The following is a 72,089-nucleotide window of genomic DNA, read 5'->3' on the forward strand; positions in this document are numbered from 1 at the left end:
GTGATACATAGTGTCTGAGCGGCCTATTAATGACGCTCAGACACTATGCATGTATACAGTGGTGAGTGGCCCGCCTTCTAATACTATGGGCGTCATCAATAGGCTGTTCAGACACTTTTGCAGCACACTTATCAGTGTGACTTATGTCTTATGCAAGCCTTATTTGTGTGCATTTTTTCCACTAGGCAGCCAGACCTTGATGGGTTACTGGCTGTCTTCATCAGTGGAATGCACCTGTGATGCCCCAGCCTTTATCACTGGGGCTTTGCTGCATCCTGCCAGTGCATCAGTCAGGGTTTGGTGAGTTACCTTACAAATGATGTGCTTTTCTGCTCCTACCGTGCAACAAATAAAATTGCTAAAGCAAAAGCATTTTTCCCCCTTAGAAGCTTTTTCTGTTTGTAAGAAATATTGCCGATTAAACATATAATATTTATTTAGAGTAAGAGAAAAGATAAGTCATCAGCTCACCTGTAATGGGGGCAGTGCACAGAGACATCAGTCCGATTCCTGGATGGTAAGTATGGAAGAAGGTGTGGAAGGGGAACCAGCAGCCACAAAAATAGTGTAAACTACAGACACTGTCACATTGCCACTGTTACACTGATTAAAATGATACCATTAAATGATGAGTACATTAAATGATACCTGAAATCCACCTTGTGGTTCTTGTGTAATCAGTATTAGAAGTTATGCCAATGCTTTGGGATGGGACTGTAGCCAGAGTCTTATCTTCCTGCTCCAACCAAGAAAAACCAAGGAAAGACCTGCCCACAGGCTGCCATGAAGCACAAACATGTTTCTTATCAAGAGACAGACTGTTTGTGCTTTTTGGACAGCGTGTAGGTAGGTATTTCCTTGTTTTCTCTGGCCTGGAGGAGGAAGATGAAACTCTGCCTACAGTCCCGCCCCGGAGGCATATTATTAACTGAAAACTTGTAACACTGATTACACAAAAACCACAAAACGGATTTCTTCACGCAAGGCAAAATTTTAATCAGTATAACAACGTCAGCATGACAGTGTTTGTAGTTTACAGTGGGTACAGAAAGTATTCAGACCCCTTTAAATTTTTCACTGCAATCATTTGGTAAATTCAAAAAAAGTTCATTTCTTCTCATTAATGTACACTCCGCACCCCATCTTGACTCAAAAAAAACAGAAATGTAGAAATTTTTGCAAATTTATTAAAAACGAAAAGCTGAAATATCACATGGCCATAAGTAGAGTTGAACGACTTTGGTCGGATCAGGTTTCATGAAACAAAATTTGTTTCAGATGAAACTGGTCCGACTAGGGCAAAAAAAAGTCAGAGTTTCGTCCGAAACCCGACCCCAATGCCAGTCAATGGGGAATAAAAGTCGGCATTGAGCGGATGACATTCATCCCTGGGCTTAGAGTGTGCATCCTTTGATCCGGAAAGTTCTGTCAGCCAAATTCTGCTTGTTAGCCATTTTCAGGTGTCTCCAGAGATGATCAATTGGGTTTAGTTCAGGGCTCTGGCTGGGCCAGTCAAGAATGGTCACAGAGTTGTTCTGAAGCCACTCCTTTGTTATTTTAGCTGTGTGCTTAGGGTCATTGTCTTGTTGGAAGATGAACCTTCAGCCAAGTCTGAGGTCCAGAGCACTCTGGAAGATATCATTGTGCTTGACCGCATTCATGTTTCCTTCAATTGCAATCAGTCACCCTGTCTCTGCAGCTGACAAACACCCCCCATAGCATGATGCTGCCACCACCATGTTACACTGTTGGGATTGTATTGGGCAGGTGATGAGCATTTCCTGGTTTTCTCCACACATGCAGCTTTTAATTATCACCAAAAAGTTCTATCTTTGTCTCATCAGACCAGAAAATCTTATTTCTCATAGTCTGGGAGTTCTTCATATGTTTTATAGCAAACTCAATATGGGCTTTCATACTGTATGTCTTGCACTGAGGAGAGGCTTCCATTGGGCTACTCTGCCATAAAGGCTTGACTGGTGTAGGGCTGCAGTGATAGCTGACTTTGTGGAACTTTTTCCCATCTCCCTACTGCATCTGTGGATCTCATCCACAGTGATCTTGGGGTTCTTCTTTACCTCTCTCACCAAGGCTCTTCTCCCACGATTGCTCAGTTTGGATGGATGGCCAGGTCAAGGAATACTTCTGGAGGTCCCAAACTTCTTCCATTTAAGGACTATAGAGACCACTGTGCTCTTAGGAACCTTGAGTACTACAGAAATTCCTTTGTAACCTTGGCCAGATCTGTGCCTTGCCACAATTCTGTCTCTGAGCTCCTTGGCCAGTTCCTTTGACCTCATGATTCTCATTTGGTCTGACATGCACTGTGAGCTGTGAGGCCTTATATAGACAGGTGTGTGCCTTTACAAATCAAATCCTATCAGTTTAATTAAACACAGCTGGACGCCAATGAAGGAGTAGAACCATCTCAAGGAGGATCACAAGGAGATGGATAGTATGTGACTTAAATATGAGTGTCTGAGCAAAGGATCTGAATACTTATGACCATGTGATATTTCAGTTTTTCTTAATTTGCCAAAATTTCTACCTTTGTTTTTTTTTAGTCAAGATGGGGTGCAGAGTGTACATTAATTAGAAAAAAATGAACTTTTTTGAATTTACCAAATGTTTGCAATTAGAGCTGAGCGACTTTGGTCGGATCGGGTTTCATGAAACAAAATTTGTTTCAGATGAAACTGGTCCGACTAGGGCAAAAAAAAAGTCGGAGTTTCGTCCGAAACCCGACCCCAGTGCAAGTCAATGGGGAATAAAAGTCGGCATTGAGCGGATGACATTCATCCACTCAATGCCGACTTTTATTCCCCATTGACTTGCATTGGGGTCGTGTTTCACACGAAACTCCGACTTTTTTTGCCCTAGTCGGACCAGTTTCATCTGAAACAAATTTTGCTTCATGAAACCCGATCCTGACAAAGTCGCTCAACTCTAGCCTTTAGCTTTAGGTGGGGGTCAAATCCTATTTCAACTCCCAGCCATTGCTGGGAAGTTGACAGTTATCAGCAAATTTAGACTCTGGTCAGCTATTTGAATACTCTGCTGAATATTTTGCTTTGTCTTTCATTTGACTATTGATTCTGACTCTTTCCTCCTGCTTTTTACCTAGGGTATATACTGATATCTTGAACTTGTCCATATTTTCTGACGACCCTACTCTGTTAGCTTGTTCCATTGGCTGGCAGATTCTTTTGTTTTTTTACATAGAATATATTGTAGCTTTCTTGCCTTGCATTTTCTAAAGTCTGAAATATTATGTATGATATTTGTTGGCTCTAAAGGTATGTGCACACTTTGCGGATTTGTTGCGGATCCGCAGTGGATTTGCTGCTGCGGATCCACTGCAGTTCTTCTAGTGATTTATAGTACAATGTAGATCTATGGAAAAAAAACCGCTGTGCACATGCTGCGGAAAAATCTGCACGGAAATGCAGCTGTTTATTTTCCACAGCATGTCAATTCTTGTGTGGATTCCGCAGCGTTTTTATACCCATTCCATTATAGGAATCCACAGGTGTAAAAATGCAGGCCAAATCCACACAAAATCCGCACTAAATCCGCAGGAAATCATGAATTTTGACCTGTGGATTCTGCCAAAAACAGTAGATTCAGCGTGGAAAATTCCGCACACGAATCCACAACATGTGCACATACCCTAAATGTTACTCCATTGATATTGCTGATATCTATCAATTAAAGAATGTCCCAGGAGGACCAGAAAAACAGCTTACTGCTTACTTTTTAAAATAAACTTATCAGACACTTTTTGTGGGCAGTTCATTTCTCTATATGCACTATTATTATTTTTATTACAAACATAGAATATTGATTAGGGAGCAAAATACATTGCAGTATATCCTGCAGGTAGAGCATCAGTAAACGCCCGATACGTGCTTCCACCTATAAAACTGTAATTGGTTGTAGTCACAAAGATACATCAAAGTCGTGATATGAAGCTAAAGTATAGCTGTGGGTATTACCTCCTATCCCTGTCCACTCCAAAAGCTCTTTCTTTTTTTACATTGGACAATGAGACTTTAACACAACAAAGTTCTGCCAAGAATAGTGGGTTACACGGTGGCTCAGTGGTTAGCACAGCCTTTTGTCACCTCTTTAGATTCTTTTGTGCAAGACACCTCTCATCTGATTCGACAACTTCAGGATGTATCAGTACCACAGAATACCATTCTTCTGACAATGGATGTGGAATCTCTATATACCTGCATTGGACATACATTGGGAATCGAAGCAGTTTCATTCTTTCTGAACCAACGATTTACAGGTGATCGCCGACATGACTCATTCTTATTGGATTTATTGCACTTTGTGCTTTCCAATAGTTATTTTATATTTGATTGGACGGTTTATAAACAAATCTCTGGCACCGCTATGGGGGAGCGCTATGCACCCTCTTATGCCAACTTATTTTTAGGTTGGTGGGAGGAGACACAGGTGCGCCCCCTGGCGGTTTTCCAGAATAACATCTTTCGTTGGTTCAGATACATTGACGATATTCTGGTTCTCTGGACTGGCTCCAAGGCAGAGTGTCTATCTTTTGTGGAGTATCTTAACAATAACCATTTGAACATTTCCTTAACAGCCTCTGTCTCGGATGTATCAATTGATTTTTTGGACTTAAGAATCATGAAGGTGGGCACTGAGATATGGACCAAGCTCTTTCGTAAATCCACTGCAACGAACAGCCTGCTCCATTTTTCGAGTTTTCACCCTCGGCACCTAAGGAACAACATACCAAAAGGACAGTTCCTGCGGGTAAGGCGTAACTGCAGCAGCGATCAAGACTTCCGTGAGGAGTCTAGAGAGCTGTTTCGTCGCTTTATGGATAGGGGCTATCCACGTAAGATCATTTCAAAAGCCTTTCGGAATTCACTAAGCGGTGATAGGTCATCTCTTTTGCAACCTAAAGTTTGGGTCATGTCTGGTACCATCAATTTAATTACACCATACAATAATCAAAAGCGTAAAATCCATAACTTGTTGGCAAAACATTGGGGGATTTTACTCAATGAGCCAAAATTGAAACCATTTTTGTCTGATAAACCAAAAATGGTTGCCAAGAGGTCAAAAAATCTTGAGGACTTTCTCACCACTAGTCATTTTAAGAGACCTACAGTTAAAATTGGCTCAGGTCATCGTCTAATTGGCTCCTATCCCTGTGGGAACTGCATCATTTGTCCTTTTATAGTTGCTTCTGATACAGTTACCCTTCCTGTTTTTCCAGGTGTAATCAAACTCAAACAATATTCGAATTGCAAATCTAGGAATGTCATCTATGTTCTAATTTGCTCCTGTCCAAAGATTTATGTGGGTCAGACGGGCCAAGAATTGAGATGTAGAATGCAGCAGCATGTTTCCAATATCAACAAAGGAAAGACGGACCGAGAAAAGGGTAAGCCCATTACATCGGTGGCAAACCATTTTCTCGAACATCATGCTAGCAGATACCATGATTTACGGGTCTTGGTTGTGGACCAAGTTTTGGGCAGTATCCGTGGTGGAAATTCCACAAAAGAGCTGCTTCGGAGGGAAGCACGATGGATTTACAACTTGAAGAGCTCAGCCCCAGAAGGACTTAAAGAGGAACTGTTGTTCTCTGGATTTTATGGCTAATATGTGTTGCCTTTTCTCTCTAGGGCTGTTCGGTCCTTTTGGCTACCAGCAATTGTATCTCTAATCTTGGATGGCGGTGGACATTGTTTGTGGTGAAAACCCTACTTTAGAACCTCTTCATGGGGAGGCTCGGTGTGCTCATTCGGCCATCAGTAATTGAACCTTCAACCGTGGATGGTTGCTGGAACATCCTCAAGGATTGCTGCTTTGTTGACCATCTTTTTCAATTTTTGGACTTCTCTAGTAGTAGATTGATTTTGTGTTAATTCATATCAAATACTTTAAGAGTGTCTTCAAAAAAGATTTTGTGGACTTTGTCACACATTCTGTCGATTTTCTGTGATAAGACACGATAATCTCCTTGAGTTATTCTTTTCCTTTTGGGCCCTTGTGAGATCTACTCTCCTTATTCCATTATATCTTGATATCTATGTCCTTGTTTTTACTTAGCATGATAACATGATTCACAGCACCATGTCGTTTTTGGGGTGACTCTTTCAATTATGTCCTGGTATCTATGTTCTGTGGTGAAATTGGGGATGTATACTCCATTTTGGGGGATTCATTCCCTGCATCTAATTATACCTTGATGTTTATGCCTTAAAATTGTGGTTACACCTTATATATACCTGCCTCTTTATGAATAATATAACATTTTTCTTTTTGGTTATGCAGTTGTGTATACCCAATATTTATGTCCTGATTTTATGTAGTATGACACCATTATTCACAGCACCATGTCATTTTTTAGGGACATTTACTCCACTCTTGAATTACATATTGAAACCCACGTTTTGCGTCGAAACTATGGGCATACTATACATATGTCTGCACTCCTTTTTGGGAGATCTTTTTTCTGTATTTAAATATATCTTGACATCTATGTGTTTGTTGAAATTGTGGGTGCATTTTATATACACCTGCATTCCATTTATACCATGAATAATATAACATCTTGTTTATACAATTTTCCAAATGGTTGTGTAGGTGTGTAGGCCTAACCAACTTGCCAGTTTTCTATCTAAATAAAATTCAGCTTGGGGATTTCTCTCTAATATCGCATCTCTGTGATACCATGGGTACCCTTTGCCATGTATTGGCGGTGATGGTCTGTTCACTATATGCACCTTTATTGACTTATTTTTGGTTTTACCATCAAGCTTTCGACTTTGCTATCTATCCATATTATAAGTATGAAGCTGTCTCTATCATATGGCGGCTTTTAAATAATCTTTTGTGTCTACAATCTTACGCAGTGATGTTATTATTTGGTTACTTGGGAACACTTTGTTTGCCATGCGTATACAGCCTCTTATCATTATTGCACATACGCTGCTTTGTCATGTTATATGGGTTTTCACCACATAAGTGCCTAATTGTCATTTTCCTGCATTTCTGTGGTTGACAAACTTATTTGTTATTTATCTTTATTGTGCAGGCTTTCGCCTGTTTGATGATCGCCATACTGTTTCGTGTCACCTTTATCTATTGATTTAATAACGATGTATACACTACATTTGTATATCGGTCCACCTTTACTGCACATGCGCTGTTTTTTCTAGTGGCGTTAACATAATTTTGTGCCATGTATGGTCTTTCGAGTGCTTGAATAAAACCTTTGCATGGGTTTTTGAAGGATTGTAATGTGATCACAATAGCTTTTGTTTTAGAACAAAACCCTGTATAGAGTTTGCCTCAACGTGCTGGGTTTTTTCGCATTCAAATTGACACCATATATTATTCTTATGTCAATCAGGTTACTAAACCTATTTATGACACATGCGCTTTTCACTATTGCATGGACCTTAATGGATGAGTTTCATTACGTAAGCGCTTGCTTATTGTTTATTGTGCAGGCTTTTTACCTGCTTAATAATATGGGCGCTGTTCTAAGTATCTCATCGCACAGGCGTCATGTTGCTTAGTGACATCATTTTTTAGTTACTCAGCAACGCATATTAGGTTGCCTCTACTGAGTATGATGTCTGATCTAGCGACGTAAACACTTCTTTTTCATGAAACAACTTTATTTATCTATTTGAAACACCGACAAGATTGCTGCCGCCATACCGCGCATGGCAATCTAGCGGCGTCATCACTTTGTTGTGAACAACTTTATTTCATTTATTCAAAACGTCGACAAGATGGCCGCCGCCATACCGTGCATGTGCGGGTGTAGTCAGCGGCGCTTACATTATGTGAACAACTTTATTTGTACATCCTCAACGCTGACAAGATGGCCGCCGCCATGCTGTGCTTTCTGCCTCGTGGGTCAGTACTGTTCTAATTAATTCATTATGCATCATGTGTTTTCTATATATATAGAATATGTATATCTATATATATATTTGGTGAACCCGTATGATTAAAGCTGTGCCCTCCGTTTTTTGAATATTTTCCCTAGCACTGCATCCTTGTGGCACTGGGTTCAAATCCCACCAAGTACAACATCTGCAAGGAGTTTGTATGTTCTCCCCGTGTTTGCGTGGGTTTCCTCTGGGTACTCTGGTTTTCTCCCACACTCCAAAGACATACTGATAGGGAATCTAGATTGTGAGCCCCATCAGGACAGTGCAAATAATATCTATAAAGTGCTGTGGAATTAATGTGTGAACTCTGACATATATATGACTATTCAGCTTCCATCTTTTCTATTGCACTTGAAAAAGATGAGATTCTATGATCAACACGACCAATTTTCTCAGAAAGCGATTTTGATGATTTGCAAATAATATTTTCAAATATTGTGCTAAGAACATTATACCTTCTTTCCAGCATTAATATTATTCACATACATGGCCAGGAGACGGTCAGAACAAGTTTTAGGCTTATGAAGCCTTAAAGCAAGCCAAAATCTAAAAAGTAAATGAGGAACCTTAAACAGAGAATGTATTAAAAAGTTTCATCCATTTTTCTTATGCAATGATTAAGCATTGTTTTTATTAAACCGGAAATTTTCTATAAATTCAGCTTAATTGAATCGGATGACAAAAAAAAAAAATCTAATAATTAAGTTTCACTTTGAAAGTAATTTTCAGTTTAGATAATGTAAGCCAACCAGTCGATTGTAACAAGATAAAGTAATGAAATAAATATTGAGAACTCTTAGCAATAATTGATGTTATAATGTGGTGCATTTGGAGAGCCCTGTATGAATATGTGTGTTGTCTGTTACCAGAATGGTGGAACAATTTACATTTTTCTCTTTTGACTTGGCTTTATTATCTCAATGCTCACATTTAGAGTGGGTGGCAATGATGGACACATTGGTCTACTAGTCAGAAATTATTTTAGGAAGCATAAATAAAAATATATAAATGTGTGCGAATAAGGAATAGCTGGCAAGGTTTCTGCTTGTCCTTAAATTACAAGTTTACTTAGGGAGTTTTATTGATTGCCACAGGCACAATGTGCATCAGTAACAGTAATGGCAGCAAAGGGTATAAAAGTATGGAAAACTGAGTTTATACTATAGATTAGAGTTGAACGACTTTGGTCGGATCGGGTTTCATGAAACAAAATTTGTTTCAGATGAAACTGGTCCGACTAGGGCAAAAAAAGTCGGAGTTTCATCCGAAACCCGACCTCAATGCAAGTCAATGGGGATTAAAAGTCGGCATTGAGTGGATGAATGTCATCCGCTCAATGCCGACTTTTATTTCCCATTGACTTGCATTGGGGTCGGGTTTCGGACGAAACTCCGACTTTTTTTGCCCTAGTCGGACCAGTTTCATCTGAAACAAATTTTGTTTCATGAAACCCGATCCGACCAAAGTCGCTCAACTCTACTATAGATTATTGTGATTAGATTTATTGATTCTTATCCACAAATCAGACAATTTATAATAAAGTGTCCTTGGTGTCAGAGATTGCCTGACACTCTGTTCACATTACGTTAATGGTGTACGTTTAATGCATCCGTTACATAGCGGCATTAACGAGCGCATCGTTAACGCATGCCATAATCTGATGTGCCATCATTCTGTGACGGACCCTCGGACGTGGTCTGCAGCATCCGAGGGTCAGTCACTGCTAGCGCAAATGAAGCATCTGCGTTAGCGGGATCGCATAACGCGATCACAAATCAGGGGTAGCGTTAACACAGTCCGCCAACGCTATGCATTGAGCGGACTGCATTAACGCAATGTGAACCTAGGCTGCTGCTTTGGTTTGTAAATGTAGGGAAATTTCTAAAGCTCATTAAAAGGCAACATACAGTATATGAAGGAAAGTGCCAGGACCAAGTTGCCCTATTTGTACTGAAACATAGTTAGTTATGGATTTAGTAACAGGATTTTCCATGCCCAGGCATCAAGTACATGCATTAGGCAGTAGAGCGTGGCCAAATTCTAAAAAAACACTTTTGAGCACTAAACATTCTGCCCACCTTCCATAAAACCCAATCATAATTCATATTCATAAGTAAATATTGGTCATTGAATTTTCCTATATAGTAAGTTAGACAAGCAAAACATATATTGTTGTATAATTAGTCAGATTTTCTTAGTAAGACTGTAATATTAGCCTTGCCACATGCTCCTGAACTTTGTGAGAAACAGATGAGCAGAATATTAAGCATTTATAAATTTAGATGTTTGCTTTATCTAGCATAGCAAGCATTCGCTTGTATATCTCTTCCCATTACAAGAAAGATGGTTGCAAAGCAAAATTAATTTCTGGATGCAATATCTGTAACATTGCTGATTTATGACAGCAATATGAGGACAATATAGCAGGACTAGGAAAGTGCAGTAAAATGGGACGGCAGTTAGATAAGTGAGCCTTGATCTTTTTTATATGTATCTTACATTCCTAGCAATGAGTCATATGTAAGTGGGGTGTTTATAAATCAGGGTCTGCTCTATCACATACTGGGCTGCTTGCTGCAGTTTTGAGAAAATAGTGCTTTTCCTGCTGCAGATCTAGCAGTTTTCTGAATGCTGAGCTCTACTGTATATAACAACCTGCCAACACTACTGATTGGCAGCTTTCTGTGTACACTGCTGTTGATCAGTGGTCGGGTTGGGGTTATACAGAGTTAATGCAGATTAAGGAGGAGTTGGAAGAAACAGTGAATTTTATCAAAACTACAGCAAGCAGCCCAGTAAGTAAAACATTGCTGGAAATACGATCTCTACATTATGATGCTCTCTTGTTAGGTAGAAAAAAAGCTGATTCCCTTTAATCAGTATATGTAACTGTGTTAAGTCCTTAACTAGTCTCTTGTAAAGTTGAACAAAACGATTTGCAGGAACCTGGTCTAATAGCTATGTCGGTAATCAGTGACCTGGTTATAACTAACTATAACTACGGTTAGTTAAAACAAATTATAATGATTATATCTATATATATACATAAAGCTGATCAGAGCCCTGCTAACCTCCTCCTACCTGCTGACATTATCTGCACGTCTTCTGATTAGTAGGTCCAACTCGAAGTCTTGTATATGTCGCATTGCAACAATGATGTTGTGCGGGAACTACCGTACTATATAGAAGATACAGCGGAGATGTTGACAGGTAGGAGGACAATCACACAGGTAGGAGGACAATCACATGACATGTGTCAGTGGGCCATGGACAACTATCATGGATTAAGGGTCCTGTGAATCTTTTTGCTCAACTCTAGTGTCTGACAATGAAATTCAGGGACAACCACAACCATTCGACATTATAGTTTCCTATATTGCTAACTTAGGTAATTATTATAAGTCATACAAAAGAAACAAAGCGGAAACTATATGCCATAAAAACAATAGAATTTTATTATAAATCAATTAAAAAGCATTGAAGTGCAATGCAATATTTTTCGGGGCAATAAATGCAAAAAGACAAAGGCCTATAAACCAGGTACAATCAATGCACATATAATAATTCAATAATCCATATATGGGGCTTTCTTCATATACAAAACAAGCTTCCCGGAGGAATAGTTCCTAAAAAGGACAGATAACAAGGAGTATATCAAAAATTCTTTACATGCATAGTCCGCAAAAAGCCATAATCGATATAGTAATTCAATAGTCCATATGTGGAGCTTTCTTTATATATAAAACAAGCTTCCCGAAGAGATAGTTCCTATAAATGTGCAGATAACAAGGATTATATAAAAAATTCTCTACATGCAAATTCCGCAAAAAGCCCTAATCAAAAAGTGGCAGCAATATATATATATACTATTCAAAAATATGCGCTATACAAAGATAAATAAAGTGCGCCAAAAAAATAGGTTAGTATTTAAATTGCCTACATGAATAATGGCATACAGCAGTAGAACAAATCCTCAATCCCTAATAAATGTAAATACTTAATCCTGAGCATAGTGCAGTAAGCAAATAGGCTAAGAGGAGAGGCATAGTGCAGTCATAAAAGCCAAAAAAGCTGCTTACAAACAGTATAAAGTAAACCAAGGAGGAGGAGGGGAGAGGAAAGGGTTAAGAGCCACTGCTGCTAGGCAGATACTGTACCTGGATGGCCGAAGCACCCCTTGACACGTGTTTCGCAGTGAAGCTTTATCTAAAGGGATTGTGCTTTTTTGGCTTTTATGACTGCACTATGCACATGTCAAATAATTGCTTGATGTTATGAAGTTATACGGACTGCTAATTTAGAGTTATGGAAAATTGTTGAGCAAAACGCGTTGCTTGCCTTAATAATGGAACTTGCTTAATCATGTAATTTATATAAATGATCCTCACACTTCTACGACCAGTTTTCTCATTGATATGCACACGAAGTGTTCACAATAGGTTCATTCACGAAATGTATTCAGGATTGCGGTGGCAGTGAAGTATGTACTATGTAACTGCTTGCTTCATTCTATTAATCATCTTTTTATCACGCTGTGCACAAGGCGTAACTACTGTTTTATTTGCCATCATACAAATTATAATTTACCCATATACTTTATAAAAACTAAAAGCACATATCAGCCACCTAGTGAGTTTAGTGAGTTCAGTAACTATACACTTAGTTGGCGGCAGCTATAGTAAAGGAACAAGACTGGGAACTGTATTAAGGAAATCAACTAACTCTGAAAAGTTTCAGGGAACTAGTGGAGACATCCCTGAGTTTTCAATGTTGATGACTTTTGATGGATTTCACCTAGTGACAGACATCTCTGAACTCATTTCTGCCAAAATTAGACTTTTTCTGAATAATGAGTCAATTTCAATAATATATGCCTATTGTAACTCTTCAGAATACTTTTCTTTATAATATCCACGAAATTATTTCTTTATAATTTGCAGTGCACAATTTAATTCATCCTCAGGTAAAGTAATATTATTAGATTTTTCCCTTTTATTATTTTCATTTTTTTAATAATTGCAAGATACATTTAGATAAATCAATCCCTCTTATTTACTGTAATACTTCTTCAAATGTTTAAATAGTAACTAGAAAAATATTCAGAATTGAGAGTCCTCAGTGGTTGATACCTTTTAATGGCTAACTGAAAAGATGGTAACACATTGCAAGCTTTCGAGACTACTCAGGTCTCTTCATCAGGCTAGACTAATACAAAATCTGAAGTCACATATTTATGCACAATACAGCCTAGAAAAAATGCAATAGATAAGACAAGTGACGTGAAGCAGAACTATCAATATGGGAGAGGGAGAAACATAAATATAAACATTGGACCAGTTCATAGATAAGGGGTCCGGATGTTTTATGGTCCTCTGATTGGGGTCTAGTTCTGTGTTGTGATGCCTCCACACGGTTTTAAAAGGAAATTCCTTAATTGATGTAAAAAGACATAAATCCATGCGACACATTCATTCCAGCACTGAGAGTGTCAAAGTTCGTCATAAACTTGTACTCCCAAACTCGTCTCTCTCTCTGAGAATTGAAGTTACCTTTCAATACCAGTAATTTCATATCCACGCTGCTGTGATCAGGGATACAGAAATGTTTTGCCACAGGTAGATCCATTCTTTTTTCTCTTATTGTGTGACGATGAGCATTCATCCTTGTTCTAAGCTTTTGCCCTGTCTCCCCCACATACAGACCCCCAGTTGGACATTTAGTACAAATAATTAAGTACACCACATTAGATGGATATGAAATTACTGGTATTGAAAGGTAACTTCAATTCTCAGAGAGAGAGACGAGTTTGGGAGCACAAATTTATGACGAACTTTGACACTCTCAGTGCTGGAATGAATGGGTCGCATGGATTTATGTCTTTTTACATCAATTAAGGAATTTCCTTTTAAAACCGTGTGGAGGCATCACAACACAGAACTAGACCCCAATCAGAGGACCATAAAACATCCGGACTCCTTATCTATGAACTGGTCCAATGTTTATATTTATGTTTCTCCCTCACCCATATTGATAGTTCTGCTTCACGTCACTTGTCTTATCTATTGCATTTTTTCTAGGCTGTATTGTGCATAAATATGTGACTTCAGATTTTGTATTAGTCTAGCCTGATGAAGAGACCTGAGTAGTCTCGAAAGCTTGCAATGTGTTACCATCTTTTCAGTTAGCCATTAAAAGGTATCAACCACTGAGGACTCTCAATTCTGAATATTTTTCTATCTACTGGCTAACACGGTACAAAGATATAAATAGTAACTAAACATTCATTTTTTAAGTAATTATATTTGGCATGAAAAAAATGTCCTAATTCACTTTATCAGCCAATTTTTGCTTTTTTTTCTGGTTATAAATAGTCTAAGTCCTCATTCAGACATCTGTTTTTTCACGTATGAGAATGATTGAGCAATTATTCTGATCTGACTCTGATAAGAGTTTGATCAGAGTGTGGTCCAAGCATCATCCTATTTCTCCACCTTATCCATTCTGACAGTTCCTGAAAATCTAACTGCACTTTTTTTCACACACCCATTGACTTGAATTGCAGATTTTGATCAGACCCTCGGATATAAATTGAACATGACTCGGCGATTGTCTGTACATATACGAGCATCGCCCCATAGATTATCACAGGTATGAGTGCTATGTATGTTATCCGTAAAAATCACAGATAGCACTCATGCGCAAAAATTGGATGTCTGAATGGAGCCTAACAGTCTGCCATTTTTGTTTTAATCTGTACACCGCTTCTACAGTAAGTACTCTGAGTACAGATTGTGTCAGTGGAGGGGGTGCAACGCGGGAGCTTGCTGGCTAATGAAGGAAGTGAAAGAATGAACCAGCTCACCCACAGCGTCGTACGGCTTGCTGAAGCACAGAACTCGTGTGGTCACACGTGTAGCACTGATGAGAAAAAGGAGATGTGTTCCAGTTTCTTTGAATCCAAAAATTTATTAGAAAATGCTTCTTAAAAACACCATGGCAATGTCAAAGTTCACATGGCAAGATATAGTTACACATTTCAAATGCTAGAGGCTTCCTTTATCAAACCGTACATGAACAGGTCCTATACAATTTTTATACAAAATGTGATCAATAAAAGAGTGATTTCAAATCACATGACAAACATGCTAATCACATTAAAATTCCATGTGCAAAAAAGGGAAGAGGGGGAGGGGAAGCGAAGGAAATGAACAGAAACAAGAGAAAAAATATAAAATACATAAAATCATGTCATTACATGCATATACTTAGACACAAAAAGAAACAATTTTAATAATGGAACATAAATTCTTTGCGACCATTCAGACCCGCAGGATGGCATGTTCCCAAATAGAAAATCCAAAATGCCTCTCTGGTCATTAGATGTCTCTTGATGTTTCCTCCTCTCAATGGATGTGCAATGCATTCTAATCCAGAAATCCTAAATGAAGCAGTACTTCTTTGATGACAATGAATAAAATGCCAGGATGCAAATGAAATGGCATGATTTAAACTGGATAGAGAAACAATGTCTGTTCAGAGATTCTGACCTTTAAATTGCGGGTGATGCAACCTATGTACATCATACTGCATTCAATGCACTTAATCATGTAGACAACATTGCAAAAGTTGCAGTTTATATATATTGTTTAATTTTAAATTGTTGAAGTTGGAGAATGTGCGAATTGTTGCAAAATGTTTGCATGTTCTACATCTAGATCCTCCACAGCCAAAGAAACCTGGATAGTTTAACCATGTCTTTAGTCTAGCTGTGTGATTAAAGAGACTAGGTGAAATAATATTTCCCAGCTCTCTTAGCAACTATGTGACACCTCTATTCTAAAATTATTATTATTATTTATTTATAAAGCACCATTGGTTCTATGGTGCTGTACATGAGAAGGGGTTACATACAAATTACAGATATCACTTACAGTAAACAAACTAACAATCACAGACTGATATAGAGGGGAGAGACGACCCTGCCCTTTCGGGCTTACATGCTACAGGATGGTGGGGAAGGAGACAGTAGGTTGGGGGGTTGCAGCAGCTCCAGTGATTATGAGGCGATAGCTCCAGTAGTGGTGAGGAGGCAGCGGGGATCATTGCAGGCTGTAGGCTATACTGAAGAGGTGGGTTTTCAGGTTCAGTCTGAAGGATCTGAGTGTGGATGATAGCCGGACGTGTTGGGGCAGGGAATTCCAGAGGATGGAGGCTATTTGGGAGAAGTCTTGGAGGCGGTTGGGTGAGGAGCGAATAAGTGTGGAGGAGAGAAGGAGGTCTTGGGAGGCCCGGAGATTACGTGAGGGAAGTATTGGGAGATTAGTTCAGAGATGTATGGAGGAGACAGGTTGTAGATGGCCTTGTAGGTATTAGTATCAGTATTAGTAATTTGAATTGGATACGCTGAGGGAATGGGAGCCAGTGAAGAGATTTGCAGAGGGAAGAAGTGGAGGAGTAGCGAGGAAAGACATGAATTAGTTGGGCGACAGAGTTGAGAATGGACTGGAGAGCTGCAAGGGTGTTAGCAGGGAGGCCACAGAAAACGATGTTGCAGTAGTCGAAGCGGGAGATGATGAGGGCATGCACAAGTAGTTTAGTAGATTGAGGGTTGAGGAAGGGACGGATTCTGGAGATATTTTTGAGTTGTAGGTGGAAAGAGCTTGGATGTGCGGTTTGAAGGACACGGCAGAGTCAAGGGTTACTCCGAGGCAGTGGACCTCCGTTACGGGGGAAAGCGTGATGTCGTCAATTGTTATAGAAAGGTCGGATAAGGAAGATCTGTGGGATGGGGGAAAGATGATTAGTTCAGATTTGTCCACATTGAGTTTGAGGAAGCGAGAGGAGAAGAAGGAGGATATAGCTGATAGACACTCTGGGATTCTAGAGAGCAGAGAGGTGACGTCTGGGCCAGAGAGGTAGATCTGAGTATCATCGGCAGAAAGGTGGTACTGGAATCTATGGCAGTTTATGAGTTGCCCCAGGCCAAGTGTATAGATTGAGAAGAGTAAGGGTCCTAGAACAGAGCCTTGGGGAGCTCCAACAGAGAGAGAGTGGGATGAGGAGGTAGTGTGGGAGTGGGAGACGCTGAATGTGCAGTTGGAAAGGTATGAGGAGATCCAGGATAGGGCGAGGTCTTTGATGCCAAGGAGGAGAGGATCTGTAGTAGGAGGCAGTGGTCATCTGTGTCAAAAGCAGAGGACAGGTCTAGAAGGAGGAGTATAGATTATTGTCCGTTAGCTTTGGCTGTAAGTAGGTCATTGGTAATTTTGGTCAGGGCTGTCTCAGTGGAATGATGGGGGTGGAAGCCAGATTGTAGATTGTCAAAGAGCAAGTTAGATGAGAGGTGGGAAGAAAGTTCAGCATGGACATGCTGCTCCAGGAGTTTAGAAGTGAATGGGAGCAGCGATATTGGGCGATAGCTGGACGTGGCTGTTGGATCGAGGGTTGGCTTTTTAAGGATAGGCGTGATTGTGGCATGTTTGAAAGCAGAAGGGAAGGTACCAGAAGTTAGTGATAGCTTGAAGAGGTGGGTTAGGGACGGGATAAGAGTGCTGGTGATGTTGGGGAGGAGGTGGGATGGGATCGGGTCAAGTGCACAAGTGGTGAGGTGTGATTTGGAGAGAAGAAGAGCAACCTCCCCTTCAATGATGTTAGATAAGGAGGTTATGGAGTTTGGGCATTGGTCTGGTATGCAAAGGGGTTGTGGTGGTTGAGCAATAAAGACTTGCCGTGTTTGGTCTATCTTGTTTTTGAAGTGTGCGGCAAAGTCCTTGGCAGAGATTAGGGAAGTCGGAGGGGGGCAGTGGTGGGCGGAGGAGGGAGTTAAAAGTATTGAACAACTGTTTGGGGTAGTGGGATAAGGAAGATACAAGGGATGTAAAGTAGAAGTAGGCCTGTTTAGCAGAGGTGAGGGCAGATTTGAATGCAAGTGTTGCTTGTTTGAGTGCAGTGAAGTCATCTTGTGAATGCGTTTTCTTCCAGCGCCGTTCTGCAATTCTGGATGCTTTCCGAAGCTTTTTAGTGATGTTATTGTGCCAGGGTTATCTATTGATTCATCGCACTCTGTTATGCATGACAGGAGCGACCGAGTCGATGGCTGATGCAAGAGTGGCATTGTAGAAAGTAGTGGCAGTGTCTGTGTTGTGGAGTGAAGATATGGAGGACAGTGGTAGGATAGAGTCAGAGTGTGCGAGTGTCTAGATGTGCGAAGTATCTGCGGGGGTGCGCATGCTGCTGGACATAAGCGACAGGTGAGGAGGACAGGGATGAGAAAGTGAGTAGATGGTGGTCAGATAGAAGAAGAGGGGAGGTGGTGAAGTTAGAAAGAGAGCAGAGGCGGATGAAGACCAGGTCTAATGTGTGTCCGTCTGTGTAGGTGGCTGAGGAGGACCACTGAGTAAGTCCAAAAGATGAAGTAAGGGACAGGAGTTTGGAAGCAGCTGACCGGTGGGTGTCAATGGGGATGTTGAAGTCACCCATGATGATGGTGGGAATGTCAGCAGAGAGGAAGTGAAGGAGTCAGGTAGAGAACTGGTCAATGAAGGCAGTGGTCGGGCCCGGAGGTCGGTATATGACGGCCACTTGGAGATTGGAGGGAGAATAGATGCGGACAGAGTGGACTTCAAAAGAGGGGAGGACAAGGGAGGGAAGAGGTAGGATTGGGTTGAAGGTGCAGTTGGAAGAAAGAAGGCCCACTCCTCTGCCATGTCTGTTGCCAGAGCGAGGAGTGTGGGTGAAGTGGAGGCTACCGTAACTAAGTGCAGCAGGGGAGGCGGTGTTGGAGGGTGTCAGCCATGTTTCAGTGAGGCCAAGATAGGAAAAATTAAGAGAGGTAAAGAGGTCGTTAATCACATGGAATTTATTGCAGATGGAGTGGGCATTCCAGAGTGATCCAGAGAGTGGGAGCAGGGTGGTGGTTGTGATGGGCATGGATTTGAGGTGGGAAATATTTCTGGTGTTTTTGTTTGTTTTGGAACGATAGAAGGGGGTAATAATGGGAGGTATGAGCTGTGGAGGTCCAGAGTTGGGAGATATGTCACCAGCAGTGCGGAGAAGAAGAGAGAGGGAGAGCATGTGGGAGAAGGAGGGTGGGTGGCTTGTTTTGTATTTTATTAGGAGAGCTCTGAGGTTGAGGAGCAGTTCAGCAGAGGAGGTCAGGTGGGGAGGCAAGAGGGAAGGAGAGATTACTATTTGGTTAGCGGGTGCTGGGGTTTGCGGATTGCGAAGGAGAGTGAGGATTAATGGAGCCAAAACTGTTAGAGCATATGTCAGCATGGTGAGAGTAATTTAGAAGGCAAAAGAATGGTAGATAAAGTAGAATACTCATATAAAATAGGAACGTGTTTCTGAATTAGAGATTCAATTTTAGATAACTGATATACTGAATAGAAAGAATTGCCTTGTTACCCATTGGGGACTTGATCTTGTGCTTGCGTGTAACAAGATCTCGCCTGTCCTTTCTGTGCACTATATCCACTGCTCTGTTCAAAGACTATTGAGGATAACCCCGTCTTTTTAGTTTTTCACATCATTTTTTCTTTTCTTCCTCCAGAATGGCATCCGCATTACAATTTCTAGTAATGTCCCTGATAATGAATTTTGGATTTAAAACTTGAAGAACAAGTTGCTCTGAGATATCTTCAGGAATTTCATACAATTAGTTCACCAAAGGAGACGACTGTGAATACAGCTTCCCACTTGGCCTCTAGAAACCCCTTTTTTACCCTGTCCACTCAAGAGTTGACTGTATGGATCGTTTTCAAACTGTTATGGAAAGAGAATTAAGACATTTGAACATGATTACTAAGAGTACCAGACGACATTCCAATTTAAATCCCTCACAGTCTGCAGCAGTTCAAGAATTGAAGCACATGTATGAATTAACTATTAAAATGGCTGACAAGGGTGGTCTTGTTGTGATTTTGAACACTGACACATATTGAAGTCAGATCAATTCTATTTTGCAGGATGAAACCACTTATTGGAAACTTTCTATTGAACCCACCAAAAAATTTCAGGTGGAGGTGCACAAATTGGTGGATGAGGGATTTTCTTTATAAAAAAAAAAAATTTCAGCCCACCCCTTAGCGTCCTCCGGATAGCAGGAACCACACCGTCACACGGAGCCGCCCTGGCCTGGCGGATACAAGTCCAAACACACAGTAATCTCCAGCGATCTCAGGCAGGAAGGTAGTTATAAAAAATATTCCTTTATTTCTTTTCGTTAAAAGAACATGTTACAGGTAGTGGATACCCCAGTGGATGGTAAAAAATCCAACGCGTTTAAACTCAAAAGATTAAGACTCTTTTGAGTTGAAACGCGTTGGATTTTTACCATCCACTGGGGTATCCACTACCTGTAACATGTTCTTTTAATGAAAAAAAATAAAGGAATACTTTTTATAACTACCTTCCTGCCTGAGATCGCTGGAGATTACTGTCTGTGTGAAGGGATTTTCTTTGGGTGTACTTTCCAAGGCACAGGTTGATTACCTGAAAATTGATCACCATGTGCAACCTATTATGAATGCACTACCAAAAGTCCACAAGAATGTGTCCACCACCAATGAGACCGATAATTCCTGGCATTGGGTCCATTACCGAACACTTGAGTGAATGGTTGGACTCCCTTCTTCAAACATTATGTTTGCAAACGCTGGGTTTCTTTAAAGCAGGGGTCCCCAACCTGTAGCTCGTGAGCCACATGTGGCTCGCGGTCCCATGAATTGTGGCTCGCGATTGTTTTGCCAGCTTGGTGCATTAGCTCCAGGTCTAGCAAACAGGTATGAAGAGTTCATCTCAAAATGATGAATTTTGTGTGTAGCCCTGCACAAAAGAGCAGATCTGGATGCACATTTACTGGTCTTAGGGGTTAAATATTATTATTATTTTGTCACACATTTTCTGATATGGCAGATATATTGATGACACATTGATCATTTGGTCTGGTGATGTATCTGCCATACCAGAATTCATTCGGTACCTCAACTCTATCCAATTCAACCTTTTCTTTACACACACTGCTCATTTGTCTTCTATTTCATTTTTGGATTTACAATTGGAAGGTGTGCACGGAAAGAATATTATCACATCTACATTTTCCAAGCCCTTAACGGGCAATACCATTTTACATGCAAAGATCAGTCACCCCATCATACGATTAAAGCTATACCAGTAGGGGAATTAACTAGCATTACTAGAAATTGTAATGAGGATGCCATTCTGGAGGAAGAATCGAAAAAATGCACAGGATCAAGTCCCCAATGGGTAACAAAGCGGTTCTTTCTCTTCAGTATAGCCCTCAGGTTTCTAAAATTAAATCTCTAATTCAGAAACATATTTTATATGAGGATTATACTTTATCTACCATTATAGAATCGAGGTGTCACATAGTTGCTAAGAGAGCTGCGACATTGGGAAATATTATTTCACCTAGTCTCTTTAATTCCACAGCCAGACAAAAGACATGGTTAAACCATCTGGTTTTCTTTGGCTGCGGAGGATCTAGTTTAGAACATGGAAACATTGTGCAACAGCTCGCACATTCTCCAATTTCAATAACACCCAATTTAAAATTCAACAATATACGCGTATAAACTGCCACTCTCGCAACGTTATATACATGATTAAGTGCATTGAATGCAATCTGATGTATATAGGTTGCACCACCTACAATTTAAGGCCGGGGTCACACTTGCGAGAAACTCACACAAGTCTTGCATCTCAATAGCCGGCACTACCGCCGGCACTCGGGACCGGTGTGTGCGGCTGCATAGAAATACATGCAGCTGCACACTCTGGTCCCGAGTGCCGGCAGCAGTGCCAGCTATTGAGATGCGAGACTCGTGCGAGTTTCTTGCAAGTGTGACCCCGGCCTTAGGTTACGTTCACACGTAGCGGAACTCTCGCGGAAATTACGGTGAGAATACCGAATTCCATTCCGCGGGAAAATCGCATTTTAAATTCCAGCGATTTTCCAGCGGAAAACTAGCATTTTGCAAGCATTGTTAGCTTGCAGAATTGCTAGCGTTTTCCAAGCGATCTGTAGCATCGCTTGGAGAACTGATTGACAGGTTGGTCACACTTGTCAAACAGTGTTTGACGAGTGTGACCAACTTTTTACTATTGAGGCTGCCTATGCGGCATCAATAGTAAAAGATAGGATGTAAAAAATAATAATAAAAAAAAAATATTGTTATTCTTACCTTCCGGCGTCCCGCACAGCCTTCCCGCCTCTCTCCACGCTCCCGGTCCCAGTAATCCTTTGTGAGAATTACCGCGATGATGTCCGTTCTCGCGGGATCGCGATGCCTCGCAGTCATTCGCGATGACGTCGCGCGAATGACCGCGAGACTTCGCGATCCCGCGAGAACGGACGTCATCACTCGCAAAGGATTACTGGGACCGGGAGCATGGAAAGAGGCGGGAAGGCTGTGCGGGACGTCGGAAGGTGAGAATAACAATATTTTTTATTTTAAATTCTATTTTTTACAGGGATATGGTACCCAAAGCCCGGAGGACAGCCTCCTCTCCTCCGGACCGTGGGTACCATCCGCAAATGTTCTTCTTACTTTTCCCATGGTGTGCACAGCATTCCTATGGGTGCGGGATCGCCGCGATTCCTCTAAATTAATGAGCATGCTGCGTTTTTTACCGCAAAGCGATTCCACCGCAGTAAAAACTGCAGCAATAGCACAGCATTGCGGAATCTCATAGGAATGCATGGGATGCTTATTTTTTGCGTTTTCACGGCAAAATCGCACGTTTAAAATGGCCGCAAAAACGCAAAAAAAACACCACGTGTGAACATAGCCTAAAGGTCAGAATCTCTGAACATACACTCACTGGCCACTTTATTAGGTACACCTGTCCAACTGTGTGTTAAGACTTAATTTCTAATCAGCCAATCACATGGCGGCAACTCAGTGCATTTAGGCATGTAGACATGGTCAAGACAATCTCCTGCAGTTCAAACCGAGCATCAGTATGGGGAAGAAAGGTGATTTGAGTGCCTTTGAACGTGGCATGATTGTTGGTGCCAGAAGGGCTGGTCTGAGAATTTCAGAAACTGCTGATCTACTGGGATTTTCACGCACAACCATCTCTAGGGTTTACAGAGAATGGTCCGAAAAAGAAAAAAAATCCAGTGAGCGGCAGTTCTGTGGCCGGAAATGCCATGTTGATGCCAGAGGTCAGAGGAGAATGGGCAGACTGGTTCGAGCTGATAGAAAGGCAACAGTGACTCAAATTGCCACCCGTTACAACCAAGGTAGGCAGAAGAGCATCTCTGAACGCACAGTGCGTCGAACTTTGAGGCAGATGGGCTACAGCAGCAGAAGACCACACTGGGTACCACTCCTCTCAGCTAAGAACAGGAAACTGAGGCTACAATTTGCACAAGCTCATCGAAATTGGACAGTAGAAGATTGGAAAAACGTTGCCTGGTCTGATGAGTCTCGATTTCTGCTGCGACATTCGGATGGTAGGGTCAGAATTTGGCGTAAACAACATGAAAGCATGGATCCATCCTGCCTTGTATCAACGGTTCAGGCTGGTGGTGGTGGTGTCATGGTGTGGGGAATTTTTTCTGGGCACTCTTTGGGCCCCTTGGTACCAATTGAGCATCGTTGCAACGCCACAGCCTACCTGAGTATTGTTGCTGACCATGTCCATCCCTTTATGACCACAATGTACCCAACATCTGATGGCTACTTTCAGCAGGATAATGCGCCATGTCATAAAGCTCGAATCATCTCAGATTGGTTTCTTGAACATGACAATGAGTTTACTGTACTCAAATGGCCTCCTCAGTCACCAGATCTCAATCCAATAGAGCATCTTTGGGATGTGGTGGAACGGGAGATTCGCATCAGGGATGTGCAGCCGACAAATCTGCGCCAACTGTGTGATGCCATCATGTCAATATGGTCCAAAATCTCTGAGGAATGCTTCCAGCACCTTGTTGAATCTCTGCCACGAAGAATTGAGGCAGTTCTGAAGGCAAAAGGGGGTCCAACCCCTTACTAGCATGGTGTACCTAATAAAGTGGCCAGTGAGTGTATAACAGACACTGTTTCTCTTTCTAGCTCAAATCATGCCATTTCATTTGCATCCCAGCATATTATTTATTGTCATCAAAGAAGTACTGCTTCATTTAGGATTTCTTGAATAGCATTTAGGATTTCTGCACATCCACTGAGAGGAGGAAACATCAACATCAATGTCTAATGACAGAGAGGCATTTTGGATTTTTTATTTGGGAACATGCCATCCTGTGGGTCTGAATGGTCACAAGGAATTTATGTTCCATTATTATTTTTTTTTCTTTTTGTGCCTAAATATGCATGTAATGACATGATTTTATGTATTTCACACTATTTCTCTTGTTTCTTTTCCTTTCCTTTGTTTCCCCTCCCCCTTCCCTTTTTTGTACATGGAATTTTAATGTGATTAGCATGTTTTTCATGTGATTTGAAATCACTCTTTTATTGGTCACATTTTGTATAAAAGTTGTATAGAACCCATTCATGTATAGTTTGATAAAGGACGCCTCGAGCGTTTGAAACACGTAACTATATGTTGCCATGTGAACTTTGCCATTGCCATGTTTTTTTACGAAACATTTTCTAATAAATTTTGGATTAAAAAAGCTGGAACACTTCTCCTTTTTCTCCTGAGGGAAGTAATGTGGTTTTGTGATCTCCTCTGAGCACTATGCTTGGTTTGCACACTGTCTTAGGCATTTTATCATCTGCCGCAGTAAGCCTTCCCTGATCCTCCTTGTGTTATACATTTATGGAGCTTATCAACACTCATCTAGCTCCCAAACAGGGTTCCCAACTTGACATTTTATTTTTTCTGGACAGCTTACCAAAAAAATTACGGATAAAATATAACTTTTATTCAAACAATTTTTTTAAGAAGACTCAAAAAGACTACAAAAAACATATAATCACCCTGGTGCGATATATAACCAAAAAAACCACAAAAACCATATAGACACTAGTGTGAAAATACCCACAGGGATTACCTGTTAGTATTGGGTATAAGGCCTCTTTTAAATAATGTGACAGTTTTTTGAGATAGGTACAGAATTATCAGCCTAGGTACCCTGATATAAGGGCTCTCACTAGAGCAAAATATAGTTACTGCCACACACCTGAGTTGAATCAACAAGACCGCCACAAACATCAAAGATTATATTACATATGATCGACAGTCCTTTTTAATAATCTCAAAAGTGCTTGGTGCATGTATTGAGCTTTGCCCCTGCATGGGGAACTAATGCTCTATATTGCACGTACTGGACAGTCATTCACTGTCTGAAAAAAGTGCTTTGTGCATGCACAAAATACCACACATTGCTGTGAAAGCAGAGGCCTTGCAAAGTCATTTAAAATAAGCAGCAAGTATGGTAGGCAAACAGAAAGATCATCACATATACAGTCACAGATTTAGAACCATGCTTCCTCACTGACTCAGTGAGCATTCCCTGTGACAGATTTGCGACACAAACATTAATCATGCAATGCTAATACATGCCATCACGGCTCAATATTGTCAGATCTCACCCGGTCAGAGGAGTCCCATCACCCAAGTATGTTGGTATGTTATTTATAACAGGGAGTCCCTACAGCGCTGGTGACCCGTTGTTGCCTCCCTCACACGTTGCGTCTCCCGACGTGTTTCGTCATGATTTGACACATCAGGGGAGTCTCTGCAAAGAGTTTGGCTGCTTTACCATTATCCCCGCTCCTGTCGTTCAAATAGCTACTGCCTGGAGTCGCGCCAGATGAAACCACACCCCCAGCGTGTGACGCGCTTCCGGTAGGTGGATCACATAGCTTATACAACACCTGCCCGGCCTATGGAGCGTTCCATCACCATAGCGATACATGAAGCTCAAAAAAACGCTTTTCAGGCACATCATATCAGAGCGTTTGTTGTCACAGTGCCATCCACCACAAATAACACATTACAGATTGGGGCCACAACATCCAAAATTTTCAGCCCTATGTACGCTGAACATAATAGAGCTTCCCAAAACTAAATTTAATTGGCATAATGATCCATATGTTTGCGTATAACCCCGCAGTGAATGGATCCCATTAACACTGAGGGAAATCCCATTGGTATGATTCAAGGCATCTCCCGTCAGCAGTTGGCAGCTTATGGGGAAGGGACCGAGACCAGAAGGCACCTGGCTGGGTAGGAAAATCTGTGGGACCTTTAGTTGTGGGAATTACCCTTTTTGCAAGTGGGTCTGTTCCTGTAAAAGTTTTCAAAGTGCCTCTATGAGAAAACGTTTTTTTTTGGTTTATATGGCATACCTCAAAAATTAAATAGGAAAAACCAGGAGGGAACTGAGGAACAGGATCAGTGAATACTTAGGGGATGTGAGGAATGAGAGGGACACCCTCCAGGGAAACGGGAATGTGTTATCTTTCTGTGTATTGGAAGTAATTAGGCAGAATGAGAGACAGGGATATTGGGACAAATTAATTTTACAAAAGGAAACCCAGTGGATTTTTAGGATGGAGTCAGTGGCCCCTTTGGGGCTCAATGAACAACTAATGTATGGCTGTTTTATTTGTTTTATTTGAGATCACCCAGCTTATTTATTATTTATTTATTCGCTCTACCTATTCTCAATACAGGGACCAGCCCTCTTGGCACACTCCTACGAGATGGGGTGTGCAACATTTACTTGGCCTAGGCATCAGAGGCCTTTCATGGTACTTTTTGAGTACCCTAACTATTCAACAAATGTTTTTGTTGACATTATTTTGAGTGAAGCAAAGAGGAGAGATGATATTGCAAGTTGACTGTAACACGAGATACAGCTGACTGAGATATATATACTTGCTGATACAAGTTTGGTTTTGAGGGGGGCGTGGCCTGAGCTGGCCATGGTGTAACACGCACAGCTCAGGATCTCTGAGGAGGCATCTCCTAAAGCGACAAATAAAGCAAAAGAAAATCCCTCTCTTCGATAACCCACAGAAGGATTGTTTTCTCGTTACTCAGAGGTACATTCTGAAACCCCTTGCCTTTGGACATTAAAAAAGACATTTTTGAAATCTGAGGCATTTTCCTGCCATTTTACTGCAAGGTGACACCATTTTGAACCGTGAGTGAAAAAATCAGTTCCCTGCTCCCTCCATTACCCACCGGCAGTCCTTGTCCTAAGAAAAAGTATCTCCACGCTTGTCTACCACATTTTAAAGATTTTTATTGTCTTTTGGAGATATTTTTTACAAAAATCCTGTCATATACCAGCTGATTGGCAGAAGGATACAAAATAGTCCCTACCGAGTGCCTAATCTGACATGATTTCTCGTTGCATAATTAAAAGACATTGACTTTTTTTTTTTGGAATCTCCTCTTGTCTGTTTTAGACCCTTTGGATGTCCCAGGGTGTCCTAATTTAGCTATATTCCCCGGCTTTGTGCGAGGCTGCTGGAGCTATAGCGGCTGCGGAGGGATCTCTTTCATCTCAACGTCCTATTCAAGTACACCATTTTCCTGTCATAACAGATGTGTGAGGCGGTAGGACACAAAATAGTCCGTGATTTGTGCCTATTTCTATGTTACCTCCGCTCCCCACCGCTCCTGTGCGGCTCCACTGGGGTGACGACAGAGACGGAGGTATCTGCCTTTCTTCAGCGGCACCGTGTATCAGCTGCCGGCTCCCCTGTTGCATATTTTATGAGCGGGGACTGACGTCACTGAGCCCTGTGTGAAGACTAGCCGCCTGTCACGGCTACATTTAAAGTCACAGGGAGCGCGTCTATATCAGCGCGCAGTTAATAAAGGATTTTACTGTATGCATCACCCAATATTAAAAGTGCCATCTGATTCTGTGGTGTATCTCATTCCTTATGGTCTGTTTTATAAAAAGGCATAGGAAGACACAAGAATTTTCTATATTTTTAACGTTCATTCAGTATAAACATCACCAATAATATCAATTCTCTCTAATATAATCCCTGCGAGGTAGGATTCAAAAAAGGGCACAAGATGAGTCACAAGGCAACTCCAGTGTCCAAATCAACGAAAGTGTCTAATACGACTCCTCAAAAAGCACAAAAATTTCAGGATTCTTACAATTCTCACTTTAAAGATCAAGTGGATATAGCTAACCCATTTAAGGCCAGATCTCCTCATAAAGAGGTCATGGATACATCTCTCTCATTAAAAAGGAAAAATCCTGGTAAAACTTCTGAAAAATTCACATCGCCAGCCGACTCTTCTAGTCCTGAGTCTGGAGATAATTCACCAAACTTTTCGCCGGAAAAGTGAAAATTTAAGATGGATAACACCAATCCTTCTCCTTCTCAAAATCTGGATGTTATATCCATACACTCTTACATGGATAATCTCGTCCAGAAAATCACATCCATTATGTCTCAATCATTTGAAAACCAAAATAAAATTTTACAGTCCACCTTGGATAAATTTAGCAGCAGGTTAGACAACCACGAAAAGCTTCTAACTGTAGTGGAAGAACACACTTTACTACCGGCACTTACAGACCAGTATCTCATCATAGATAGGGTCCACAGACTTCCCAAACCACGGAATATTGATAAAGATTTACCTAGAGATACCATCTTAAGGGTCCACTTCTTCAAGATCAAGGAAAAAATTCAAAAATTGGTTAAAGATCTCGGAGGTTTTCCAGAACCCTATGCTCAGCTTCAGCTATTCACGGATCTCTCAAAGGAAACGATTGAAGGAAGAAAGTCTTTTAAGCCAGTCACCTCCACCTTGAGGGAAAATAATATCCCCTATAAATGGGGCTTTCCACTTAAACTTTTGCTATTCTACAAAGGAAAGACAACCGTCCTATTCTCGCCTAAGGAAGGAAGGGATTTCCTGTCCTACTGCAGGATACCTGATCGCCATAGAAACTCTAACTCTCAAGACCCCATGCCCTCTTGAGACGGGATGATCCAATGGAAAGACCCTGCCTACATATTTTCTCTCCTTGTTAAAAGGCCTCTCTACACTTTTTGATTATTTGTTCAGTGTATTACTCTGCTTGTTATTCTTCTTTCCACAGGTTTTCTTACTTCTCTACTTCCTTATGGACTCATATGTCACATGAGATTATTTTCCTTCTAGGAACAGTGCAGTTATGATTGACAGTTAAAGGATGCCTCTAATGGGATTCTTACACAAACATTCCCCACTAAGGAATTAGAGCCTACCGGCTAGGCTCTTTCTGAAGGACAATTTTGTTCTTACTGTTTTGTGTTTTTCTGTTTTTGGTTTTAAACAGGTCTTCAGTTTTATTTTTTTTTGTTAACTAAGTTCTTCAAAGGTAGGTGCACTCTGGTTTCCTTATTTCATCTACCCCACTTCATACGGTCCTTGCCACTCTTGCTACATGAAAATAAAAGTTGTGTCTTATAATGTCAGGGGGCTAAATAGCCCTTGGAAGAGATTTTCCATTGGTAAAGAAATTAACGGGTTACATCCTGAGGTTGTATGCCTCCAAGAAACTAAGTTCAAAAAAGACAACCACCCTTCTATAAATCTTGTGGCCCACAAAAGAAAGCTGGGGTTTTAACCCTGATTGGTAATTCAATTTCCTTTGAATTTCTCTCTGAAGTCAAGGACGTAAAAGGTCACTATCATATTCTCCTATGCAACTTGAACGGCCACACCTTCATAATAGTTAATACTTATTTTCCCACCATCAGACAACTTAGCCTCCTAAATAAGCTAATGAAAAAAATCGACACCTTACGGTCAGGAACTCTACTTTTATTAGGTGACTTTAATATGGTGCCAGATAATACACTAGACTCCACCTCCCCCAGCAGACAAAGATCGCAATCCTTGAACAGCTGGATTTATAATCACGAGCTATTCGACTCATTCCGCTGTTTGAACACCACATCTAGAGAATTTACTCATTTTTCTGATGGCCATCAGTCGGCCTCTAAAATAGACTTGATACACACAGATGTCTTCTCCTTGCCATGGTTCTCCTCCATCTCCATACTTAATAAATCTATTTCAGATCATTCTCCGGTAACTGCAGAATTGACAATAGGGCCTCCCACTCACCCCCAATTCATGTTGAAATTCAACTCCTCTTTGCTTCATAACCCCTCCACCAAATCTGAAATCTGCTCAGCCTTACAGAATTATTTTAGTGAAAACGACTTCGTCCTCCTAAATCCATTTTCCTGTTGGAACTCTCACAAGGCGGTATTGAGGGGAGTTTTGATACAAATTTCCTCCAGGCAAAAAAAGTTAACACAGATAAAATCCTTACCCTACAACAGTCAATTAAATCTAAAGAAGAGGAACTTTGTCGATCCTCTGTTTCCTCTAGCAAACAAGCTGTATTATCAGAACTTACCGATCTTAGAATGCAATTAAGGAAACTCATATTCAATTTTTACGACTCAGCTATTAGATCGGCATAATGCAAGCAATACTTATCTATAAATCGCCCTTCAAAATACATGTCAAACAGAATTAAGAATATACAAAAACGGAATAGAATTGACAATATAACTTCCTCTAATGGTACATCTCTGGTCCACCCTAAAGATATTGTAAAGGCTTTTGCTGATTAGTACAAAAATCTGTATAATATTAATCAAGATAACCCTAATTTACAGCCAACTCCCTCAGAGATTGGATCATTCCTTTCCAGCATGAACCTTCCAAAACTCAACTCTGAAGACTTATCTTTTTTGTCTTCTCCCTTCACTGAACAAGAAGTCCTGGAAATTATAAAAAAACTTAAAACATTTAAATCACCCGGACCAGACGGGTTTAGTAATGATTATTTCAAGTCTTTTAGGCTGGTTTCACATTAGCGCTTTTTAAGCGCACGCATGGCCAGGGGTAGCTCCGCCCCCGAGCCGGCTCTCTGCCCGGCGTGCCCGCCCCTTGCTTGTAGCACCGCCTCCTAGCGCACAGCGGCTCCTGCGATCGGCGCACCCTATCTTTAGCATAGGGTGCGCAGATCGTGCGCAGGCCGTGCGCTAGTTGCGCTTTGACCTGCGCTGCGCACTTTTGACGGTGCGCCGTGCGCGCCAAAATCAAACTTTTCGGATTTTGGCGCGCACGGCGCACCGTCAAAAGTGCGCAGCGCAGGTCAAAGCGCAACTAGGGCACGGCCTGCGCACGATCTGCGCACCCTATGCTAAAGATAGGGTGCGCCGATCGCAGGCGCCGCTGTGCGCTAGGAGGCGGCGCTACAAGCAAGGGGCGGGCACGCCGGGCAGAGAGCCGGCTCGGGGGCGGAGCTACCCCCGGCCGTGCGTGCGCTTAAAAAGCGCTAATGTGAAACCAGCCTTAGTAATTTATTGGCCCCTCACCTTGTAAAAGTATTTAATTCAGCTTTCCAATCAGGTCAATTTCCTAAAGAGATGCTGGAAGCGACCATTGTCGTGTAATCCCTAAACCAAATTCTGACACTAGCCAAGTTTTTAATTATAGACCTATATCCCTCATCAACACAGATGTAAAAATTTATGCACAAATCTTGGCTAATAGACTAAATCAATTTCTCCCGACACTAATTTCCAATGATCAGATAGGCTTCATTAAAGGAAGACATTCCATAGATGGTATGAGAAGGCTCATTAACAAGTACACCTTGTCGTGGTAGGATGGCTTTTACACTTTTTTGATAAATACAGCAATGACAAAGTACCCAATGTTGATTACAAGTACTATTACTATTTATTTACTTACTACAGGATATTTGCTCATTTTGCTTTTATCTTAGTTTCTGTTTGCATGCTGAATATGTAATAGATATAGCATTCATTGTTCAGCAAAGTATATAAGTAAACATTTTGTAAAAGATTTCTTTTTTCTTAACAAAGACTTTGCTTAAGAAGAAACTTTGAAGTCACTTTAAGGTAAACAGCAAATACACATTAATGACTGTAATCATTAATTATATGTGAGCAATACACAACACCGAATAGTTTAGAAAGTAATTGCTTCTGTGTTATCGCTACTTTAAGGAAAACCAATTACCAGTTTTTGTTTAAAATATGTAATTGTATTTTAGGGAAGTTGTATGTTACTTTCTTTTGGCCTTCGTTAATGATAGTATTACTATAAAATAGTATCTATGGTATTGAATAGGTTAGACAGAAAAGTGAATTGCCGTATATGTAATGGAAAAATCTGTTGTATAGATGGCTTCAGTGACAGTAAGTAATTGATTTTTAAAGTTTTTATTGTTCCTTTTGCTTTAAATATTTATTTTTACTACCTATGTGGTAAAAACTCTGGAATGCTTCAACAAATCCCAGTGATTCTGATACGGTTTTTTTAATAACACATTGTACTTTATGTTAGTGGTGTAGCATGTTAATGTTCTCAATGTTGCCTGTTAGAAGAAATGATGTTGCAGTAATTTAGTTTGGCCACTAGAGGTCACCATGGAGTAACAGAAAGAAAGCTCTGAAAAGAGGAAGTTGTGTACTCTGGCTTTCGAGTGGTAAATTGAGAGAAGGAACTCTGCCTGAGAGATTCTGAAGAATCTAGAGCCTGAAGTGATCCAAATTGGATGGTGTGATCCAGTGGGAGCGGCTCCCGTGAGTAAACTCAGATGTGTGACTGGTCACCGACTGTTTAGCTAGTTATGGAGATTTAGATAGAAGTCGCAGCATATTCAAGAACACTCCTGTTACTGAGACTACCCATGGACTGATGGAGATTGTGTGAGCTTCTATATAGCGAGGCTCTGATAAAAATGTGAATTCCATAGAAGAGCTACAGTACAGACCAAAAGTTTGGACACACCTTCTCATTCAAAGAGTTTTCTTTATTTTCGTGACTATGAAAATTGTAGATTCACTCTGAAGGCATCAAAACAATGAATTAACACATGTGGAATTATATAATTAACAAAAAAGTGTGAAACAACTGAAAATACTGTATGTCTTATATTCTAGGTTCTTCAAAGTAGCCACCTTTGGCTTTGATTACTGCTTTGCACACTCTTGATGAGCTTCAAGAGGTAGTCACCGGTAAAGAATCATAGAATCGTAGAGTTGGAAGGGACCTCCTGGGCCATCTGGTCCAACCCCCTGCTCAAAGCAGGATTCGTTAAATCATCCGAGACAGATGTCTGTCCAGCCTCTGTTTGAAGACTTCCATTGAAGGAGAACTCACCACTTCTCATGGCAGCCTGTTCCACTCATTGATCACTCTGTCAAAAAGTTTTTTCTAATATCTAATCTGTGTCTCCTCCCATTCAGTTTCATCCCATTGCTTCTAGTCTTTCCTTGTGCAAATGAGAATAAAGATGATCCTTCTACAATGTGACAGCCCTTTAGATATTTGTAGACAGCTATTAAGTCTCCTCTCAGTCTTCTCTTCTGCAAGCTAAACATTCCCAAGCTAAACATTCCCAAGCTAAACATTCCTGCAACTTTCCTCATAAGACAGGGTTTGCAGACCGGTCACCATTCTGGTCGCTCTTTTCTGATATTGCTCCAGTTTGTTGATGTCTTTTTTAAAATGTGGCACCCAAAACTGGACACAGTATTCCAGATGAGGTCTGACCAAAGAGGAGTAGAGGGCAATAATGATTTCACGTGATCTAGACTGTATGCTTCTGTTAATACATCCTAGAATTGCATTTGCCTTTTTTGCTGCTGCATCACACTGCTGACTCATATTCAGTCTGTGATCTATTAGTATACCCAAGTCTTTTTCACATGTGCTGTTGCTTAGCCCTATTCCTCCCATTCTGTATATGCTTTTTTCATTTTTATTGCCCAGATGTAGTACTTTGCATTTTTCCCTGTTAAAAACCATTCTGTTAGTTGCTGCCCACTGCTCCAGTTTATTTATATATTTTTGAATCCTTTCTCTGTCTTCTCTAGTATTAGCTATCCCTCCTAGCTTTGTGTCATCAGCAAATTTAATCAGTTTACCCTCAATTCCTTCATCTAAATCATTGATAAAGATGTTGAACAATACAGGGTCCAGGACAGAGCCCTGTGGTACCCCACTTGAGGCATTCTTCCAACTGGATGTGCAGCCATTTACGACCACTCTTTGGGTCCGATCACTAAGCCAGTTATGAATCCACCTAACAGTTGCCTTGTCCATTCCATACCTAGTCATTTTTTCAGTAAGGATTGTGTGACATACTTTGTCAAATGCTTTGCTGAAGTCAAGATATACTATATCTACAGCATTTCCCTGATTCAACCAATCAGAGATTCCATCATAGAAGGAAATTAAGTTAGTCTGACATGACTTATTAGTTACAAACCCATGCTGACTCTGTTTAATCACTTCATTCTTATCCAGGTACTGACATACATGCTGTTTAATAATTTGTTCAAAGATCTTTCCTGGTATTGAAGTCAGACTCACCGGCCTTTAGTTGCCTGGGTCCACCTTCGTCCCCTTTTTGAAGATAGGAACAACATTTGCTCTTCTCCAGTCTTCTGGGACTTCTCCTGTTCTCCAAGAATTTTCAAAGATTATGGAGAGGGGTTCAAAAATTTCTTCTGCTATCTTTTTCAGTACTCTGGGGTGTTATTCATCTGCGCCTGGAGATTTGAATTCATTTAGGTTAGCTAAGTGTTTCCTCACTATCTTTATGTTTATAGATATCCTGGATTCTTCTATTCCCTTAATAGGACAGTGACGAACAGTTGATGTTACATTTCCTTTCTGAGAGAAAACAGATGCAAAATAGGAATTTAAATGTTCAGCCTTCTCAACATCCTGTCTTACCATTTCATCATTTTCATCCTGTAAAAATCCCATAGCATCTTTGACTTTTCTTTTACTTTTGACATATCCCCAAATTCCTTTATTATTGCTTTTGACGTCTCTTGCAAGCCTCAATTCATTGTCAGCTTTAGTAATCTGATTTGTGCCCTGCAGGTTCTGCAGACAGCATTATATTCTTCTTTAGATATGCCTCCCTCTTTCCATTTTATAAACATTTCTTTCTTCCTTTTAAGCATGTGCTTAAGTTCTGTGTTCATCCATCCTGGTTTGCTTAAATGCTTGATATTTTTCTCTCTTTTTGGAATTGTTAACAATTGTGCTTTGAGAATTTCATTTTTCAAGATTTCCCATCCTTCCTGGACATTTTTGTCTTTAAGGATATCCAGCCATTAGATCCCTCCAATTCTCTTTCTGAATCCCTTAAAATCTGCCTTTCTGAAATCTAACCTTGAAGTCTGAGTCTTCACAGGTCTTCCTCCTCTAGTTATCCAAAATTCTAAAATAGCATGGTCGCTACCTCCTAGGGTCCCAGCCACTTTTACCTCCTCAACCATTTCCTCCCTGTTTATAAGGATTAGATCCAAGGTAGCAGATCCCCTTGTTTTCTTCCCTACCTTTTTGGAAGATAAAGTTGTCAGCAAGAGAGGATAAGAATTTCCTTGACCTGTTAGTTTTGCATGAGAGAGATTCCCAACAAATGTCTGTATAGTTGAAATTTCCCATGACAACTATGTCATATTTTTTGGAGAACTTGGCCATTTGATGCATAAAGAGTTCATCCATATCTTCAGCTTGCACAGGCGGCCTGTAGTAAATGCTTACAATAGTGTCCTTTCCATTGTTCTGTCCTTGTATTCTTACCCAAACAGTTTCCACAGAACTCCCAGTCTCTGAAGCTTCAATCTCTGTGCAGATATATGTGTTTCTAACATAGAATGCGACACCTCCTGCTCGATAATCAAGTCTGTTTCTTGCAAATAAGTTGTATCCTTCTAACCTTGTATTCCAATCATGTGTATTGTCCCACCAAGTTTCAGTGATTCCAATGACATCATATTTCTTTTCCTGTGTTAGTAGTTCCAGTTCTCCTTGTTTGTTGCCCATGCTTTGTGCATTAGTATAGAAACATTTTAGTTTGTGATTGGTTTCTCTTTCTCCAATATTTTTATTATTTAGATTTTTTGTCTTTGTTCTTTCCTCCTGCGTTTAATAGCAGCGCTCTCAATAGCATTTGCCAGGTGTATGGCTTTTTCTTGTCTTTTGCTTCCCTTCCCACATTGTTCTAGTTTAAAGCTCTCCTGATGAATGTAGAAAGGCGACTTCCAAATACATGTTTTCCAGTCTTCGTAAGGTGCACCCCATCTTTAGCAAGTAGTCCATCGTATAGGTAATTCACTCCGTGATACAGAAATCCAAATCCTTGTTGATGGCACCATCGACGTAGCCAGTTGTTCACCTGCAGAATCTTATTCCACCTCCTTGTTCCATGGCCATCCACTGGGAGGATGGAAGAGAAGACCACCTGCGCTCCCAGTACTTTCCCTTTCTTGCCTAAGTTTTCAGAGTCACTGCAGATGGTTTCCAGGTCGTTTCTTGCTGTGTCATTTGTCCCCACATGTATTAGCAGGAAATGGTCCCCACATGTATTAGCAGGAAATGGTTTTCACTTCACAGGTGTGCCCTGTCAGGTTTGATAAGTGGGATTTCTTGTCTTATAAATGGGGTTGGGACCATCAGTTGTGTTGTGCAGAAGTCTGGTGGCTACACAGCTGATAGTCCTACTGAATAGACTGTTAGAATTTGTATTATGGCAAGAAAAAAGCAGCTAAGTAAAGAAAAATGAGTGGCCATCATTACTTTAAGAAATGAAGGTCAGTCAGTCTGAAAAATTGGGAAAACTTTGAAAGTGTCCCCAAGTGCAGTGGCAAAAACCATCAAGAGCTGGCTCACATGAGGACAGGAAAGGAAAACCTCTACTGCGGAGGATAAGTTCATCCAAGTCACCAGCCTCAGAAATCGCAGGTTAACAGCAGCTCAAATTAGAGACCAGGTCAATGCCACACAGAGCTCTACCAGTAGACACATCTCTACAACAACTGTTAAGAGGAGACTTTGTGCAGCAGGCCTTCATGGTAAAATAGCTGCTAGGAAACCACTGTAAGGACAGGCAACAAGCAGAAGAGACATGTTTGGGCAAAAGAACACAAGGAATGGACATTAGACCAGTGGAAATCTGTGCTTTGGTCTGATGAGTCCAAATTTGAAATCTATGGTTCCAACCACCGTGTCTTTGTGCGATGCAGAAAAGGTGAACGGATGGACTCTATATGTCTGGTTCCCACCGTGAAGCATGAAGGAGGAGGTGTGATGGTGTGTGGGTGCTTTGCTGGTGACACTGTTGGGGATTTATTCAAAATTGAAGGCATACTGAACCAGCATGGCTACCACAGCACCTTGCAGCGGCAAGCTATTCCATCCGATTTGCGTTTTGTTGGACCATCATTTATTTTTCAACAGGACAATGATCATAAACACATCTCCAGGCTGTGTAAGGGCTATTTGACCAAGAATGAGAGTGATGGGGTGCTACACCAGATGACCTGGCCTCCACAGTCACCAGACCTGAACCCAATCTAGATGGTTTGGGGTGAGCTGGACCGCAGAGTGAAGGCAAAAGGGCCAACAAGTGCTAAGCATCTCTGGGAACTCTTTCAAGACTGTTGGAAGAAGATTTGTGGATTAAACGTGCGCTGCTTGACAGATCACTCCTTCCAGATTGTATTAATTGTACTTTAATTTCCCAACGCGTTTCGAAGTTTACACTTACATGTCATCCCCTGAGGAAGAAGTGTAAACTTCGAAACGCGTTGGGAAATTAAAGTACAATTAATACAATCTGGAAGGAGTGATCTGTCAAGCAGCGCATGTTTAATCCATAAATCTTCTCCTTTGTAATCTGATGATTCGTGGTCACGGAGTGGCCCTTTGGATGTGCAGCAGCCTGACTTTCTGTTCCTATATGTCTGAATCTCCCCTGCATAAGGTGAGTTTAATGATTTGATTTATATCAATCTCTACTCGGGTAAGACCCTATTGCGCTTTCTCTCTTTTAGCTGTCTGACAAGACTGTTGGAAGACCATTTCCAGTGACTACCTCTTGAAGCTCATCAAGAGAATGCCAAGAGTGTGCAAAGCAGTAATCAAAGCAAAAGGTGGCTACTTTGAAGAACCTAGAATATAAGACATATTTTCAGTTGTTTCACACTTTTTTGTTAATTATATAATTCCACATGTGTTAATTCATAGTTTTGATGCCTTCAGAGTGAATCTACAATTTTCATAGACATGAAAATAAAGAAAACTCTTTGAATGAGAAGGTGTGTCCAAACTTTTGGTCTGTACTGTATGTGAAAACTGGGGCTGATCTGAATCTTCACCTGCACTTGTATCAGAGAATTTGGTGACCTAGAAAGCTGATTAAATTCAGTGGCCGGACGTCAGAATAACAAGTCGAGTTGTTTACTGTTGAGTGTATTCTGTCAGGGTGTCCGCTGTGAGCGCTCGCAAAGAGGACAGTGCACTGTGTACATATTGTGTTGGTTTAAGTGATTTGTCATGTAAATATATATATATATTTCAAGGAGAAAAAGGGTACCCTGAATCTATCGTAATTAAAGCGGGAGGCAGGTGTAAGATTATATACTTGAGAGGACCACGTGTCACTGTCGCAGTAGAACCCCGTATATGCCCAGTACCGGAAAAGGGAGGGAGTGGCATAGTCTTGGGATAGTCTTTATCCTGCTCGTGAAGCTGGCACTTGGGATTTCTCAGGCTGCATAATTTGTATTGTGTGGTTTGTGGCTGTTGTGGCACATATTTAGTTGAGAAGTAAAATCCTGTTATCTGTTTCACAAGTTACAAAGAGAAGCTGGTTTGGTATGAAACTGTGGTCAGAGTCGTTCATAGCAGCGCCATGTCCCATTCTCAAACAACAGCGGAGACACCATCACGTGTTTCTCAACGTAAGCAATGACCAGCCAGGTCTTTGTCCGGGAAGGAACAACCACGGGAAGGGCAGTCTCCAATGAAGGAAACCACCTATGCCAAAACATGGTATCCATCCACATACAGCTGTTTCGGGGTATTGCCCCTCATCAGTGTGGAGTAGGAAACTGTCTGGTAGGAGCAATGCCTAGTGAAAAGACTATGAAGAGGAGGATGAATGAACTCATGGAGATCAACATCTGACACTGCTGAGACACCATCACATTTTTCTCAACGCAGTGATTCTAGAGCACTGCCCCCATCCCTTATGGGAAATATGCAAAACATGCAAAACAGAAGCCGCGGAGACACCATCACGTGTTTCTCAACGCAAGCAATGACCAGCCAGGTCTTTGTCCGGGAAGGAACAACGGCGGGAAGGGCAGTCTCCAATGAAGGAAACCACCTATGCCAAAACATGGTATCCATCCACATACAGCTGTTTCGGGGTATTGCCCCTCATCAGTGTGGAGTAGGAAACTGTCTGGTAGGAGCAATGCCTAGTGAAAAGACTATGAAGAGGAGGATGAATGAACTCATGGAGATCAACATCTGACACTGCTGAGACACCATCACATTTTTCTCAACCCAGTGATTCTAGTGCACTGCCCCCATTCCTTATTGGAAATATGCAAAACATGCAAAACAGAAGCCGCGGAGACACCATCACGTGTTTCTCAACGCAAGCAATGACCAGCCAGGTCTTTGTCCGGGAAGGAACAACCGCGGGAAGGGCAGTCTCCAATGAAGGAAACCACCTATGCCAAAACATGGTATCCATCCACATACAGCTGTTTCGGGGTATTGCCCCTCATCAGTGTGGAGTAGGAAACTGGCTGGTAGGAGCAATGCCTAGTGAAAAGACTATGAAGAGGAGGATGAATGAACTCATGGAGATCAACATCCGACACTGTGGAGACACCATCACGTGTTTCTCAACTCAGTGATTCTAGAGCACTGCCCCCATCCCTTATGGGAAATATGCAAAACATGCAAAACAGAAGCCACGGAGACACCATCACGTGTTTCTCAACGCAAGCAATGACCAGCCAGGTCTTTGTCCGGGAAGGAACAACCACGGGAAGGGCAGTCTCCAATGAAGGAAACCACCTATGCCAAAACATGGTATCCATCCACATACAGCTGTTTCGGGGTATTGCCCCTCATCAGTGTGGAGTAGGAAACTGGCTGGTAGGAGCAATGCCTAGTAAAAAGACTATGAAGAGGAGGATGAATGAACTCATGGAGATCAACATCCGACACTGCGGAGACACCATCACGTGTTTCTCAACGCAGTGATTCTAGAGCACTGCCCCCATCCCTTATGGGAAATATGCAAAACATGCAAAACAGAAGCCGCGGAGACACCATCACGTGTTTCTCAACGCAAGCAATGACCAGCCAGATCTTTGTCCGGGAAGGAACAACCACGGGAAGGGCAGTCTCCAATGAAGGAAACCACCTATGCCAAAACATGGTATCCATCCACATACAGCTGTTTCGGGGTATTGCCCCTCATCAGTGTGGAGTAGGAAACTGGCTGGTAGGAGCAATGCCTAGTAAAAAGACTATGAAGAGGAGGATGAATGAACTCATGGAGATCAACATCCGACACTGCGGAGACACCATCACGTGTTTCTCAACGCAGTGATTCTAGAGCACTGCCCCCATCCCTTATGGGAAATATGCAAAACATGCAAAATAGAAGCCACGGAGACACCATCACGTGTTTCTCAACGCAAGCAATGACCAGCCAGGTCTTTGTCCGGGAAGGAACAACCGCGGGAAGGGCAGTCTCCAATGAAGGAAACCACCCATGCCAAAACTTGGTATCCATCCACATACAGCTGTTTCGGGGTATTGCCCCTCATCAGTGTGGAGTAGGAAACTGGCTGGTAGGAGCAATGCCTAGTGAAAAGACTATGAAGAGGAGGATGAATGAACTCATGGAGATCAACATCCGACACTGCGGAGACACCATCACGTGTTTCTCAACGCAGTGATTCTAGAGCACTGCCCCCATCCCTTATGGGAAATATGCAAAACATGCAAAACAGAAGCCGCGGAGACACCATCACGTGTTTTGCCCCTCATCAGCTGTATGTGGATGGATACCATGTTTTGGCATAGGTGGTTTCCTTCAATGGAGACTGCCCTTCCCGTGGTTGTTCCTTCCCGGACAAAGACCTGGCTGGTCATTGCTTGCGTTGAGAAACACGTGATAGTGTCTCCGCGGCTTCTGTTTTGCATGTTTTGCATATTTCCCATAAGGGATGGGGGCAGTGCTCTAGAATCACTGCGTTGAGAAACACGTGATGGTGTCTCCGCAGTGTCGGACGTTGATCTCCATGAGTTCATTCATCCTCCTCTTCATAGTCTTTTTACTAGGCATTGCTCCTACCAGCCAGTTTCCTACTCCACACTGATGAGGGGCAATACCCCGAAACAGCTGTATGTGGATGGATACCATGTTTTGGCATAGGTGGTTTCCTTCATTGGAGACTGCCCTTCCCGTGGTTGTTCCTTCCCGGACAAAGACCTGGCTGGTCATTGCTTGCATTGAGAAACACGTGATGGTGTCTCCGCGGCTTCTGTTTTGCATGTTTTGCATATTTCCCATAAGGGATGGGAGCAGTGCTCTAGAATCACTGCGTTGAGAAACACGTGATGGTGTCTCTGCAGTGTCGGATGTTGATCTCCATGAGTTCATTCATCCTCCTCTCCATTCTCAAACAACGACTGGCGTACTGGTTGTTACAGTGGTAATCTTAGGATGATAATTTTTGTATTTAGCTTTGAAAATATCAGAAATTTGTTGGAAATTTTTAAAACGTCACAATTTTCAACTTTTTTTATGCCCTTAAATCAGATAATTATATCAAGCAAAATAGTTAATAAATAACATTTACCACATGTCTACTTTACATTAGCATTATTTTTGAAACATATTTTTTGTTAGCAAGTTATAAAGGTTAAAAGTTGATCAGAAATTTCTAATTTTTCCAACAAAATTTCCAAACCATTTTTTTAGGGACCACATCACATTTGAAGTGCCTTTAACAGGCCAACATTACAGTAAATACCCCAAAGTGCCACCACTTTAAAAACGGCACCCCTCAAAGTGTTAAAAACCACATTCAGGAAGTTTGTAAGGTGTTAAAGCAATGTGAAAGAAAAATAAACATTTTACTTTTTTCCACAAAAATGTTGCTTTAGCCCTAAATTTTAAATCTTCACAAGGGTAACACAAGAAAATAGACCCTGAAATATGTGCAATTTCTCCTGAGCACGCCGAGCAGGGCTTGGAAGGGAAGGTGCACCATTTGATATTTGGAAGGCAAAATTGGCTGTAATCGATAGTGGACGCCATGTTGCATTTGCTGAGCCCCTTATGTGCCTAAACAGTGGAAACCGCCCCTACAAGTAACCACATTTTAGAAACTAACCCCATTAGGAATTTATCTAGATGTGTGGTGAGCATCATGAACTCCATGACGCTTCACAGAATTTTATGACGTTGAGCCGTGAAAATAAAAAATCAAATTTTTCCAACAAAATTATTGTTTTAGTTAATTTTTTTTATTTTCACAAAGGTAACAGGAGAAAATGGACCCCAAAACTTGTGCAATTTCTTCTGAGTATGTCGATTTTGGGCACACGGCAGGGTTTCAAAAGAGAACCATATAACTTTCGGAATGCAAAATTGGCTGGAATCGATAGCGGATGCCATGTCACATTTGCAGAGCCCCTGATGTGCCTAAACAGTGCCCCCCCACAATTGACAGCCTTTTGGAAACTATACTTTGTGAGAAATTAATGTAAGTGAGCATTTTTAAACCTCAGGTAATTTACAGAATTGGAAAACAATGGGTTGAGTAAATGGAAATTTACAATTTTTTCCACTAAAATATTGCATTGGCCCAAAGTTTTTAATTTTCAAGAGGTGTAATAGGAGAATTTACGTAACAAATTGTGATGTTTTTTTTCACCAGAGTACAGCAATACGCCATATGTGGTTGAAAATTGCTTTTGATGCACAGTGCAATGCTCAGAAGTGAAAGAGTGCCATATTAGAGAGCAGATTTTTCTGGAATGGTTTGAGTGTCATGTCACATTGGCAGAGCCCCTGAGGTGACAGAACAGCAGAATCCTCTGGAAGTGACCCCACTTTACAAACTATATCCCTCAATGAATTAATCTAGGGGTGCAGTCAGCATATTGACACCACATGCACATCACAGAATTTTATACCATTGGGTGATGAAGAATGAACAATTACATTTTTAAAACTAAAATGTTGTTTTAGCCCCAAGTTTTTAATTTTTATAAGTCTAATAGGAAAAAATGGATCTCACAGTTTGTTGTGCAATTTCTCCTGAGTGCACCAATACCCTATATTTAAATGAGGAATACTTTTCAGGCACAAAGGAAAGCTCAGAAGGGAAAGACTGCCATATTATAGTGCAGATTTTGCTGGCATGGTTTGAGGGTGCCATGTCACTTTTGCAACGCTCCTGAGGTACTAGAATAGCACAACCCCCATTAAGTGTCCCAATTTTACAAACTATACTTCTCAAGGAATTCATCTTAGGGTGCAGTGATCATATTCACACCACGTGTGTGTCACAGAATGTTATACCATTGGGCTATGAAGAATAAATAATTACATTTTTGCCATAAAAAATTTGCTTTATCCCAAGATTTTATATTTTCACAAAGGGAAGACATGTAAAAATAGCACTAACATTTGTCAGCTGAACGTGGCAATACATACCTACAGAAATGCCAAACATGTGGATGCTATCTTTGGGGTTTAGGCACACTGTGGGGCTCAGAAGGGCATTATGATTTGGGAGTACAGAACTTGCTTAATTTTTGGGGGGGATGAGGAGCCATTTTGCTTTTTCAGAGCCTTTGTGTGACCAGTAACACAGAAACCCCCTATATTTCAATTGACAGATAATGGATCTGAGTGGGGACTTGCTACTTTTGTGGATTGAGTTGAAGTTTTTGCTGGGAATATTTTACATACAATTTTGGAACACATTTATCCTGTGCTCTACTCTGAGCACTTGCTTCAGGGTTTCCATCTAAATCACTGAACGACATTGTCCAGATGAAACTCATGAGGGATCCTTACATTATAATGATGCAGCATCATTGCTCTGGACTCCTTCTGGCCTCTGTTCAGCGGTGTTCTTCTTTTCTGACTTACACAAAACTGTGGTCATGAACACCACCATGTCATAGGCCAGACAGAGTGCAAAGTGACTCCATCTGCCTCATTATACGGAATCTTCCACTGGGGTTTCTGTCTGAATCACGTATTTCAGAGATTAACACTGAAACCCCAGTGTAAGCGTTCAGAATAAAGTGCAGGATAAATGTGAGCCTAGCCTTACTGCGATCTTTGGGAGGCAGAATGAACAAATAAACAGCAGGTGAAGAATTGGTTATATTTATTTTTTATGCTGTTCATTGTGCGGTATAAGTGAATAAATGGCTTTAGTGACATTCACACATTCAGTATTTGGTCCATATTTTACATCAGTATTTTTAGGCCAAAAGCAGGAGTGGTCAAAAAATGCTGAAGTGGTGCACATATTTCTATTGTACTTTTCCTCTGACTGTTCCATGCCTGATTTTGGCTTACAAATGCTGAAGTAAAATAGTGACCAAATACTGAATATGTGAATGTGGCATCATTCTTTGGATTGGTGCGATTATAGTGATACCAGATTTATATGTTATTTTAGGTTGTGCTGGAATCACAGACTAAGGCTAGTTTCACACTTGCTTTTTTTTGCAGCGCGTTTTTCCCGCAAAAAAACGCATTAAAAAAAGCATACAAATGCATACAAACGCTGCATTTTTTTCAAGCATTTTTATGCGCATGCAGGAAAAAAACGCAGCGTTTTTGCGCGTTTGTATGCGTTTTTTGTGCGTTTGCGTTTTTTTACAGATTTTGGAAAAACCCCACAAAAATGAAAAAACAACCATTCAACAACACACAAGACCAATGGGACTTCATTGTGGGTGTGGTATGTTAATATATAGACCCTGTCTACAGTATTCTTCACATTTGCTTGATTCTTCTCGTGACCATGGATCTGCGCTGGAAGAGTTTTCACTTCAACTTGGATTTGGACATCGCGATGGCTCAGGCGTATGCAGTTGCTTGCCATGAACAAAGGAAGAGAGAGAGGCAGCGAAGACGGCGGCGTATGTGGATACATCCGATTGTTGAACTCCGGGAGAGCCGTGGGGCATACCACACCCTCTACAGCGAGCTACAGGCAAACCCGGAGAAATTTACAGATTATATCAGGATGTCCCACGAAAGTTTCATGGATTTGCTTGCTCGTGTCCAACAATCCATCCGGAGACAGGACACACAGCTCCGTCGTGCGATTCCTCCTGAGGAACGGCTACTGGTGCATTACGGTATGTTTTAAAAACCAAGGGGTGCGGTCTGATGTTTTTTTTTTAAATTTAGTATTCAAAACCTTGGGTAATTAGTTTTCGTGAATGTACTAATATTTTATTTTATAGTTTTTTAAAATAATATACATAAATATTAATTTTACTTCTTTGTCTGTTCACAGATTCCTGGCGACTGGAGAAACCCTATCTTCACTACACTTCCAGTACCGTATTGGAATCTCTACCTTGTCTGGAATTGTTGCTGACACCTGCCGGGCTCTCTGGAATGTTCTTTGCCCAGAATTTATGCCCCTGCCCACCGCTGAAAAGTGGATGGAAATTGCTGACAAATTCTGGACAGTATGCAATTTTCCCAACTGTTTGGGAGCTGTTGATGGTAAACACATACGGATCATCAAACCCCAAAGAACGGGATCTGAGTACTATAATTACAAAAAGTACTTTTCAATAGTACTCATTGCGATTGCGGATGCCGGATGTATGTTTGTAGCAGTGGACATTGGAGCATTTGGCCGTGGTAATGACTCACAGGCTTTTAAAAACTCAGACATGGGCCGGAGGTTGTATGGCAACCAATTTAATTTCCCTATGCCACGGCCTCTTCCTCACACCGAAGCTCCGCCACTGCCCTTTGTAATGGTTGGCGATGAGGCTTTTCAAATGTGCGGAAACTTACTGAAACCCTACTCCAGCCGGGACTTGGACCACACCAAAAAAATATTTAATTACAGGCTGACCAGGGCCAGAAGAACTGTCGAGTGTGCTTTTGGGATTCTTGTTTCCAGATGGCGAATTCTGGGCACGGCCATTAATCTTAAACTTGAAACAGTCGATGAGGTGGTGAAGGCCTGTGTGGTTCTACATAACTTTGTGATGGCTAAAGAGCACCCGACCTTTGAACTGGACGATGATGCTCCTAACCCATTGCCTGAATTCACTCAGCACACTCTCAGGTCATCCGTTGAAGTTGGCCAAATGAGGGACCAATTTGCGGCCTACTTTATTTCTGATGTAGGACGGGTGCACTGGCAAGATGAAATGGTGTAATGTTTTTGTTTGTTTATGGTAATAAAAAACCTTATTTGATACCATTACTGAGTGCACTATATTTTTTAAACTCCAATTAAATAAAAAACTTCCCATGTATAACTGAATTTTTTGATGTTCACACACCTGGGCAGGTAAATACACATATGAGTTAAAATGCAGCATTGCTAGTCTGCGTGAAATATATTGGAACGAGCAAAGCTGCAGGCCATGAATCAGGAAACCATTTTTTTTCAAGAGAAAATTGTGCAACTAGTTGAAAACAAAGTATGTGATTTTCTCAAAACACAACCCTCAAAACCCAACCCCAATGAAAGTCCATGGGGAATACAAGTCAGCATTGAGTGGATGAATGTAATCTGCTCCATTCCAACTTACAAGTTATTACACTAGGCCTTGGAATGACTATACTAGGCCGTGGTATTTCAAATATGAGTATAGTAGGCCTTGGGCCTACTAGTATAGTCATATGTGAAATACCACGGCCTAGTATAGTCATAACAAGGCCTACTCGATTTTTGCCAACTAGGATCTTGTTTCACGAAAAACAAACGGGTGAAACTTGACAAGTTTCAACAGTTTGTTTTTCATGAAACCAGATTCTAGTTGGTAAAACTAGAGTTATTACACTAGGCCTTGGAATGACTATACTAGGCCGTGGTATTTCAAATATGAGTAGAGTAGGCCTTGGGCCTACTAGTATAGTCATATGTGAAATACCACGGCCTAGTATAGTCATAACAAGGCCTACTCGATTTTTGCCAACTAGGATCTTGTTTCACGAAAAACAAACGGGTGAAACTTGACAAGTTTCAACAGTTTGTTTTTCATGAAACCAGATTCTAGTTGGTAAAAATAGAGTTATTACACTAGGCCTTGTAATGACTACACTAGGCCGTGGTATTTCAAATATGAGTATAGTAGGCCTTGGGGCTTGTAGTATAGTAATATGTGAAATACCACGGCCTAGTATAGTCATACCAAGGCCTACTCGAATTTTACCAACTAGGATCTTGTTTCACGAAAAACAAACGGGTGAAACTTGACAAGTTTCAACAGTTTGTTTTTCATGAAACCAGATTCTAGTTGGTGAAACTAGAGTTATTACACTAGGCCTTGTAATGACTATACTAGGCCGTGGTATTTCAAATATGAGTATAGTAGGCCTTGGGGCTAGTAGTATAGTAATATGTGAAATACCACGGCCTAGTATAGTCATACCAAGGCCTACTGTAATAACTCGATTTTTAACAACTAGCATCTTGTTTCACAAAAAACAAACTGGTGAAACTAGAAAGAAACTTATTTTTAAGACAAGTTTCAACAGTTTGTTTTTCATGAAACCAGATCCAAGTTGGTAAAACTCGAGTTATTACACTAGGCCTTGGTATGACTATACTAGTCCGTGTTATTTCACATATGACTATACTAGGCCTTGGGTTGGTTTTTAACATGTATTTACCCATCAGTGTGTGTGAGCGGCGCAAACAACATTAATGAAACTTAGTAATGGTGAACCACAAATGTAAATTTATTTTTTATCACAAAAATAAACCAAAAAATTATTTTTTCCGGCGTTTGGGGGCAGATGGTTTCAATTTGGGGGTGTGCAGGGAATATGTAACACTTGCAGTTGAAGACGGTGTTTGAGGGGAAGGGGTAACAAAACTTGTGGGGGAAGGTAGTCCAGTTAAGGGAATTAAACTAGGAACACTTGGAGGAGAGGAAATCTGTTCAGGTACATTAGTTGTAATGGCATGTCGCCGTAGGCTTGTGTGCCTGGACCGACTTTGGCCCAATGCCCGCCTTGATAGATTTCGCCTTGAACTAGGGGCAAATATTGAATGTAGGTCCCCCGTCTGCTGGTATGGCTGCTGCTGCTGCTGAGGTGGCGGCTGCTGCTGCTGAGGTGGCGGCTGCTGCTGTGGTGGCTGCTGCTGCTGAGGTGGTTGCTGCTGCTGAGGTGGTTGCTGCTGCTGCTGAGGTGGCTGCTGCTGCTGCTGAGGTGGCTGCTGCTGCTGCTGAGGTGGCTGCTGCTGAGGTGGCTGCTGCTGCTGAGGTGGCTGCTGCTGCTGCTCTTCGTTGTCAGTGCTCGTCCTTGCAGGAGGACTGGTGGCGGCAGTGATGGTCCAGGTTTGCAGAGTGGTGGTGGCAGGGCTACTACATGTTGTTGTAGCGGCAGGGCTGTTCCATGTTTGCCTAGTGGTGGCTGAGCTCCACGCATGCATGGGAGTGGCGGTGGTGCTCCAGACAGGAGCAGCGCTTGCCATGGTGGTGTCGGTGAAGTGACCAGCTGCACTCAGACTTGTGGTGGTGTAACGGTGGGTGTCCTGGCTTTGAATAGAGGTGTCCGTGCAGTGGTATGCAGCACAAGTCGGTAGTGAGGTGAAGCGAGTCAATGGTGGCACAGGTGGAAAGGACACCACTGACTGCTGACCGTACCGATTATGCTGCATAGCCTGCAAGAAAGCATTGTTGCAGGCCTGCAGCACATTCAGCTGTTGATCAGGACTAAGGTGTGCCGCCATGCCCTTTTCAATCTTACTAAAAAAATGGTGTGCTGGTCTGTTGAGGTCGGCCTCCAGACGGTCAAGGCGCTGTTCTACAGAATTGAAGCGGTGTTCAAAGTGGTTAAAACCACGTTCCATGAGTGCAAAACCGCTTTCAACTCTGTCGGACAGTGACTTGAGGCTGGAATTAAATGTCTCGCTCAAATGCATAAACTCGGGCAAGACATTCCTGTCCAAGGCCCTCTGCCGCTGGCGGGTAGTGCCCGCATAACCAGTGGCAGAGACCTGGGACAGGGGAACACCTGATGGCCCAGCTTCCTGGTCACCAGCTGTGTGTGTGGTTGACCTGCAAGGTGCTTCCTGGCTGTCAAATGGCTGGGACGGGTCAGAGGACGTCCGAGGAAGGACCGCTCCAGGGCCAGGTTGCAGGGTGCTGCTCCAGGTGCTGTGGAAGAAAGGAAAATCATTACTACCATGCCTTTACAAGAAGCATCAGCTGTGGATTAGAAAAACACAGATTAATAAAAATAAAAACCCAAAATTTATAATACTTACGATCTCATGGCAAGGACCGGTCTTAGGAACTGCAACGCGTGATAGTGACGGTATCTAGTTCTGGTCCTTGACGCAGATCCACTGCGAACCTGGCCCTCAGCATGAACATCACTGTTGAAGCGGTCCTTGATCGAACGCCAACGTGTTCGGACTTTGTCCACTGTTGATAAAAAAAAAACAGTGCCGTCAAGGACAACAGTCACTGCGGCACAATGTAGCAATACAATACTCAAAGCAGTCACTGTAGACCCCGATGACACTGTTGGGTTTCCTGCTAGAATACACCTAGCACAAAACCCAACAGTGCCGTCAAGGACAACAGTCACTGCGGCACAATGTAGCAATACAATACTCAAAGCAGTCACTGTAGACCCCGATGACACTGTTGGGTTTCCTGCTAGAATACACCTAGCACGAAACCCAACAGTGCCGTCAAGGACAACAGTCACTGCGGCACAATGTAGCAATACAATACTCAAAGCAGTCACTGTAGACCCCGATGACACTGTTGGGTTTCTTGCTAGAATACACCTAGCATGAAACCCAACAGTGCCGTCAAGGACAACAGTCACTGCGGCACAATGTAGCAATACAATACTCAAAGCAGTCACTGTAGACCCCGATGACACTGTTGGGTTTCCTGCTAGAATACACCTAGCACGAAACCCAACAGTGCCGTCAAGGACAACAGTCACTGCGGCACAATGTAGCAATACAATACTCAAAGCAGTCACTGTAGACCCCGATGACACTGTTGGGTTTCCTGCTAAAATATGCCTAGCACGAAACCCAACAGTGCCGTCAAGGACAACAGTCACTGCGGCACAATACAGAGCAGGGAAATACTCACTAAACGCCTTTTTGGAGGATGCTGTGGCGCTGTCCCAGCCATCCATCAACGCTGCGGCCACCTCATTCCATAGCCGCCGGGTCACCACAATGTCCTTGTGCAGCCGGTCACGGCTGTCCCACAACGGCGAACGCTCCTGGACCAGGCTGATGAGCTGCTCATTATCCAGGTAGACGTCTTCATCCCGTTGTGGAACCTAGACAAAACACATTCATTAGAATAATCCAATTTAAATTGAATAAAAAGTTACAAAAAAATAAACATAAAAAAGAGTAAAAATAGAAGATAAAAAATAAAGAACATTACAAATCATTTGATACTTACATTCCGTATCACCACCGGGACTTGGCTTCGCTGCTCCTGCTCTTCGCCCTCACTAGTCCCGTCCGCAGAAGATGATGATGACGATTTCTTAAAAAAGTTGAAAAAAACGTAAGAGATTTGGAGAAGCAGCAGATATACTTACCAGATGCACGAAAATAATCACCTCACGGTCTGCTTGCGCCAATTCCTGCCGCGATGGGGAATACTCGGATTCTGAAGACATACTGCATGTAAAAATAATAAAAATCATTAGTACATACATAATTTAAAAGGACAGGCATATAATGTAATATACTCACATTCTTCGCTGATATAATGGGTTCTTGGTTGACTGTCTGCTCTTCAATCTGTCAGTGTAGTAGTGGCAGAGTTTTGGCAGGCACCTCCTTTATATAGACTTTTTTTTTTGACTTTAGAAGATTATAACTAGGACAACAAGTGGACACCACCAAAAAAACGCAGCGCTAAAAAAACGCATACATGCGCATGCCAGTGCGCACGTATGCGCATCCATAGGCTATAATGGCCATTTTTAGCGCAAAACGTGCGCATACGTGCGCATGCGCTTTTTTCCAGGGCCAAAAAATGCAACATGCTGCGTCTGGAAAATACCAACGCACACCCCAAAAAAACGCAGCGCATGAAAATCGCATACATGCGCTTACCAGCGCGCAGGTATGCGCACCCATGTTAAATATAGGGGAAAAAACGCATGCGCACGTATGCGTTTTTTTCCAGCGCAAAAAAACGCAAATGTGAAACCAGCCTTAAAGAGGTTTTTTTTTTACAAAAATTTTTTTTATATCACCGTATTCTCAGAGTTATAGTTGTTCTAAATTTCTACCGACAGAGTCATGTGAGCAGGACAAATTACTATTTTTATTACTACCATTTTTGTGCACATAACATTTTTTGTTAGCTCCCTATTCTGATTTTTTGTAGGCAAAATGAACAAAAAACAGCAATTCAGGATGTTTTCTTTTTTTAATGAAATTTTCTGTGTGGTAAAAGTGAGAAGGCAGCTTTATTCTTCGAATGAGTACGATTTCAGTGATACCACATTTATATCTTTTTTTATGCTTTGCTGCTTTTACACAATAAAAACTATTTTTTAGAAAAAAAAATTGTTTTTGCACCACTATATTCTGAGACCTATAGCTTTTGCATTTTGTCACTGACGGAGCTGTATGGTGGCTTGTTATTTGCATGGACAGCATGGTAAGTGAGTGGCTAGCACGTTTGCTCTGCAGCACTGGGGTACTGGGTTCAAATCAGGGCAACAACTGTAAGGAGTTTGTATGTCCTCCCCTGTGTTTGCGTGGGTTTCCTCTGGGTACTCCAATTTCCTCCCACACTCTAAGACATACTGATAGGTAATTTGGATTCTGAGCCCCATTGGGGACAGCAATAGTAATGTATATAAAAAGCATTGTGGAATATGATAGCGCTATATAAGCAATGCATAATAAATAAAATTTGCGTGACAAGATGATCTTTTCAGTAGTACCATTTTTATTTACATTTAACATTTTGATTGCAGTTTATTCCACTTTTTGTTCAGCAGTATGATGAAAAAGCATAGTTTTTTACCATGTTTTTTAACTTAGGTCATTCCAGTTGCAAACATAGAGAATTTGGGTACTTTTCTGATTAATTCTATCTTTTATTTTGTGATTTTTTAAAAACATTTTTACAATTTTTTAAAACTTTTTTTAATTTTTTTTTATGAGACTTTAGCTTTCATAGCTCTGATTGCTGGTATAATGTATTGCATTGCATTGTACCTGTTAGTGTTACACGGTGTCTAACAGTGTTTAACATGCTTACTGTAGATGGCAGACTCAGAGGTCGTCATGACGACCTCTAGTTGCCACGGCAACGATTGGGCCCTCGCAGTGACTTCGTGGTGGTACCGATTGGAAGGGAGAGGGAGCCCCCTCCATTTCCCAGTCTCCTAAATGTTGCTATCGATTTCGATCACAGCGTTTAAGGGGTTAAATGGCCGGGGTGGTGCTGGCACTGCTACTGGCCACGACAGTGGTAGATTAGCTATAACTTTCGCCAAGCTCCTGGTGGCAATCATGTAGGTTCAGCTCCACGATCACCATGGCATAAGTTTTCATCATAGGTTTTGAACACTATGAGACCACGATGTAAACATATGTCAAAGGAAGGGGTTAAAAATATAAAAATTAAACACATTTGGCATAGCCACGGCAATAAAAATCTGGTCTTTCAAAACAGAAAATTAATTAACTCAATTGGTAAGCTCTGTAATGGAAAAGTGGAGCAGAACTGCAGTTTTTGTTTACTATTCCTCCCACCCAAAAATGATAAAAAGTTGAAATCTACCCCAAAATGGTATCAATAAAACTGTCAGCCCTAATCAGAAAATAAGCCCTCAAACAGCATAACTTTTGTATTTACTTTATTTTTTTCTACAAATTTTCAGAATTTTTTGTAACTATGTTGAATTAAAAATAAAAAGATATGGCTTTTGGAAGAAGGGTAGGTAAACACAAATGCACAAAAACAAAAAATTTCCTAGACTGCCACTTTTAAATTTCCTCCAACTAATGGATTGAATAAAAAGATTATACTTACCACCTGCCAATCTAAGACCTAGGTCCCCACTGTTTCTGAGACATAAAGAATTTCAAATGATGGCCGCAGTCAGTCACCTCTGAGCTCAGTGATAAATATAATTTTCAACAGAATTAGGGCTCATTCAGATGAGCATGGAATCAGTCCATTTGTGGCAAAGGCTGCATACGTGTTCATTGTACACAGTGAGTCAGTGTACCTAGCTGATTTTTTTTACACTCACCAATGGTTTGCAAAGTAGACAATCACAGCATGCTCTATTCTGGTCCACTTTATGCCTTGCATTTTATGTATGCAAGCAGGCAGCTTCTGCACTCATCTGCAATGCATGCTATTGGAATAATGCTTATAAGGGCTCATACTCACATGCGAGAAACTCGATCAATTCTCGCGTGTCAATACCCGGCACTGCCACCGGTACTCTGATCGGAGTGTTCAGCTGCATGTGTTTCTATGCAGCCGCACGCTTCGTTGCCGAGTGCCGGCAGCTGGGTATTGACATGCGAGACTCGTCTGAGTTTCTCGCATCTGAGTATGAGCCCTTATTGTATATATTGCATCAAGTACTATTTTCTACTGTTTAATAGGGCATGGGTTTCTGTCTCCAGCAATAGTGTTATATTGCCAAAAATACATTGTTAAAAAAATAATAACCAGGAAGTTCCTGTTCACTGTGTGTGTAGCTGGAACACACTTTACTTTTGCTTTGGAAGCTGACAGGCAAGATGCTAAGATCCTAAGCTATAAGAAATATTAGTTGTAAGCTGTGTTATCTTTGTTCCTGAATAAATATATATTCAATGTTGAACGGTTGAACTATGCAGAGATTAATCCACTGCCAACAGGTTATGGACCTAGAGACCCGAGGACCCAGAAACCCAAAGACACAGAGAATAACCCAGAGAAAGAACAGTGTACTAGTAAGAGCAAGAAGCAAATATTACAGCTAGCAGCAACTCTATGAAGTTCACAGTGCCAAATCTGACTAACCAGAACTACCAATCATGAAAATTCAAGGTGTGGAAATACACACAAAAGTCTAGACCTGACCCACTACCAGTCGACTGGGGAGAGAGGGGTAAAAAAGCACAAAGCACTGTCTCCCTCAGTTAAATGATTGATGATCAGATTGTGCATGTATCTAAATGTGAAACCGCAAAAGAAATGTAGGAAAAGCTGCAGAAAATAAATGAGAGGTCAAATCTCAGCAATAAACTCTATTTAATTAGAAAGCTGTATCAATGTAAGCTAAATAAGGTCCAAGAGCTGAAGGATTACATATCTAGAAATTGTGGAGCACCTGCGGGGCATTGGGGAAGATCCAAAGGATTTCCATGTTATTGTACTACTACTACTAAGTGGTCAAACCAAAAGCTACAACATACTTGTAACTGCACTAGATGCGCACCCAGATTATGAGCTTACATTGGGGTATGTCAGAGGAAAGCTTGTAGATGAGTATAAGTGAAAGGCAGAAAGTGTACACAGAAGAAAAGCATCAAAAGCAAAATCCACTTTAACCCCTTTCCTACATTAGACGTACTATTCCATCCATGTGACCTGGGACCTAAGTCCCAAGGTCGGAATAGTACGTCTAGCGCGATCAACTGCACTCACGGGGGGAGCGCAGCTGATCGCGGCCGGGTGTCAGCTGATTATCACAGCTGACATCCGGCACTATGTGTCAGGGGCAGTCACGGACCACCCCCGACACGTTAACCCCTGGCACACCACGATCAAACATGATCGCAGTGTACCGGGGGTTAAAGGAAGCATCGGCAGGGAGGGAGCTCCCTCCGTGCTTCCCTGAGACCCCCACAGCAGCGCAATGTGCAACGCTGCTGCGGGGACCTCCCTCCCTGCAGGTCCCCGGATCCAATATGGTGACGGGGACCTTCGGGGGCCTGCAGGGAGCTAGCTTCCTCACTGCCCACAGAGTGCAGGCATGAGGAAGCGTGCAGCAGTGCCTGTGACAGATCGCTGATCTGTCACAGCGATCTGTGATGTGACAGATCAGCGATCTGTCACATGACAGTGATGTCCCCCCTGAGATATTATAATAAAGTAAAAAAAGTGTAAAAATAATTTTAAAAAATTGCTAAATAAATTGAAAAAAATATTCCCTAATAAATTCATTTTTTGAAAATAAAAAAAACAATAAAAGTACACATATTTGGTCCGTAATGACCCACCCTATAAAACTGTCCTATTAGTTAACACCTTTAGCGAACCCCTTAAAAAATAAAAAACAAAGCAAAAAATAATGATTTATTATTATACCGCCAAACAAAAAGTGCAATAACGCGCGATCAAAAAGACGCATATAAATATCCATGGTACCGCTGAAAACATCATCTTGTCCCGCAAAAAACGAGCTGCAACACAGTGTTATCAGCAAAAAAATAAAAAAGTTATAGCTTGCAGAATAAAGCGATGCAAAAATAATTATTTTTTATATAAAATTGTTTTCATTGCATAAAAGCGCCAAATCATAAAAAAAGACATAAATGAGGTATCGCTGTAACCGTATTGACCCGAAGAATAAAATCACTTTATCAATTTTACCACACACAGAACCGTGTAAACACACCCCCCAAAAGAAATTAATGAAACGCTGGTTTTTGTTCATTCTGCGTCCCACAAATCGGAATAAAAAGTGATCAAAAAATGTCACCAATAAAAACGTCAACTCGTCCCGCAAAAAATAAGACCTCACAGTACTCAGTGGGTCAAAATATGGAAAAATTATAGCTCTCAATACATGATGATGCATAAACTATTTTTTACAATAAAAAGCGTCTTTTAGCGTATGACAGCTGCCAAACATAAAACCCACCATAAATAGTAAATCAAACCCTCCTTTATCACCCCCTTAATTAGGGAAAAATAATAAAATAATTTTTTTTTATTTATTTCCATTTTCCCATTAGGGTTAGGGCTAGGGTTAGGGTTGGAGTAAGAATTGGGGTGTTTCCACTGTTTTGGCACATCAGGGGCTTTCCAAACGCGACATGGCGTCCGATCTCAATTCCAGCCAAAAAAAGTTAAATTCCCTTCCGAGCTCTGCCATGTGCCTAAATAGTGATTTACCCCTATATATGGAGTATCAGCATACTCAGGATAAATTGCACAATAACTTTTGGGGTCCTGTTACTCTTGGAAAAATAAAAAATTGGGGGCAAAAATATTTTTGTGGAAAGAAAATGATTGTTTTATTTTCACGCCCGGGCATTATAAACTTCTGTGAAGCACTTGGCGGTTCAAAGTGTTAGGCGTCGGGTTCCTGCAGCGGTTTCACAGGAATCCAGAGCCTCACATTCTGCGGTCTCCCATTATCTTTCGACCGCAGAGGACATTGCTCAGCAATTCCAGCTTCCCAGATGCTCTGCTCAGACCTGCTCTGTGGGGTTGGCTATTGCTGCCACCTTTGGGTCAGCAATGGCAATGCAGGCTGCTCAGCAGCAAATCACTCCAGAGGCTAAGTTCCTCCATAGCTCTACTGAGCATGCTCACGAGACGATCTCCCATTGGACATCGGGAGCCACATATCCAGGTCCTTCTCAAGATCTAATTGGTCCATCACAGGGATCTGGAAGCTTCCGGAAGGTCCTGGCTATAAAAGGTTTGCATGGCCGCTCGGCCATGCGCTAGTATAGTCTCTATTTGCTACTTTGTGAATGATGATGGATGCATGAACCTGCGAATGACTCATTAAGATCCCCTTCCTCTGATATTGCGAGTGTGTATAGGGACTTAGCTTTAGAGTCAGCACCAGCCAGTGGCAAGCTATAGCCACAATAGGCATCTACACAGTACTAGCGTCCGACAGTGTGTCCCCTCTTGGGCATTGTCGACTAGCGGCAGTGTCTGTCACTGCGCTGCAGTCTGCAGCTCCTTTTGGCGTCCGCAGTTTCGACGCCGCACGCACAGTAGGTCTAGACGGACGCTGACCCTCTGCCTAGGGCCCAGCTCCTGTGACCATATACTGTGCATGCACTCCTCTGAGACCTGTCACGCTAATAGGCTCATCCCTTTTGTGTTTTGCATTTAAGGCATCTCTGTGAGTAAAACAGAGATCGCTAAGCGCACCTGGGTGACGTTCAACCCGCGTGTGTTATACCGCCATATTGTACGTCCGCCATCAGCTAGCAGCAGTGTTTACACCATCTGCACGGTGGACCCCGGGCGGCGAACACATTTTACGTTATTTTATATTTAGTGCGTTCCGCCGTCCCTAACACAAAGTGCTCACCACACATCTATATAATTTTTGTGGGGGGTCTAGTTTCCAAAATGGGGTCACTTGTGGGGGGTTTCAACTGTTTAGGTACATCAGGGGCTATCCAAAGGCAACATGACACCCGCAGACCATTCCATCAAAGTCTGCATTCCAAAACGTCACTATTTCCCGTCCGAGCCCTGACATGTGCCCATACAGTAGTTTTCTCCCACATATGGGGTATCAGCGTACTCAGGACAAATTGGACAACAACTTTTGGGGTCCAATTTCTCCTGTTATCCTTGGGAAAATTAAAAAATTGGGGACTAAAAGATCATGATTGTCAAAAAAAAATGATTTTTTTATTTTCATGCCCAGGCGTTATAAACTTCTGTGAAGCCCTTGGGAGTTCAAAGTGCTCACCACACATCTAGATAAGTTCCTTGGGGGGGTCTAGTTTCCAAATTGGTGTCATTTGTGGGGGGTTTCCACTGTTTTGGCACATCAGAGGCTTTCCAAACGTGACATGGCATCCGATCTCAATTCCAGCCATAAAAGTCAAATGGCGCTGCTTCCCTTCCGAGCTCTGCCATGCGCCCAAATAGTGGTTTTCCCCCACATATGGGGTATCAGCATACTCAGGACAAATTGAACAATAACTTTTGGGGTCCTGTTACCCTTGGAAAAATAAAAATTGAGGGTGAAAAGATCATTTTTGTGGAAAAAATATGATTTTTTAATTGTACGGCTATACGTTATAAACTTCTGCGAAGCCCTTGGGGGTTCAAAGTTCTCACCACACATCTAGATAAGTTCCTTGGGGGGTCTAGTTTCCAAAATGGTGTCATTGGTGGGGGGTTTCCACTGTTTTGGCACATAAGGGGCTTTCCAAACACGACATGGTGTCCGATCTCAATTCCAGCCAATTTTGCATTCAAAAAGTCAAACGGCGCTCCTTTCCTTCTGAGCTCTGCCATGCACTGAAGCAGTGGTTCCCCCCCCACATATCAGGTATCAGCGTACTCAGAACAAATTGCACAATAACTTTTGCAGTCCAATTTCTCCTGTTACCCTTGGTAAAATTAAAAAAATTGGACCTGAAGTATTTTTTTTGTGAAAAAAAGTTAAATGTTCATTCTTTTTAAACATTCAAAAAATTCCTGTGACGCACCTGAAGGGTTAATAAACTTCTTGAATGTGGTTTTGAGCACCTTGAGGGGTTCATTTTTTAGAATGGTGTCACTTTTGGGTATTTTCTATCATATAGACCCCTCAAAGTGACTTCAAATGTGATGTGGTCCGTAAAAATAAAACGGTGTTGCAAAAATGAGAAATCGCTGGTCAACTTTTAACCCTTATAACTTCCTAACAAAAAAAAATTTTGGTTCCAAAATTGTGCTGATGTAAAGTAAACATATGTGAAATGTTACTTATTAAGTTTTTTGTGTGCCATATCTCTGTGATTTAAGGGCATAAAAATTCAAAGTTGGAAATTTGCGAAATTTTCAAAATTTTTGCCAAATTTCTGTTTTTTTCACAAATAAACGCGTTATATGAATGAAATTTTACCACTAACATGAAGTACAATATGTCACAAGAAAACAATGTCAGAATCAGTGGTATCCATGGAAGCATTTCAGAGTTATTACCGCATAAAGGGACAGTGGTCAGAATTGTAAAAATTGGCCCGGTCAAGAACGTGCAAACCACCCTTGGGGGTAAAGGGGTTAATTTTGCGGAAAAATCTGCATTTCTAACTATATTCTATGAGCAGGAGTATGCTCCTGTAAAAAATGGAAAAAAAAGCGCAAAAACGAGCAAAAAAACACAAGTTTTTCATGAAAGAAGTCAGTTTTTTTCTGCATATGTGAGTACATAGCCTTAAAGAGGAAAGCTGTATTATCTCCAAAGAATGTCACACACCAGCAGAAGGAAAAATCAAAGATGTACCAGCAAGAATACAAGGAAAGTATATACACTGCTAAACATGAACAGCACAAGACTTGAATCCATGTATGGCACTGATGTCTTGCACATAGAGACCCAGAAGCAATAAGAAAGTTAGTTTAAAAACAACTTGCTGATGGTATTACAGTTGATCTGTGTAATCAAACAATGAAATGTACTAGCTGTCTTAACCCCTTAATGTCCATTGACGTGCACAGTACGTCATGGCCGGGTGTAATTTACCGCTGTGTTACATTGCCAGTATCTGCTTGTAACTGACGCAACTGAAGTTTATTTAGTTTTCTGCAGTTTATCCATGTAAATGTTGCTGATAATCTTTAAAAAATAAAAGATATATAAAAATTTGAATACTCTTTTTTTATCACCCGCTAAAATCAGTAACTTAAAAAAAAACAACATTTGCTATAAAGTCTGGTTTAAACCATGCATTAAAAAACAAAAACAGTTGCTGAAAATATCAGCTCAGGGCATAAAAAACAAATGATCACACAGCTTTATCGATGAAAAAGCAAAAAAGTTTTCAGTTTCAGAAAATGGCACAAAATTGTCTTATATACTGTATATATATATTTTAAAAACTTTATACTTTTTTGTACACCACTAACATCTAAAAACTGAACAATTTTGCTATCTCCATAATTGAACTGGCCTTGAGAATCATATTACATTTTTACCACGCATTAAGCACTGTAAAAGCAAAGCCCAAAAAACAAAGGCTGAACAGTGTTTTTTTTTAATTAAATTGTGCTTGGAATTTTACTTTGTTTTCCAGGTCATTGTATGCTAAAAATTTTGATGTTATTCAACATTACAACTCATCCTGCAAGAAAACAATTCCTCACACAGCTATAGTGAAGGAAAAATAAAAAGGGATGATTATTGCGAACAAAGAGAAATGAAAACAAAAGCATAGAAATGAAAAATTACCTGGGCATTGAATGGTTAACTAATTTGTATTTTTTTTTATGCAATAGCTATGATGTACCATGCTGTAGATAAGCATAAATGGTGATATTCTCGTGAATATTAAACTAATGGCTTCTTTTACAAGACTGCAAACAAGTTCAAATTTATTGCCACGTCTTTACTGCAGCAGTACATATTTGAAAAGGTCTTTAAGATGTTAAAAGTGCAACATCTAAGCTCAATTATGAGTTGATGTACTCTAAACGACAAATCAATTCAATCATGTTAGAGCCAGGAGTGGGAAATTGACGTATAGTCAAGAAGCTTGACATGATCCATTAAAGTCCCTGTATTGAGCGGATTAGTGAAATGGTGCTTATCCTTCAAAGAGCATGGAACAAACACCAAGTCATTATAAAAACATCATTCTATGTAATATAATTAATATTTAGTTACAGCAGGAGTATTAGATTGGAGTATTAGTCCAATGTTTTAGGGCTTTTTCTTCCTATCCCTACTGCTAGCTCTGACATCCTCGCACTATCTTAGGCCTCATTTACATGTCGTGAAAAAATGGTACATGTCATCAGTGTTGTGCATCGGTGTGTCAACTGTGTGTCTGTTTTTTGCTTCTGTGTGTCCATTTTTAGCATCTGTGTGTCCGTTTTTACCATTAGTGTTTTTAATGGATGGATAAATGAATTAAAAAGCTTCTCCTATACTTTGCATGGTTAACTACGTACAGCACATGGATGGCACATGAATGTCATCCTTGTAGGGATGAGCGAGCCCTAAAATGCTCGAGTGCTCGTTGCTCGGGTTGAGCACACTGGAATACTCGGGTGCTCGACCCAAGCAAAGAGCCCAATGTAAGTCTATGGGAAACCCAAGCATTTTTGCCGTGACCCCCCCCCCGGCGTTTTTTTAGGGTCTGAAAACGTCTGCAATCGATGGGAACTGAAATGACATGGGAACATCATGGGGAAGACTCCTGGAAGCATTTCTGACTCCTAGGTCACTGCTGTGAACAATGCTGTCAGAGTATTACTCCACTTTTACATGCGCACACTAAAACATACAAAAACGAAACCAATATGGATTTTCCTGGGAAATATGTTAAGGAACATCCTTTCCATGGTAATGATTTGTATGTAAGGCAAAATAAATAACCCCCCAAAACCTGTACCTCCAGCACTTGGGCTATGTTCACACGTAGCGTTTTTGATGCGTTTTTCAACTTTAGCATTGCTTTCAACCAATACAAATGCATTCACTTGGAAATGTCATTTTAACACTTAACAACCTTAGCTGACCATGTGGTATGTGACATATCATCAGACACATCTTGTTTCAAGGATGTTTGAAGGAGGAACTCTGAAAGTCACAAAGCCTATTTTTATTGGGCATCAGGCGGCATTAATATTCTTAAAGGGCCATCAGCCAGCTTGCTTTTTTGTTCCCATTATGAAACAGTGTGTCTCTTATACTGTTACTGTCTATGCAGTTAGTGGCTGGGCTGCCAAAAAGTAGGATGCACCGCAATACCCCTTTGACGAGATATACAAGTGGGCCTCATGAAAAAATATTCCCATTATAAGAAAGTGGGTCTCCCATAGTGTTTTCCTATGCATTAAATGCAAGGCCTGCCTTCCCCAAAGATACACGCACCCCAATAACCCTTTTAAGTGAAATAGTGGATGGACACATGAAACCAAAGTCTTCATTATTAGAAATTTGGTACTCCCATACTGTTTGCCTATGCATTGAATGCAAGGCCCGCCTTGCCACAAAGTTGAACACACCCCAATAACACTGGGAACAGACGTCCTGGATGGCCACATGAAACCAAAGTTCCCATTATTATGAAATTTTTACTCCCATAAAGCTTTCCCATGAAGTGAATGCAAGGTCTGCTCCAAGTTTGAATGCACTCTAATAACCCAAAAAACAGATGTCCTGGATGGCCACATGAAACCAAAGTTTCCATTATTCTTATTTTTTTTCCTCCCATACAGTTTGCCCATTAAGTGAATGCAAGGCCTGCTCCAAATTTGAACGCACCACAATAACCCAAAAAACAGACGTCCTGGATGGCCACATGAAACCAAAGTACCCATTATTATTTATTTGGTACTGCCACACTGTTTGCCTATGCATTGAATGCAAGACCCACCTTGCCCCAAAGTTACAGGCACCCCAAAAACCCTTTGAACTGACATCCTGGATAGCGACATTAAACCAAATTTTCCATTATGCTTATTTTTTTTTACTCCCATACAGTTTGCCCATGAAGTGAATGCAAGGCCTGTCCTGCCACAAACTTACACACACTCCGATAACACTTGAAACAGACGTCCTGGATGGCCACATGAAACAAAAGTTCCCATTATTAGAAATTTTGTACTGCCACATTGTTTGCCTATGCATCCGTCTTGCCATAAAGTTACACTCACCCCAATAACTGTCACATGGACCCGTCCTGTGTGACACGACCCACAGGTCGGTAACTAAAACAACAAGACACGGCACGTGTAACTGTCCTGTGTGACAGGACCCGCAGGCCGGTAACTAAAACCACAAGACACGGGGGACGGGGAAACAGTTAATACGGTGGGCCCTGCGATAGGGAACGGGGACGTGGAGACCTGCTGCACTCCCTGAGTCAGTGTCTCTACACTCCTAACGATCCCTAGGCCGATTCCACACCGGGCGCCGATCAGGATACCTGAAATCCCTAGCTCTCCCTGAACCAATCCCTTACTAGTGAAGTGGACGGTGCAGAAACTAATCCCACAACTGCACTAAAGTGCACCTGAGTGCATCTTTTCCTCCAACCGGATCCAACACCTGAGTGCAGCTTTCCAGCAACAGCTTTCCAGCAACAGAGTCCAGCATCTGAGTGCAGCTTTCACCATAGCTGCCACTCCATCAAGCTTTGCAAGAACTCCTCGCTGACACCATAGCTGCCACACCACCAAGCTTTGCAAGAACTCCTCGCTGACACCATAGCTGCCACTCCACCAAGCTTTGCAAGAACTCCTTGCTGACACATAGCTGCCACTCCAGGTTTCTGACTGAGCTGCCTGGGACTCTTCTCAAGTTCCTTCCTTCCCCAAGGATGGTTGAAAAAGACCAATATCACCAACAGTGAGTGAACCCACCTGCTACACCTTTATAGGCAGGACCCAAGGAATCACACCTGCTTCATTATCATGTGCAATAACACTAGCCACCACCAGGGGCAAACTAGAACAAAAGACACCACTGTGCAATGACCCTAATGACCACCGGGGGCAAAACCAACTCTAAGCAACCAACTCAAAGGAAAAAAAAAGGTTTCTTATTCAAAACCTGTCATATCCAACCTGGATCATGACAATAACCCTTTGAACCGACGTACTAGATGCTCACATGAAACCAAAGTTCCCATTACTATTTATTTGGTACTGTCACACTGTTAGCCTATGCATTGAATACAAGGCCTGCCCTGCACCAAATTTAGATGCACCCCAATACCCCTTTGAAGAGATGTACAGGAGAGTCTCATGAAAAAATGTTCCCATTAGGAGAAAGTTGGTCTCCCATAGTATTTGCCTATGCATTGAATGCAAGGCCTGCCCTGGCCCAAAGTTATACATACCCCAATAATCCTTTGAACCAACTTACTGGTTGACCTCATAAAACCAAAGTTCCCATTTTTCTTAATTTGCTACTCCCATAATGTTTGCCCACGAAGAGAATGCAAGGCCTGCTCCAAATTTGGATGCACCTCAATACCCCTTGGAAGAGACGTGGAGGGTGACCTACTAAAAATCTTTTCTCAATTTAAAAGAGCGGGTCTCCTATGGTTGTAATGCCCATACACTAAGTGAATGGGCTGACAAACATTTCCCCCTGGGGGGTACACATCAACATAATGTGTAAAACATTTTTTTTACAGGCATCAAAAACACTCTTTAACACAATAACATGGCTATTGTATCATGGACCACGGTCACCATGGTGATTTAGTGGTAGTGGCTGATGAAGATGAAGAGAAGGAGGGAGGATAACAGCAAATAGGAAAAATCAGGAAGTGTATACCCATGTATGATGTGAAGAGGTGCATGGGAATGTACCTCCCAAAAAAAGATACTGGATTTGAGGTTATATTTCATTGTTATCACTCAGTGATGTAGAGAAGTTTGCCCCAATCCAGCCCTTGTTCATTTTTATAAGAGTCAGCCTGTCAGCATTTTCAATTGACAGGCAGATGCGCTTATCAGTTATAATTCCACCAGCGGCACTAAAAACCCGCTCTGACAAAACGCTAGCGGCAGGGCAGGCCAGGACGTCCAAGATATAGAGATCCAGTTCATGCCACGTGTCCAGCTTGGATATCCAATAATTGGAGTTGTGTCTCTCGCCTGTACTCCTTTGTTGTCTAACGAACTGTGACCTCTGCCACCAGCGTTTTCAAATGGGAATATATTTTTAATAATTCCACAACAAGGGTCCTCTAGTACTGCCCCATTTTAGTACACCTGTCTGCCTCTGGAAAAAGAGATTGAAAGTTCTCCTTAAAGTGTTGGTCTAGAAGTGCTACCAACCAGTAATGAGTGTCACCCAAAATTTTGAGAATGCGAGGGTCACGGGAAAGGCAGCACAACATAAAGTCAGCCATGCGTGCCAGACTGCTAACAGGCAAGACTTCCGTGTCCTCACCAAGAGGACGACTGACCATGCTGTCATCGTTCTCCACCCTGTCCTCAGGCCATCCATGCTGAACAGACGGTATGACAGTTGTGCTTGTAGTACCGTCTATAGAGCATGAAACTAGCTCCTGCTCTTCTTCCTCCTCCTCTTCCTCATTGTCAACCAATCCACATTGGGATGACATGAGGCTGGGCTGTGTGTAATCATCCTGTATTGTTCCTTGCTACATCTCATCGTGCTCTGCCTGCAATGCATCCTCTTTCATTGTGAGCAGAGAGCTTTTCAGAATACAGAGAAGCGGGATAGTGATGTAATTATTAGTCCATTTTGGTGGACTCCTCAAAGTGTTGTAGGATGGTACATATGTCTGACATCCATGTCCACTCCTGAGGTCTTATGTGTGGAGTCTGAACTGAATACCGAAGGCCTTGTTGATGTTGGTAGTCAACAACTGCCCTCTTCTGCTCACAAATCTTTTCCAACACATGCAGTGCAGTGTTCCAAGCGTGGGGACATCACACACCGTTTGTTGAGGTGGAAGCTGCAAATGCTGATGAAGCATGACAAGGGCGGCGAAAGCTGTAGCAACTTTCTAAAATGGGCACACAGGCGGCGTACTTTCACAAGCAGATCCAGCAGCTCAGAGTAGCTTTTGAGAAACCGTTGAACAATGAGGTTAAGCACATTGGCCAGGCATGGTACGTGTGTGAGATCGCCTCACCCCAGAGCCGCCACCAGGTTTCGGCCATTGTCAAACACGACCGTGCCTGGCTGTAGGTTCAGCGGTGTCAGCCTCAAATCTGCCTGCTCTTTCAGAGCTGTCCACAACTCTTCAGCATTGTGTAGTTTGTCACCTAAGCATATTAGCTTCAGCACAGCCTGTTGCCGCTTGTTTGAGGCAATGCTGCAGTGCTTCCAGCTTGTGACTGATGTGGTCATTTCAGAGATGGAGGCTGAAGAGGAGGAGGAGGAGCAGGAGCTGTAGACTGAGTGGGCAACCCTGATTGACGTAGGGCTTGCAATCCTTGTCGTTGGGAGGACGTGTTTCATTCCGAGGTTCGACTGGGTCCCGGCTTCCACTATGTTAACCCAGTCTGCCACCAGTGAGATGTACCATCCTTGCCCACAAGCACGTGTCCACGTGTTCATGGTGGTGGACTTTGTGAGTAACAGCATTGTTGAGGGCACAGGTAATGTTGTGGTACACGTGCTTGTGTAATGCCAGGATGGAACGCCGGGAAAAATAGTGGCGGCTGGGGACCGAGTGCCTTGGGACGGCCGCCGCCATTACGTTGCAGAAAACTTCCATCTCCATGAGCCTAAAAGGCAACATTTAGAGCGCAAGCAGACGAGAAATGTGTGAATTTAGTACTGTGTCCTGTGGGGACTTGGTTGCATAATTCCACTTGCGTTCCAATAACTGAGGTATAGACAACTGAAGGCTGCGCTTGGACAAGGGCATAGATGTGCTTGATCATGGTGCTAGTTGAGTGTGGGCATCAACAGGTGCAGTGCAGGAGGCATCTTCGCATGCCCTGTGGACAGGGGATTGACTTCCACACACAACAGTGAAAGAAGCAGTGGTGTCACCCGCAGACACTGTTCCTGGAGCCTGGAGTTCAGCCTACAAAGTCAGGTGCTTTGCTGCCATGTACCTGACCATGGTTTTCATGGTCAGGCTGGTAGATTTGCTACCCCTGCTTATGCGAGCATGGCACGTGGTGCAAATGGCCTGTTTGGGGTTATCGGCAGAGTCTTTAAAAAAAAGTGTTGGTGTTACGAGGAATGGTTGCCTGCCTTCTGTCTGCAGCCACCACACTGCTTCTTCCTGCCTGTTGGGTGCTACACCTCTCTCCCCCTGTGTGCTGTTGTCCTCGCTCTGCATGTCCTCTTGCCAGATTGGGTCAGTTATTATATCATCCACCACCCCGTCTTCCACTTCTGCACCCTGGCCCTCCTCCTGACTTTCTGGTAATTGTATCTCATCATTGTCCACCTCTTGTGACATGTTCCCACCATCGCCTTCGTGAGACTGACTGCTCAAATATTTGGGCTTCTTGCCCTGCTTCAAGTGGACCGGGCGAGATACCCAAATCTATAAATGGAAAAGTGAACAGTTCTTCAGAGTGTCCAAGTGTAGGATCAGTTGTCTCCAGGCACTCAACATGGTGGGAGGAAGGAGAATCAGGGGGAGGAACAAGAAGTTAAGACTCACGGCTACTCAGACTTGACCGTGTGGCAGACAGGGTGGTGGCAGTGGCAAAGTGACTGGAAGCATTATCCGCTTTCTAACCAACAACCTTTTGACACTGCTGTGGGTTTAATAGTGGTGTACTGCTACGGTCCCCTAGTAATTGGGAAAGGAAGGTCGAGTGGGAAGATGTGGGTGTTTGTTGTGGCCCAATTTCAGCTTGCTCACAGGCCTTGGCCTCTGCATGCACCATCACCATCATGTTCACTTCCCCGTCCCTTGCTACGCGCCTTGCAAATTTTATATCGACTTCAAGACTTTCCACGCTCACTACAAATGGCTGAATTTGGAGCAAACTTATTTGTGATCCATGTGCTGAAAAACCAAAGTTTGAAATATCTGATCTGTAGGTAAAAAATTTTTTTTTCAGCAAACTGGTGTCAATAACTAGGATAAGACACAGGAAAAGCAGTTTGTAGCCCACAGATAGATGAGGCATGTGAAAGAGATACTACGCAGTAAAAAGTGTGGCCTGTATTTTTTTTTTACAGCAAAATAGTGTTAATAATTGGAGTAACACACAGCAAAAACAGTTGAATGGAGGCTTCAAATGCCACAATTTGTATCTCACAGATAGATGAGGCGTGTGATGGAGATACTACACTGTAAAATATGTGGCCTGTATTTTTATTTTTTTTTACAGCAAACCAGGGTCACTAACTAGGGTAGCACACAGCAAAAACAGTGCAATGTAGGCCTGAAATTCCACAATTTGTAGCCCACAGATAGATGAGGTGTGTGATGGAGATACCAGACTGTAAAATATGTGGCCTGTATTTCTAATTTTTTACAGGAAAATAGTGTCAAGAACTAGGGTAACACACAGCAAGAACTGTTGAATGGAGGCCTGAAATGCCACAATTTTTAGCCCACAGATAGATGAGGCGTGTGACAGAGATACCATACTGTAAAGTATGTAGCCTGTAATTTTTATTTTCTTACAGCAAAATAGTGTCAAGAACTAGGGTACACACAGCAAAAACAGTTTAATGGAGACCTCAAATGCCACAATTTGTAGCCCACAGATAGAAGAGCCATGATGGAAGAGATCAGTGATAAAATCCATGGACTAATGAGTCCAAAGTCTATCCGGTACTGGCAATGGAACCAATTCCCTGGCTGGCCGGTTATAGGAGCTCTTAGCACGGGCACAGGTATCGCAAGCAGATACAAACCTAGCAACATCAGAGGTTATGGAGGACCACCAAAACAGCCTAGCAATAGCTTTCCGGGTGGCTGAGATCCTGGTGCCCACTGAGAGCAGACTCTCCCGGAGAACCTTCAATGGGTACTGAACCCGGGACAAAGAGCTTATTATCATCATGCAAAGATGGAGGAACAAGAGACTGAGCCTCCCAAATTTCACACTCCAATTCAGAGGATACCCCAACAAAAACCACCCTGAAGAATGGGGGAAGGAGGTTCAGGGGGTGATATCGGATCATAACTGCGAGATAACGCATCTGCCTTGACATTCTTGGAACCAGGCCGAAAAGTGATAGAAAAATGAAAATGAGAAAAAAGAGCGACCAGCTAGCCTGTCTAGGAGTTAAACGCTTGGCAGATTCAATGTAAGACAAGTTCTTGTGGTCCGTAATCACCGTGATCCGATGAACCACTCCCTCCAAAAAATTCCTCCATTCTTCAAAAGCCAATTTTATGGCCAATAACTCCCAGTTACCAACATCATATTTCCTCTCAGCAGAATAAAACTTCCTGGAGAAAAAGGTGCATGGTCTTAAATTGGTCAAAGCAATGGGTCCCTGAGGCAACACCGCCCCCACTCCCATCTCCGATGCGTCCACCTCTACAATGGATGGTTCTGATGGATCGGGCTGAACCAATATAGGAGCAGACATAAAACACTTCTTTAATGTAGCAAATGCTTCAACCGCCTAGGGTGACCAGTCTTTGGGATCAGCCTCCTTGCGAGTGAGATTGATGAGTGGCTTGACCACCTGAGAAAACACCTTGATGAATTTTTGATAATAATTGGCCTAACCCAGAAAATGCAGCAGACCCTTCAGATCTCTGGGTTGCACCCAATTAACAATGGCCTGTACCTTTCCGAGTTCCATCCAAAACCCATTGGCAGAAAGGATGATCCCCAAACGGAAAGCTCCTGGACACCAAACAAACATTTCTTGGGTTTAGCGAACAGACAATTTCCCTGTAACCTATGAAGAACAAGACGTAAATGACCAATGTAGGATTCCTTGTCAGGCGAGAAAACAAGGATATCATCCAAGTATACAACCATAAAGCACTCGGTAAAATCAGGAAAAAACCTCATTCATGAAGTTCTGAAACACCACGAGCGCGTTCGTGAGACTAAAGGGCATGACCAAATTTTCAAACAGACCCTTGGAGGTGAGAAATGCCATTTTCCACTCATCCCCATCCCGAATGTGGATAAGGTTATATGCTCCCCTGAGATCAAGTTTGGAAAATCACTTAGCCCCTGACAATTGGTTATAGAGATCAGGAATGAGTGGGAGAGGGTAGGAATTTCTCACCGTAATTTTATTTAGTTCCCAGAAATCGAGGCATGGGCATAAACCACCATCTTTTTTCTTGACAAAAAAGAATCCAGCGGCCACAGGTGAGACAGAGGGATGGATGTGACCTTTGCGTAGACTATCAGAGATATAGTTTTTCATAACGACCCCATTTCACAATATCACGAGATCCCCAGTCTATAACAAAATTATGCCTCTGTAACCAGGGGAATCCCAACACCAGTCCCGCAGGAAGATTATTCATAAAATAACATGACATTTTTTTCTGATGCAAGGAACCCACCTTGAGGAGGAACTCCTCAGAGACAAACTTAATAACATTTTGAGCCAATGGTGTCTTATCAATGTCAATGATATGGATGGGAGTCTCTAGCTTAACTGTCCCTAACTTTAACTTGGACACTAGACTAGAGTCAGTGAAGTTCATAGAAGATCCACAGTCCACAAAAGCTGAAGTAGATACGTAACCATTTCCATAGCACAGTTCCACCTCTAACAAAACTTTTTGAAATGATGTAAATGGTACCTGAGAGTTTGGGTGACCTCCTTGACAATCACCCAGACTCGGCAGCTTGTTACTCGATGGACAAGAGGGGCAATCCTTCTTCCAATGTCTCGGATCTCCACAATAAAAACATAATTTCCCATCACGTTTTCGCTTCCTCTCTTTCTCCCTGAAGTTGGTGGCACCAAGCTCCATAGGCTCCATGAATGGCATCACCTAAGACTTGGCAGGCAATACAGGAATCTCACGCTGGATAATTCGTCTCTCCCGTAACCTCCGGTCCATAAGAATGGCCTGGGTCATGGTCTCTTCCAGGGAACTGGGTGGCGGATGGAGGGTCAGTGCGGACTTGAGATGAACAGAAAGTCCTCTCCTGAACTGTCATCTCAAAGCAGAGTCATCCCAAGATACCTCAGTAGACTATTGTCAAAACTCAGAACAATACCATTCAGCAATGAGTTTACTCTAGGAGAGACTGATGAACATGTGCTTTGCTATGCTGACCTAGTCTGTCCATCATAAATCAGTTCTAAAGCTTCAAAGAACCTGTCCACAGGCGTACGGTCAGGGGCAGAAGCAGGTAAAGAAAAAGCCCAGGTTAGAGGCCCCTCACGGAGTAATGAAATAATTATCCTCATCTGTTGACTCTCATCTCCAGAGGATCTTGGTCTAAGGGAAAAAATAGCTTACAACTTTCTCTGAATGCAAGAAACCTCTCCTTCTCTCCAGAGAAAGTATCATGGAGCCTGACCGTAGGTTCACGAGAGTGTAAGGATACATCAGTGGGGTTAGATTGCCTAACAGATAATTTACTCATGGAACCCTGAAAAGATTTAACAGTCTGAGTAAGCTCCTGCTGGAGTTGGTTGCGAGAGGAAGCAAGAGCCCTATGTTCCACTGACAAATCCTGCATCATTTGGGTCAGATTGGACACCTCATTCTCCAAGTTACAAAGCGGATCCATGATCAGAAAAAAATGCAAAATCCCCTTTAAATGTATAGGTCAGCTATAATGTCATGCTACTGCAGTGCAGTATAGCACAACCTCCACAAGGGGGTGCAGGTGAGGAAAGAGAGGAGAGGTTGCACACAGCATAGCAACACTGAGCAGCAGCACAAGCACCACCAGGTGGCGAAAGAGTGGTCAGACAAGCCAAGTCAGAAACAATCAGGTGCAGAAGAACCAGAGGTCACAGCAGTACATGTGGTCAGGAACAAGCCAGGGGATAAGCAATGGTCAGAAGCACATAAGACAAAGACAAAAGACAGAAGCAGATCCGAATGCAAGCCAAGTCAAAACCAGGGAGTCAACAAACTTAAAGGGAAACACTGAGTCAGTACAGACAGAGGGAATAAACAGACAAAGGGCAAGTTAGGGATCACAGCAGGACAAATCAGGATATACCAGTGTCAGATACACACGCCAAAGGCAGAACTATAGCTGACACTGCCTGCAGGATGCAGCAGAGCTAAATAGCAAGCCTGAAACCAGATTGAGGCTGAGAAAAGTTAACCCCTGAAATGACCAGACCATGAACATGGAAAGACAGGGCTCAAAACCTGGTCAGCATCATGACATCAGCTTTACCTGCACTGGTTATCAAAAATAGGGGAAACCCCACGTCTTTTATTTATTTATTTATTTTTATATACTTTACATGGCTGTGATTTAGCCGTAAGTGCCCACACCAGAAAAACTTGTTGATTGGCTGCACTGCAGCCTTTAAACAAACTTTGTTTGGGTTGTCAAAATTGACCAATAACACGAACTTCCAAGAGAATTTTGTGTTTGGGGTCTGTGCACGGATACTAGGTGTCCGGCATGGACTCTGAACTGCTACATCGATTCACTACTTGTCAGAGTAAGGAAGTAAGAAAACTCCAACTGTTCTCATTTTTAAGTAAAAGCTACATGAAAAATATCAATTTTAGATCAATAACCCCCCAAACA

At 41.9% G+C, this 72,089-nt stretch overlaps 1 protein-coding gene across 1 annotated transcript; it reads right to left on the minus strand.

Moving 5' to 3' along the window:
- Positions 1-5,810: 5,810 nt before the first annotated feature.
- Positions 5,811-51,095, minus strand: LOC141100929 (uncharacterized). The gene is made up of 3 exons (XM_073589704.1): positions 50,148-51,095; positions 48,096-49,457; positions 5,811-5,886 (listed from the first exon to the last, which is right to left on the minus strand). The coding sequence occupies exons 2-3, from the start codon at positions 48,950-48,952 to the stop codon at positions 5,811-5,813; spliced, it is 933 nt and encodes a 310-aa protein (XP_073445805.1). The 5' UTR covers positions 48,953-49,457; positions 50,148-51,095.
- Positions 51,096-72,089: the final 20,994 nt, after the last annotated feature.

Source organism: Dendrobates tinctorius, unplaced genomic scaffold, assembly GCF_039654945.1.
Source record: "Dendrobates tinctorius isolate UK_male_01 unplaced genomic scaffold, ASM3965494v1 ptg000111l, whole genome shotgun sequence".
Taxonomy (NCBI): domain Eukaryota; kingdom Metazoa; phylum Chordata; class Amphibia; order Anura; family Dendrobatidae; genus Dendrobates; species Dendrobates tinctorius.

Bases quoted from the DNA above. Each gene is read 5' to 3' on its own strand.
- LOC141100929 (XM_073589704.1), bottom strand. From the start codon at position 48,952: ATGCATTTGAGCGAGACATTTAATTCCAGCCTCAAGTCACTGTCCGAC. The intron at 5,887-48,095 runs GCAGACGGGGGA...ATCTACTACTAG, and splicing joins CAGCAGCAGCAGCCATACCA to AGAAGTCCAAAAATTGAAAA.